Below are 72,089 nucleotides of genomic sequence, written 5' to 3'. Positions count from 1 at the left end.
AAGAGGGAGGAAAGAACATCACTTTCCTCACATACGATGGTACCTTCGGTGCCATCGACAAAGTCTTAGCTTTTATACAACAATTCAATACGGCCTTTGGAGATGAGGGCTTTACAAAATCCTCTAAGCTATGACATGTTGCCATGCACTTTCAAAAGTCCTCCAAGAAATGGTGAGCTAGTCTACATGGACACTCATCTATCCCATGGATTACGATGTGCTATTGGATAGATGTGCACATCATCACATCAGTTAAGAGATTGAGATTGGTAGATTTAGAGGAGTACCAACAAAGGGTAGGATTTGTCAACTATGCCATATAGAGCCAGAGATAGAGTTACATCACATCAGTCAATTTTCCACTCTACTATGAAATACGAGGCCATTTCCATTGCCTATTCATAGAGGTTTTTGGGCCACGATATCGAGATCAGAGATGCCTTGAGCTATTTTTATTGGAGCTACGTAGACATAGGGAGAGCCTCTTGAGGAGACTAGACAGTAGGAGACACTCACAGAGCGAGATCACTGATTTTTTCACACTACATGTGCGACATTAAAATGAGCATGCATCACAGCACACTTTAGAGGCCACCTATACCAATGTTGTTTCTTGTTATACACTCCAACCAAGCACTTAGGTTGGAATTGTGTCTTGCAAGAACACACATAATTTTTGTTTAGCATGGCTAGAAATAATGAAGAGAGTAGGATTAACGTTGATGAATTTGATTTTGCGCATGATGATGCTACTAATGATGGCTGTTGGTTTGTGAATTATCTTGTCTCCAGGCTTCAACAAGCCATGGGAAATCCCCCTCTTCAAGGAGAAGTTAAACAACAACTTCACACACATGGTATTCTTCCAATTTCCCAAGAAGAGAGAGCTCCTAGGAAGACCCTTGATGAGATCTCCAAAAGAGGACTCTCTATGGGTGATGAGAACAATCCACATGAAGAGCTCCAACATCAAGTTGGGGATGCATCTCCTCCAAAAAGGAGATGTCATTCTCCAAATGAAGAGCGTACACCAATGGAGAGAAATAGAAGTGAGTCTCTCTGTAGATGTGGCTCCAAGAAGACGGCGGTCACAAAGGAAAAGACCGCCACATAACTCTTCTCATCGTGATTCCAAGAGAGAAGAAAGAAATCCCAAGAAGAAAAAGGAGAGAAAGATGTCACTCTCTTCTCCATCTTCATCACCCTCCCGTTCCAATGAAAGTAGTGTCTACTCTTTCAAGGAGCCTAAGAGGAGAAGACATTAAAAATCCTATGCACATGGAAAAGGTCCAATAATCAGAGTAAGCAGAAAATACACTGAATAGTTGTTGCACTGTACCATCATCATCACATTCATATCAGAGAACAGATACATCGTGCGCAGATACATTCCCCACTTTTATAGATAAATCCGACTTAACTACCCAGTCACAAGACATTCAGCAGACTGCAACTGAAAGACAGTTACATCCGACTTAGCAAAATACAGCTCAGTAAATATCCGATAAGTCAAAATCCGACTTAGCTATTCAGAGTCAGTTTCTAACATGTGCCTCTCAACACATGGCACGCCCCGGTGGTAGATTTCGCAGAAATCTGACCCGGATCCACATATCCCTTGATCAGGAATCCACCCTCTGCTGCACAGCTTCTTCCTTACTCTGGTCCTCAGCATTCACTTTATGATCCACCCCTCTGCTTCCTTTACTGCATCTGATTCTGCTGCATCATCTTTTCCCATTTCCACCTCTTGTGCTCTATCTGCAATCTCAGTATCAATCTGCTCTTCTGCCACTTTCTCCTCAGCTACATCCTGCATCAAAAAACTATTAGTAAAATTCTTCTCTTTCTTTTCTGCCTCTGCAAGCTGCTGTCTCTTATTCTCTTCCATCTGCTGAACCTGCTGCTTCAAACAGTCTCTCTCCTTTTGCAATTCCTCCACTTCCTTCAACAATTGTGCTTCTACCTCATGCACTAACCCTGCCTTTAACACCTCATATGGATACTTAATGACAAATCTCATTCTTTCCTTGGTCTTTTGCCACATCTCCTGTGCAACCAAAGCTAACTGCTGCTTGAGAATAGACACTTCTCCTTCTTTCATTAATACTGCACTCAAGCTAATTTCCTCTTGTGCCAACATCTGTTGCTCTAATATCTGCAAAGGTTCCAATCTCAACCTCTGCATCTCCACAGTGACCTGTAACTCTGCATTCCTCTTTGCCATGTCTTCCAATTCCAAAGCAACCGCTGCCTCCACTTTCTCAGTCCATTGCTTAAACTCCCCCAATGATCTCTTCACTTTTGCTAACTCCATCTTCTGTTTCCCCACTGTTTCCTCCATATCCTGCTCATACTTTACTTTCATCATAGCTATCTGCTCTTCAAACTCTTTCACCTGTGACACCTGTCCTTTAACTTCCATCAATTTTTCTGCATTCCTTTCAGCTTGCATACTCTGAACCTTCAGCATATTATTCTGCTGCCTCACAAATTCCTGCACCTGCTGCAGCATCTGAACTACTTTATCACTGTCCAATTTCCCAGTATCTACTGATACTCCAGAGACTTCCTCAGTACTGAAATCTAATCTAGAAAACACTCTGCTGACTGGTTCAGACTTCTTCCTCTTGTTGGATAATGTGAAAGCCTTACCAAGCCTTATTGGTGTTTCCTCTGCTTTTACCTGCATTGGTGAATCAACATCCATGGTACCAAATTCTGCAAAGTGCATTTTTGCTGTGATTTCTTCAAAGGCCTCTCCTGGAGTATATTTGGCTTTCACCAAATCCTCATAAGCCTCCATATGCTTAGTATTAAACTTCACAAATCCTGTCTTTTCAGAATGCACCATGATGGGATGCTCAATCTGAACTGGCTGCTGCTTCTCCTGCACCAGTTTTTTTGCTTTCACAGGCCACCTTGCTTCACCATTCTGTACTCTCTGTGCAAAAAAAAACAATGCTGACAAGTAACCACATATCCTACTATTTGCCTGTGTCTTCCTCTTGTCTGAAGAATGAATCTCTGCTGCCAACTTTTCATACACCCAGTGAGCCCAGCTCACTTCTCCTCCCTGCTCTGCATAGCTTAATGGTGCAAAGTTTTCTTTTGACATATAATCAAACTTCACAATAAAGCATAGCCTCTCCAAGTACCACTTAAGCTGCTCTCTCCTAGCATATGCCACATTCTTTAACATGTAATACTGCCTGCCTCCTTCTCTTGGACCAAACTCTTTTTTCAGTGCTTCCTCTGAACACTTTGGAATAGGTGTATTAGGATGCAAAGGCAGCTTGAACACCTCAGACACCAACTCCACATTGAGTACCACATGTGGTGACACTCTCCCCTTAGTCTTCCTAAGTATTTCCAACTGAGACTTTGCATATACATTGTTTTTACATTCTTCCCAAGGCAGAATGGCAAACTCATACAATCCTACCTGCTGCAACCATATGGCGTTGCGCTCTGCCTGACAATCTATGTCAACTTTGAAATCCATAAAAGGGTCCATTAATGTTTGCATCACCTTACCTTCTGACACAGGAGTCGGCATTGGCGTTTCCTCTTCTGCAGAGTCACTATTTTCGTCTGCACTACTAACGTCAAGCCGCATAGGCAAAGCTTTGCTTCTCAAACGTCGCCCCGAACCTTCGGTCTGCTCCTCATCAGGCTGTGGTTGCATGGCCATCAATTTCTTTGCTTTCGGCATGGCAGGACTGAATAAAGCTTCTTCAAGCGAAAACCCGAATGCTCCGTGCTGCTGCATGTGTACTAAACTTTTGTTGCATGTATGATTATACTCGCTGCACCATGCACACATATCTCCACCCAGTATCCTTGAAGTGCTACGAAACTTCTTTTCAGCACACTCCCCGAAGTTATTAGTCCGGCCTAATAATTTCTTATTAAAAGTTCCGACTTGGTCAGTTCCGACACAGGTACTCTTCCAACATCTGCAATGTTGAATCGGATGTGCACTTTGGAACTGCCTACTTCCTCCAACCCGTGAATTATATGGGATACTATGAAAAGACCTCCTCAAATCCATGCAAACCAGCATTTTTCCTTTTCCTTTTGCTGATTCTGAATCTCCTGGCTGTAGGGGTATTACAGTTATGCAGGCTACACTTGGCCAGTCCAAATGAGGTGGTTTTCCCTTAAATTTCTTCAGCCTGAAACCATTAACTGCCTTTTCCACTCTTGTACCAAACACATCAGCTATGATGAATGTCCCTTGTCCTTTATCCTGCACAATCTGATATGGTCCCTGATATCTCAATGACAATTTACCAGGATGTGGTCCCAGCTTAGAGTTGTACAACATTACCCAATCTCCAACCTGAAAGATCTTGAACTTCACATTCTTGGTCACCCATGCTTGTCTTCTTCTTTGTATGACTTCAGTAATGTAAGAGCTTACCAACCTATCCTCCTCCAGCTGCATCAGATATTTGTTCCTGTGTAGTACTGACAACTTTGGAGACTGCTTCTCTGCTGAGACTCTTAAACTTGGTACCACAAACTCCATAGGCACCACAGCTTCCAGCCCATACACCAGCTTGAATGGTGTCATACCAGTAGTGACTTTGAAAGCTGTTCTAAAGGACCATAAGGCAGAATCCAACTTATCATCCCAATCCTTCTGATTCTTTGTCACAATCTTTTTCAAAATCCTTACCAGTGTTTTGTTGGAGCTCTCAGCCTGACCATTAGCCTGTGGATGATATGCTGTAGACTTCTTGTGCATAATCATATGTGTCCTTGTTAGCTCTGAAATTACTTCATTCAGAAAATGAGTTCCTCTGTCACTTACCAGCTCCACTGGACACCCAAACCTGGTCATAATGTTATGATAAAGAAATCTGGCCACACTTGAAGCTTTATTATCCTTCAATGCTACTGCTTCTACCCACTTAGTGCAATAATCTGTAGCCACTAAAATGTATCTGCATCCCCTCTTGGAAGTTGGTTTGACAGGTCCTACAAAGTCCAAACCCCACTTTTGAAAAGGTTCCAAAGGCAAAATAGGATGATCCCCCATCCTATCCCTGTTTGAATCAGGTTGACCTGTTTTCTGACAAATTACACATCTTTTGGCATAATCATGTGCATCCTTTAAAACTGTAGGCCACCATAATCCAGCCTGCAAAATCTTCTTCCCTGTAGTATCTCCAGAGAAATGCCCTCCTGCTGTGCCTGAATGTGCTTCCTACAAGACTGCACTTTGCTCAAATTCTGGTACACATCTTCTTATCACTTGATCAATGCCTTTCTTATATAGTGCCCCTGCAATAACTAAATAGGGTCTGGTTTTCAGTGCAAATTTTCTTCTCTGATCAGCATTGAACTCCCTTGGTATAGTTCCATCAGTCAAAAACATCAGCAATTGATCATACCAAGACTCAGTCACAGTAGTCTGCACATCAAACAGCTGAGCATCAGGAAGTGCATCATCTACCCCAGTAGGTGCTTCACCTGTTTCAATCCTGCTTAGATAATCTGCAATTACATGCTCCTTCCCAGGAGTATGCTCAATCTGAAAGTCAAACTCCTGCAACAACAACATCCATCTTGCAAGCCTTCCCGTAAGAAGTGGCTTCTTGATCAAATACAACAAGGCCTGATGATCAACATGAAAAACTATCTTGTTCCCCAACAAGTAATGCCTGAACTTATTCAATGCATATACCATCCCTAAAGCTTCTCTTTCTGTCACAGGATAGTTTCTTTCTGCACCTGTGAGAACCCTGCTTGCATAGTACACAGGTCTGAACCATCCCTTCTCCTTCTCCTGCATCAGTACAGCTCCTATTGCTATATCCGACGCATCAACAAACACATGAAAAGGCAATGACCAATCAGGTGGCTGCAAAATTGGTGCTACTGATATCATTTTCTTCAACATCTGAAATGATTTCTGCTGAGGTTCATCCCATACAAATGCCACATCCTTCTTTGTTAATTGAGTTAATGGCAAGCATACATTAGACAAATACCTCAAATATCTGGAGTGCCACTTTGTCTGTCCAACAAACCTCATTAACTCTTTAACATTGGTAGGAACTGGTGCTGCTTGAATGGCTTCTATTTTCTTGACATCTATAGCCATTCCTGCTTCTGACACCACATGTCCTAAAAGTATTCCACTCCTCACAGCAATTACACTTTTATAAGGATTCAGAGCCATCCTGAATTGTCTGCATCTTTCAAAACAGAGCTTCAGATGTAGCAGATGTTTATCCTTCTTTCCAAACACTGAGAAATCATCCACAAAGACTCTCATAAAGTCCTGTAAGTAAGGTTCAAACACCTTATGAGCAACAAAATTAAATGAAGGTGGTCCATTGGTTAACCCAAAACTCATCACTGTGTAGGCAAAGGCTCCCCATTCAGTTATAAAAGCTGTTTTATTCTGATCCGACTCAGCAACACTAATCTGATTATAACCAGAAAATCCATCCAAAAAGCTGTACATTTCATGACCAGCTATTGCATCCAACACAGCATCACAAAATGGCATAGGAAAGGGATCAGTAATGGTTGCTGCATTCAATTTTCTATAATCCACACATACTCTTAAAGCTCCATTTTTCTTTGGCACAACCAGTATAGGAGACAACCATGATACTTCATGTACAGGTTTAATGAACCCTACTGCCAGGAGCTTATCAAGCTCCTCCTTCACCTGTTTGGCAAAGTTAGGATTCATTCTATATCTTTGCTGCACAATTGGTTTTGCACCCTCTTTCAAATTAATCCTATGCTGATGTAGTGCTGGGTCAATGCCTCTCACCTGAGAATAATCCCAAGCAAACACATCCTTATAATCAACCAATAATTGCAACAGCTGTGCCAGAAATTCCCCTTGAATGTGTGCACTCACTCTGACCATTCTTGGTTCTGCCTCTGTTCCGAAATTCAGCTCCTGAAGCTCCTCCTTTTCTACCCTGCTTGATGCTCGAAACTTCTTTTCATAGATTTTCTCAGCCATATCCCTGGCCTCCTTTTCTTCCTGCTGAATCTGTTCCTTATCAGACATAGCATATTTCTGGTCCACCAACTGCAACAGTTCCTTACCCTGCACTGTCTGTCCTGGTGCTAAACCTGTATCTGGCTCATCCTGTTTCTTACCCTGCTGTAACATGCTTTCCACATCTACTTCAAACACAGGTACAACAGTTGGATTGGCCTTCAAGAACTCTTCCTCTTGGTCATCTGTGACCTCATCAGCAAAATTAATAGTCTGAGCAAACAGTGGTTTCTCACTTAATGGAACCATCTTCCTTCCCCTCATAGGTATGGTTACTTTCTTTTTCCCTTTTTTCAATATGACAACATTTTCTCCCCAGTCCTGTCTTACTTTAGCCAATCTGAACCAAGGCCTTCCTAATAGCATTTCATATGCAGCTGCTGAGTCTGACATTCTGAGTACCACAAAATTAACAAAAAAGGATAATCCTGACACCTGAATTTCCTGGGCTTTGAGAATTCCCAAAGGTTGTACCCTAGATTGGTCTGCCATTTTCACCTGAAAAGGTGCTGGAGCCATAGCTCCCAACTCCATTCTTTTGTACACTGCCTCTGGTAAAATATTCACCCCAGAGCCTCCATCCAATAACACATCATCAAAATTTTCTCCAAGAAAGTGTACTTTAATAACTGGTACCACAAAGTCCACATCTGCTGGATCAATTCTATTTGCTGCTGCTGAATAAAACTGCCTGTCCATTGTGCCAAGTCCATTCAGGTTTTGCAGCTTTCTGAACAATCTGTCTTTGAAAGCTGGAACCAATTGCAACAACTGATCCAAAGATAATTGAAGAGGTGAGCTAATAAGTATTTCAAACCAATCCTTATCCTGTTTATTTTCCATCTCCTTACTCCCTTTATTCTGGTCTTCCTTTTCTTTTGGGTCATCCTCAATATCCACCTGCTTTGCCTGGTGTTTGGCAATCCTTTTTGTAACCTGGTCTCTTACCCCTTTTTGCTCCTTCCAATCCAAAGGTGCTTTATCCTTAGACCTAGTCACTGCTAGAACTTCAACATGATCCTCCTGCACACATTGGTTACAGTCACAAGCCCATTGATGTTCCTCTTCATTCCCTTGCTGCTCCTGTTCTTGGTCAGTATCTTGCATCTGCTTATCCTGAGAAAACACATCAAACAAGATTACATTTGCCTGAGCTGCTGGCTGATTTTGTTGCTGCTGCTGTTGCTGCTGTTGCTGATTTTCAGGTTGATTGGGCTGATTATATCTCACAATGGGCATTCCCCTTTCTTCCCTATGCTTCACCCATAAAGCACAATTGGGACCTACCCAGTGATCTGGTGCACCACAGTACACACAGGGTCTCCTATTATTATTGTTCTCCTGCTCTCTCCAAGGAGGTCTAGGAGGTCTTGCCCTCTGAAATGGTGGTCTTCCCCTAAATGGTACTGCTTGATTTGCTCCAATTTCTGGTCTTCCTCTTCCTATGTTAGGTGCTGGCTGCCCTCTATTCTTTGGATTATACCAACAGCTAGCAGTACTATGTCCATCCCTTTCACAAATGTGACAATACACTTTTTCTTTAGGTGCTACAACAGAATAACCAAACTTTTTAAGTTTGCCTACCAAATCTTGCTCAATACTCTGCTTTTGCTTAACTTTCTTCTTCTTACTGCTCTTTTTCTTCTTTCTTTTTTCTGTTTCCTCATCACTGTCTGATGGTGAGTCTGAATCTGAGTTCCCACTGGAATCTGTGTCTTCAGATGCTTCTTCTGAATCTGAGTCACTGTCTTCTTTTCCTTTTGCTTTGGTCATGCCAAGTCTCTTCTCCACCCTTGCAGCAGCAGTAACAAGGTCATCCAGACCTCCAGCAATATCAATGCTAGCTACTGCTCCCTTTAAGCTGCTTCTCAATCCTTTCAAAAAATAACCTGCTAACATTTCATTAGTGGGTCTTTCATTCCCCTGCAATCTTTCTACTAAAATTCTGAACTTCTGTGCATAGTCTTCAACCAGCATCTTATTTTGCTTAATGTCTCTGAGTTTTCTCAGGACATCAGTCGGAGTCTTCTCCTTTCTAAATCTCTGCAGAAATGCCTGCTTCAAAGCATTATAAGTAGCAAAATGTGCAATGCCATATTGGCTGAACCAACTCATGGCCTTTCCTTCCAATGTGGCAGCAAACTGTTCCATCTTTACTCCATCAGCATACATCACCTGATAGCCACTTGCCTGCCACTTAGTTTCAAACTGTGCCACATGACAGTCAGCATCTTCCTTACTCCCTGCTCTAAACTTGGCTGCCTTGACCTTTGGGTTGGGTGGTGGTTGAGCCATTGGAATGGGTTGTGGTGGTCTCCTAGGTCTTTGCCTGGTAGCACCCTGAAGTGGGTCAAACTGGATCCTTCTCCTGGTGGTTCTTCTTGCCAGGAATAAAGCTCCAATAAATTGCCTCACTCTCTCTTCTCCTGCTGCTCCTGATCCTACCCCTCCTTGGTCTACAGGTTGCTGCCCCTGAGCATCGGGTGATTGCTGATTGTCATGATCATAGTTAAATGGATCAATGTTTCCAGCCTGTGCTTGAGCCCTTGTGTAGTACACTCTTCCTACTCTCCTGTCTCCCTCTGACATGCATCATTACTTGAAAATAAACGTTAACCCAGCGGATCGCCAAATGTGTTGTGGGTTAGGTCAACACATGAACATCATACACAGCAATAATAACCATCTATTCCACCATACTTCATTAACAACAACTCAGACACAGTAAACATGACTACTCTAAATATCAGAGTAAGCAGAAAATACACTGAATAGTTGCTGCACTGTACCATCATCATCACATTCATATCAGAGAACAGATACATCGTGCGTAGATACATTCCCCACTTTTATAGATAAATCCGACTTAACTACCCAGTCGCAAGACATTCAGCAGACTGCAACTGAAAGACAGTTACATCCGACTTAGCAAAATACAGCTCAGTAAATATCCGATAAGTCAAAATCCGACTTAGCTATTCAGAGTCAGTTTCTAACATGTGCCTCTCAACAAATCTCAAGAAGTTTAAAGAGGGAGGAAAGAACATCACTTTCCTCACTTACGATGGTACCTTCGGTGCCATCGACAAAGTCTTAGCTTTTATACAACAATTCAATACGGCCTTTGGAGATGAGGGCTTTACAAAATCCTCTAAGCTATGACATGTTGCCATGCACTTTCAAAAGTCCTCCAAGAAATGGTGAGCTAGTCTACATGGACACTCATCTATCCCATGGATTACGATGTGCTATTGGACAGATGTGCACATCATCGCATCAGTTAAGAGATTGAGATTGGTAGATTTAGAGGAGTACCAACAAAGGGTAGGATTTGTCAACTATGCCATATAGAGCCAGAGATAGAGTTACATCACATCAGTCAACTTTGCCTATTCATAGAGGGTTTTGGGCCAAGAAGACGGCGGTCACAAAGGTCTTCAACTCCTCAAAAGAGGAAAAGACCGTCACTCAACTCTTCTCATCTTGATTCTAAGAGAGAAGAAAGAAATCCCAAGAAGAAAAAGTAGAGAAAGAGGTCACTCTCTTCTCCATCTTCATCACCCTCCCCTTCCAATCAAAGTAGCGTCTACTCTTTCAAGGAGCCTAAGAGGAGAAGACATTGGAAATCCTATGCTACATGGAAAAGGTCCGATAATCTCAAGAAGTTTAAAGCGGGAGGAAAGAACATCACTTTCCTCACTTACGATGGTACCTTCGGTGCCATCGGAAAGTCTTAGCTTTTATACAACAATTCAATACGGCGTTTGGAGATGAGGGCTTTACAAAATCCTCTAAGCTATGAGATGTTTCCATGCAGTTTCAAAAGTCCTCCAAGAAATGGTGAGCTAGTCTACAGGGTAATGGAGAAGCTCCAAAGACATGGAAATCCTTAAGAGCTTCCATTATGAAGCACTTTCTTTCAAGAGATGTTGAAGGTAAGGTTCTCACCAAATGGAGAATCTTGAAGTTGTCTCCATGTGAGTCTATCCACAAGTATGTAGACAAGTTTTGGGACCTACATCTCAAAGAGACTTTCTACAAAAGATAGGCTTTGGAGAGAAAATTGCAACAGCTTTGTGTCGGGCTACCCGAAGACATGAATGAATATGTCAACTCTCAAAGGCCAAAACCATCTCGACGTTCATTCACCACACCATGGTTGCTTCGAGAATTAATTTCCAACAAGGGGCTAAGAAGAACTTTAAGCCCACAAAAGCTAAGGACAATAATGAGCCCAAGGGGAAGGAAAATGCTACGTAATTTTTTTTCAAAGGCAACCCTAACAACCACAACAACAACAACAACAAAGCAAAGGACATAGGACATTGCTATTGGTCTTGCCCACAAAGAAATGTATGCAATGAATCAGCTAGAGCATCTATGATTGAAGCTCCAAAAGAGGATGGTCATTGTAAAGGGTCACCACCTGCCTATGCTTGGGGCAAGGTGAGAGAACATGATGCTTTTATCCTCTTTGATACTGGCTCAACGTATAATTTCATATCAATTGAACTAGCCACCATGAAATGGGGGATACTTTGAATGTGGATGGGGATTTCAAGAGATGAGAAGCCTCGATCACTCGCTTGATTGGGAAATTGAGAGTCTATGTCCAAAGTTATGTGGAAAAAGAACGTTTTTATCTCTCCTCTCAAACATGAAGATGTAATTCTAGGGGCACCATGGTTTAATCGCATGGCTGCCTCTATGAAGTTTCTTGAGAGAAAATCTACTTTAAGTCTAGAGAGAGAGAGAGAAATATGTATATAGTTGCAAATGAGACAGGTAACACCATACCCCTTGTACATACACAAGCTTTTGAGAAGTCAATAAAAAGGTCTGATTTTTGTTAAAGAATTTATGAATCATGCTATTTTTTTGCAAATAACAATGATGGAAATCAAGAGGATTTAGAGTTATCTAATTTCATAAACCAGTTCCAATATGTTTTCATTGATGACATCTCTAGAGAGCTACCTCCAAAACGAAGGGATGAGGATCATGCCATAGAGTTTCTACCAGGAAGTTCACCTCTCAATAAGCCTCCTTATAGAGTCTCTCAAGGCCAACAAGAGGAGATTATGAGGCAAGTGAATGAATTGGTAGAAAAAGGGATGGTAAGGCCTAGTTCATCCCCATTTTGCTCGTCAGTTCTATTAGTGCAAAAGAAAGATGGCACTTATCGCATGTGCGTAGACTATAGAGCCCTAAATAGAATCACAATAACAAATGTATATTTTGTGCCTTGGGTAAAAAATCTATTTGATAAGTTGCAAGGGTCTACCTACTTTTGTAGAATCTACCTTGAAAGTGGCTATCATCAAATATGGATAGTCAATGAAGATATTTTATAGACTGCTTTCCGTATTAAATTTGGTCTTTATGAATATCTTGTCATGCCTTTTGGCTTGACAAATGCTCTAGCCACTTTTAATCGCATGATGGAGAAAATCTTTTGACCATATTGCAACTCTATTGGAGTATTTTTTGACGATATAATCATTTACTCCAAATCTCTTGACGAGCACAAGAAACACCTCCATGCAATTTTCCAAGCTTTGAGAGATAATAAGCTTTTCATTAATCAAAATAAAAGTAAAATTTTCTTGCAAGAAATTCAATACTTGGGTCATATTATCTCTCAATTTGGTATTCGTATGGATCCCACAAAGTTGGAAGTAATTGAAGAATGGCCTAAACCAAGGAATTTACATGAGTTATTACGAAGCTATATTGGTATGTGTGCATACTATAGGCGCTTTATAGAAAAACTCTCATTAATAGCTGATCCACTACATGACCTAACCAAAAAGAACGTTCAGTATGCATGGACTGAAAAGAACCAAAAATCTTTTGAAACGCTTAAACAAAATCTTATCTCTCAACCCGTGCTTATTGTACCGGATCTCACAAAGCCCTTTGAGGTCCAATGCAATGCATGTGGTAATTGCCTTGGAGCAGTTTTTCTTCAAGAAGGGCATGCCATAGCATATGAGAGTAGGAGATTGAATTAAAGAGGGAATGAAGGACACTTGTCACAATGCTAACCCTCTTGCTTGATATGAAGTGAGCCATCCATTGGCTAGCCCACAACAAGGACCGATACCCTTCAAGCATGCTCAAGAAGAGGGGGTCGATGGGTTTCTCTCTCTCTTGCACTTCAAGGAAATTCATTCTCACAATGTGAAGACTCCCTCTCGAGGTAAAGGGAATTGGAAAAGCCTACACCAACAACACTCGACCATGGAATGCAAATCCAAACAAGTGCCAAGCTTACAAGCATGCTCATCTTCTTCTCCATATCCATTACTATGCTAAGATATGCTTTATGAGTGAACTCATGTGAGAAGAATACTTCTTCCTTGTAAGAATACTTCTTCTTCTTCTCTTTCCTCACTCCCTGCTAGCTCTCTCCACCTTTGAAGGTGTTTAAGGTCTTGGGATTGAGGCCCTACCAAGTGTAATTTTAGTGCACGAAGCTTCCCATCTTCATGGCATCAATTGGGCTTTGAAGAACACAAAGATCGTATTATAAACAAGTCTCTCTCAATGGGAGAAGTTATAATACAAAGTCCTTTTGGAGGGGAGACTGGCTCCAAGTAAATCCGGTCCTCAACTGTTGTCAGTCTTAATCTCTCTCGCTTTTTCAAGTTATTTTGCATGCCAAGCCAACAAGTTATGTCGTTTCTTGTTATAAACTCCAACCAAGTACTTTCTTTTTTGCTCATAAGGAATCTCCTTAATGAAACTCTCTCTCTCTCTCTCTCTAATATAATTCCGCTACGATTAATGAAACTAGCTTAATTTTGTCACAAATCTTAAAGTATATGCATCTTAAATGATTAGGGTGTATCCTAGTGTGTGTATGTGAGTTTTATCAAACACCGAGCGAACTTTTTTGAGCAAACAAGATGCCGAGCGAGCCATACATCTAATCAAGAAAAAGATTGACTAAAAAACATGATTTTTCCACTTGTTTACAAAAGGAAGATGGTGTATATAGTACAGTTTTAATTTATGCTCATACTGCCATTGAAGAGATGTTGGACAATCACAACATGCAACCCAATCATCAAGCTTGCTTTGGGGAGAGTAGAGACTACTCGTACTAACTAATGTGCATGCTGACATTGAAGAGATTCCCTTGCATAATGACTCATAAGCCATCTCTCTAGAGACAATAAAGACTGCAATATAGAATCCAATTTACAATAAAGTATATTTTTAAAATATTTCACTTCAATTTTTAGTGAAATACAAACTAACAATAGAAAATTACAACTTTGATCTCACTTTTATATTGTGTGGATACACTTTGTTCTAACACTTAGCAAAAGAAATGTGGACGTGACCTAAAACCTTGCAATGTATTTTGTGTCAAATCATAGAGGTTTTATTATTTTAATATTATGTGAGAGAGATAAATATTGATAATTTTGATCTATCAATGTGTTTGAAAATGCCCTTAATTTTAGAAAAGATCATGGAATTGAGATGTCCCGAAAACCTTGAAAGTAAATATCCATACACTTTATTATAAATAAAAAAGATTCAAATAAGCTTTGGGGTAATATAAATTTTTATAGTTGCCAGAATTGATAATTTTGACCACACTGTTGTGTCCAAAACATCCCAAAATCCTAGAAACGACTGTCCATATGCCTCATTCTGACACTCGGAGACGAGGTTTCGAGCCATAAAAGGTTCGAAAACTACCCTAAAGGGTCCCGTGTCGACGTGGGACCCTTTTGGACAGTTTCTTGATGGAATTTCACAATTTTGTGTCCACAATCGCTGAAAACCCTAAAAACAACTATCCATACGCGATGGCCAAAATTGTGAAATTCCATCGGGAAACTGCTCGAAAGGGTCCCACGCCTGAGATCCTTTCTAGTAGTTTTTTGGACCTTTTTTGGTCCGAAACCCCAGCTTTGGGTGTTAGGCATATGGGGAGTTGTTTCTAGGCTTTTGGGACATTTCGAACACAACAATGTGATCAAAATTGTCAAATTCTAGCAAATATAAAAATTTAGATTAATTTAAGACTTTGATTTTAAAACATTTTAAATACAATGGTTTAGTCAAAATGATTATATTTTATCTCTCATATTGTTATATATAGAAATATCAAAGAAGGGGATTAGATCATTTTTAAGTCAAATATCTCTTACTTGGGTGATATGCGAAGCACATGGATCCTTCATTTTAAGTAAAAATTATTTGGTTTTGAGCTCTGACTTATGTTTTCTATACGTGCTCTTTTAATAATTTCATGTAATACTATCAAGACAATGTTGTCTATTGGTGTTTGTAATATCCTGCTATTTGTAGAAATCAAGAATATATAGCTTCTAAAAGTAATTCATCTTTCATCTTTTGTATAGGCTCATTGTAAGAATCTTGTGGTTAATAACAATTTTGTGACAAAACTATTTGTTGACAGATGTTTTACCCATACTTTGTGTGATTGTTTTGATTTCTTTTATGACGGTAGAATATTAAAGTTTTGGTCATCTTTGCTCGAAATTCTACTTTGCTTGCTTTTTTTTTGCTCAAGCAATGGAAATGCTCTGTGTGTGTGTGTGTGTGTGTGTGTGTGTGTGAGAGAGAGAGAGAGAGAGAGAGAGAGAGAGAGAGAGAGAGATCCAAAAAATAAAGGTTTCTACTCAAGGGTTTCCAAAGTTTGAGCAAAGTGTAATCTTAAAGTATGAATAATAATCTCAAAGTATATGCATTTAAAATTATTATTAAGGTGTGTGTGTGTGTGTGAGAGAGAGAGAGAGAGAGAGAGAGAGAGAGAGAGAGAGGTTTGTGCTTGAGAGTTGCCAAGGTTTGAGCAAGATGTGTGTGAGAGAAGAACTCAATGAAAATAGTCTTGTGATGAAACAAAGTGCATGTAAAGTATTGTACTATTTGTGTGTGTGTGTGTGTGTGTGTGTGTGTGTGTGTGTGTGTGAGAGAGAGAGAGAGAGAGAGAGAGAGAGAGAGAGCATTTTAAAAAAATTCTACTTGTTGGATCCCCAAAAGTGATTGTCGGATTTTCCTCTCCAAAAACAATCCCCTTTATGAAAGAATTTGCCTTATATTTTTGTTGTCCTTCTCTCCGAGTTTGGTTTCTATGGTTCGTTTGGAGTACGAAGAATATGAATGCCCATGAAAATAGAGTGATGTACATGCATATTGTTTCGTAGGAGCAGATACACATTAAACTGGTAGAAGATATTTGAGCTCTCCTTGAGGGTGTGCCTAAAACAACATCTTTGAACTCAATGTCCACATTGCAACATAATAAACACCTTATACTTTCCTAAAACATACACACACGCACATACACACACACACACACGCATGCGCGTGCACGCACGCACGCACACACACACACACACACACAGAGTTACTATCACCTCCAATCTCCACAATCTCCTCTACCAAAAGGATTTTCCTCTCCATTACTATTCTAGACTTGAACATTGACATGCCCCAATCAATCAAGATCCATTATGTCCCATAGTCTTTTAGGCGGCCATCAAACCTCAAAGCCCTAGTAATTTACTGGGTCACACCTATCCTCAATGTAGGGTTGGATGAAAAAACAAGGTCAAAAAAGAGCCCGAGTGGGGCTGACCCACCCCTTACCAGTGGATCCTTGGATCTTCCTTTCAAAAAACAAACCTCAAAAAAAAGAAGAAAAAGAGAGGCCGAGGGTAGCTTTTAATTTCTCATTGCATACGTTAATATTTGGGCATGGTCGAACGCCCATCTGCTCCTCATCATCACAATCAGCCTCTCTGTGCAGGCGTTTAGCTTTCACTCATCTCCGAAGGCCGTTGGACGCAGGTGGCGGTAATGTTATGCAGGCGCGCAAGCTGAGCTTAGCAGAGGCCCACCCATCGCAGGTGGTGAAGGTCGAGGTCGATGTGGCGTCTCAGTGTACCGCCATTCTCCTTCGCAATTCCTCTTGCTTGGTCTACGCATCTGTCACGGACTTATCTTCTTCGCCGTCCCTGATTGTCCCTTCTTGCACGGACATATGCTTCCTTCGTTTGAGACAACGTACCACCAATCTCTCATCTTCCTCCTCTTCCGACAAATCTGCAGAACACAACTTCGGATCTGATCACAAGAAGCGTGCTAATGCCAAGGGCAAATCCTCCATGCACCTTGCAGAAAGGATCGGCGATGGAATACCAAAGGTTGTTTCTATGGGCGATGCGGCAGCAGGATCTGTCAATGAAGCCCTACTTTTCCTCGTTCTAAAGCCTGCTAAGGGGGGCATGTGCACGGACTTACTGGCATGGAAATGCACTGAAAGAGACTTTCTGCAGATCCCGATCTTTTTGGATGGTTCTTCAAATGAGTGCAACGGCCCTTTGGCGGCTCAACTGGATGACATTTCGCATGGTATTTCTGTAGGAATTGTAGCATCAATTAATGTTGTTGCTGTTCACTCCCCTGCCGTTGGAAGATTGTGGATATTTTCTGCAAAACAGAGCAGTACAAAATCACAAGGACCTGACACTGCATATACTCAGAGAGATCTAATCTTGAACAATGATTCCAAACTTGCTTTCAAAATGGAAAGAGACAAGCATGAAAAGGACAATAATAATGGCCTGCAACTTTTGAAATGCGCAGTGGTGGATTGCAATGGTCCAGCCTATGCCATGCATTTGTCTCTGCAGCACCTGCTGGTGGGTCAGTTAGGTGGTGTGCGTGTTTGGCTGCTAAGACCGCTAATCAAGGGTTCCGAAATGGACAGAAGGGATCTGAAAGTAGCATCTAACTGTGGTAAGTGTATTGGATTGAAGCAGGAAAAGACCAAATCTTCAGAAGAAGAAGAGTCTGCAAAACCAATTGGAGAGACCAGAAGCTGCAATGGTCATCTTTCAGCTGTCACTGAAAGAAGTGAATCTGCTTTAGCTTTGAAGAATACCTCTACAGTGCTAGCTGGTCCCAAGAACGGGTGCCATGAGATGAGTGCTAACCAACTTTCTGGTGCTAGCAATTCATGTATGAATGGGTACAGCACCACAGGAGGGAACTCTACAGGCAGCAGGCAAGGATGGGGTTGCAATGGCAAGTCATCAGGAGAGTTCTTCACCTGCTCAAACGATGGATTCACAAAGCTGAGTACAAGCTCAGATATGCCACAGGAAGCTCCCTTAAATGTTTTCGGTAAGTTAGTTAACATTTGATCTTGAATTTGCACACTCTTTGGTTAGCTGAAACAATCGCAAACTATATGAATTTTTTTAACAATAGCCAACTATGTATGTCTTCTTTACAAGGTTACTCATAATTCTAGTTGGGAATTGATATGTGTATAGATGGATGTCATGGAGTCCCATGCCTCGAGTGATCTTATGAGTTGTAATCATGGGCCCTAACGACGTGGTGGAAAAATATCCTGGAACCTACCACATCCAAGAAAACAGATGTTTATTGTCCCCGTGGCATAGTTATTTTACTTTGATATAGGAAAATGCTGCGTTTGTTTGTAGGTCAAATGCATTCCACTGCCTCGGGAACACTAAAGGAGGTTTCATAGTTGACCAACTGTTATAATAGTTATAACGTTAAGACGGTTGTGTGCAGATATATGGATTGCAAGAACATTCACTTTATGAGGGTTATCAATAGCAAGGGATTCTAATTACATGCATGGCCCATGGTGGTGGTTGGTCACACATAAAACTGCAAACTTGTGTTCTGCTTTGTGTCGACGCCTGCGTGATTCTCCCTCTCTGTCGAGTCAACAGCCTCATATAGTCTCTCATTGTATACTGTCCTCGTTTTTGGGTTTCTCCATTGTTTCCTAAGTTGGAGCAGTTTCCAGTATTATGTAGTTGTTTTGGATTTGCCTGGACCAGCTCTTTCCTCACATAGATATGGAAGACCCATGCTGTGTGCGTCATTTGTTGAGCTGAGTTGGAAAGGGTGAGATACTCAAACAGAAGACAGAGTAATCAATTAAGAGGGAGGCTGTTGGAGGTAAATGGAGCATTGTACTCCCTTACTTGCTATGCTAAATGATTAGAGTTACAACACCTATATGAGGAAACTCCTATCAGAATAAGTAGTAGAAGTTGCAGTGATTACATAGACTGGCCTGCGATTCAGTGGACCCCTCGACTCCAATCTTGCTAGACTCCTGCAGGATCTTGTGCCCAAAGTTACTTGGAACGGGAACGGGGAACGGGAACGGGGGCCTCCGGAACGTTTCCGGAACGGGGGCCCCCCGAAAAAGCGGAACGGGAACGGGGGCCGGAACGGTAAACTCGAATTATGCTTAAATTAGGGTGGATTCAACCTATATGTTAGTAGAGAGCCACACACACTCATTACTCCAAGTAGAATCCTATTTAGGCATGCTTTGCAATGATGCTTAAGTCTTAAGGTGCGGTCATGACTCATGACACGAATCCACCATTCACATGACACAGAAGCATCTTGATTCTTCATAGAAAGGACATTAACTCAACTTAAAATTAAAAGAGTCCAGACTCCACACAAAAGCTTGGAGCAAAACAATGATACTAGATAGATCATGACGATGGCTTACAAGGCCAGCCAAGGCGCTACAAAAAGATACAAGGAGCAATCAGTCATGACTCATGAGTCATGCTTGAGAAGAGCCTCCTGCCTCCCAATCTGTAGTGGTGTCCTGGATGTCATGAATATCATCCCAATCCTCCTGCATAGGCTCATCCTCATGTGTAGATGCTGCTGCCTCTCCAAGCACCTCTGCCTCTGCCTCCATCTCCCACTGTAGAAAAGGGTCTGTCACTTTAGATGCTGACTTGCAAAGCATTCGTAAGTTTGCAATGACAAAAACAAGGTCATTTGCTTTCTCCACTCCAAGTCGGTTCCTCTCTCTAGATGCAATGTGGCTGTAAACACTCCACAATTGCTCCAAGCAAGAGGAGCTAACCGCTTGGCTGAGAATGCGGATAGCAAGTCGCTGAAGATCGGGACCATCTGAACCATTTTCTTGCCACCACAAGACCGAGGAAATCTTGGTGCGATCAATTTGGGCATCGGCAGTCCCAAATGATCCTCGCATATCCCTGTAAAATGCAAGCTGATCCTTGATTTTGCGCTGCATGTCTCTATCAGGGTGAAGCCTCTTCAAAATAGTGTTCCAATGTGTATTTACCTCTGAATCATGCTCCTGTCCTGCACCTTGGAACTCTGGATCCAACACAAAAGCTGCACCATGAAGAGGTGAACTATAGGAGTTCCACCTGCTGCTGCATAGGTCTTTGATTTCTTCAAGCCTATCTGGGTCCTTCTCAAGATCTCCAAGCGCCTCCACCATGCGATCCATTGCTTCATAAACCTTGCCAACACAAGGTTGCATACCATCTATCACTCTAAGCAAGTGAATCACTGGTTTTACCATTTTGTCAAGAGTCTTGAGAGACTCCCAGAACTCTGGATCCTCTACCTTCTCTGTACAAATGATCCCTGCTGCTGTACGTGCATGGGAAGTCTCAGCAAACTCTGTACTGATGAAGAGCTGTCGCACTGCACTTTGACACTCCACAAATCGGCCTACCATAAGAAAGTTGGTAGGAAAAGCGGGTCTCACAATACTTGAGAAGAACTTTCCCCCCCGACCGCTTCAAGAACTCTGCTCGAAGGACGTTGTGGTTGTTGACAAAAGAAACCACTTTGGCTGTAGATGCAAAGAGAGGCTCTATCCAAGGTAGTTTGCCGAAATCCTTGAGGAGGTTGTTAAGGCAATGCGCCATACAAAAGGACACCGTGATGTGGGGGTATGTGCCTTCTAAAATAGCCCTGGCTGCCTTGTTCGATGCCTCCCCATCAGTGACTAGCCCTATCACAAGCTCGGACCCAATGGTCTCTATGGCGGAGGCCCACTCTCCTGCAAGGACATCGGCTGATTTTCCTGTTTCTGTAGCATCATGGGAGTGGGCAAAATACATTTCCCCTTTGGAATAGGCAACAATGCCATGAATGGATCTCCTCCTGGTGTCGCTCCATCCATCCGCAATGAGGGTCACTCCATACTTGGTCCATTGCCTCTTCATGTTAAGGATTGCCATCTCCACAACGGCCTTCTCTCTATCGAGTAGAGTAGTGCAGAGGGCCTCGGAAGAGGGTGGCACATATCGTGCCCCATACTCTCCTATCCTTGTGCACATAGTTTTGAAGTACTCCGACCTACACATAAGAGGTAACACATAGGTATTAGGATTCAAAATTAAATTAATAAACTGGTCAATATATCTAAATCCAAAAATGGAGGAATGTCTTACCGAGCCTTTATGAAGGGAATGTGGTCATGATAGAAGAAGTGTGCAACACTTGCATCCACATCCTCCCTTTTCGAATCCCAAGTGGCATGTAGAGTGCGTTGGTGCGGCTTGGGAGTGGAGACCGGCGTAGTATTAGGGGTTGAGAATGCCGATCGAAATGATGTTGCCCCCGTCTCCGCCGTCGCCGCATTACTATTACCACCGATGGATGAAGAAGGTGTAGAAGAGGGAAAGAGCAAATCGTTGGGGTCGATTGCGGGGCGCTTCAGCTTGGCCGCATCCTTCTCTTCCTTGTTGGCTTTGATGGCGGCATCCTTGGCTTGAAAGGCCTTCAACAAATGCTCGTTGACCTCCTTGCATATTGCCACTTGTTGTCCCTCTAGCTTAAGGAGGTGAGCGCGGACTTTGGTTGTGCCGGATTGCCTCTCGAAGCCACTTTCCCAACACTCGGGAATGCACTTCGTCCCACCATGATACTTCCTCCTCCTTCTTCTTCGCACCCAAGGGCACACGTTCACTTGATGCGGAAGCTTGCGCCATGTGAGACTCGAGAGAGGGAGGGAGCTTGAGAGAGAAAGGGAGAGGGGCTCGGGAGAGATAGGGAGAGGGAGAGGGAGATGAGGGAGATATGTATTATGGAGAGATGGCGAGCCGTGAGAGAGAGAGGAAAAGGGAGAGATGGAGAGAGGGAGAGTGAGCTTTCACTTGAGCCTTGAGGCTTAAAGCCTTGAGGCCCAAGGGAGAATGAGAGAGAGCTTGAAGCCTTGAAGGTTGAGCCTTGAGGAACTTGGAAGAGGCTAGAGCCGACGTAGAGAGCTTGAGAGCTTGAGCCTTGAGGGAAGGATGAGGCTATGAGCTCTCAACCTTGCCCTTGAGGCATTATATAGGACTTAGAGAGCTCTACCCCTCCCCCAAACGTTCAAAAACGGTCCCTAAACGCCCCTTGTTTAAAAAAAAAAAGGTCTTTTTTTTCAAATTTTGAAATCGGCCGTTCCCGTTCCGTTCCGCTCACGCGCTCCCGTTCCGGTTCGGCCGTTCCTTGCCCGTTCCGCCCAGCCGTTCCGGTTACACCCGAGAACAGAACGCCGTTCCGTTCCCGTTTTCGTTTCGGGGAACCAACCTGGCCGGGAACGTGTTCCGGGAACAGGAGGGGTCCGTTCCGCCCGTTCCCTGCTACTCTGCTTGTGCCACGTGTACACTTGTGATGCCACAAGGCAATGGTGGAGAAGTGTTAGGTGCAGCGGAATGAATGTTGTTCTTTCTCAGGAGATCCATATTTGCTCAAGGTTCCTTTTTAGTTCTTATGGAAGGGAGAGCCTTCCGTTCTTAATGGAGAGTGCTATGATCACGAACAAAGTGAGTGGACACTGTGCGTGCAAGTGTATGAGACTGAGAGAGAGAGAGAAGAGAGATACGACACCAGAGACGTTGTAAAACCCTCTTCCGAAGGCCCCACTCTCGTCGGCGAGAGTGGTCTACTATTGATTGCACAAATGGGTACAATGATGATGCATAGAAACTGATGCAACTTGGGGCTATGTCGATGACGACGACGGGGATGGCGACAATTACCTAAGTGCTGAAATCTGCAAGCTTCTAACTGGTTGATTAAAAACGCTAACTGCTGAAATTTCGGGCTGTTTTGCACTGCTGAAAATTGCAGGTTTGGCTGCGTTTTTGAAGGCTAAAAATCTTCACAAAAGACCACTGAAATACTACTGTTTCTGAGGCTGAAAAACGCTGCTTATCTGGCAGCCTGTAGCGATGGTGAAAAACGCTAGGTGTTGGGGAAGCAACGCGGTCCAGAAACTCGCTTAAAACGCCAGGCGATGGAGGTGCTAGCGATGGTGAAAAACGCTAGGGCTGGTGGTCGGTGGAAATGCCAAGGCGATGGGTGCTTGAGGGTTTCTTGCTGAGAGAGGGGAGTACCTGTTGCCAAAGGCCTGTTGTGCTCCTTGCTCATCTACCAAAGAGTGCTAGCTTTGGTTTGCTTATATATTTTCTTACCCAAATTGCCCTACCTACTTTTGTTGGAAAGTCACTTAAATTAAGAAGTGAAAAATGCCAAAAATAGGTAAAATAGGCTAAATGCATTGGAAAAATCCCCTAACCGATTCTAATGGATTTTGATGAGAATATTGATGATCATGCTTGAGGGTTTCTTGCTGAGAGAGGGGAGTACCTGTTGCCAAAGGCCTGTTGTGCTCCTTGCTCATCTACCAAAGAGTGCTAGCTTTGGTTTGCTTATATATTTTCTTACCCAAATTGCCCTACCTACTTTTGTTGGAAAGTCACTTAAATTAAGAAGTGAAAAATGCCAAAAATAGGTAAAATAGGCTAAATGCATTGGAAAAATCCCCTAACCGATTCTAATGGATTTTGATGAGAATACTGATGATCATGCTGTGTGCAACCAGATGATATGCATCTACTCTAAGTGACTGGGCATGCACGGTCTACGAATAGACTCACAAAAGTGCCAGATCACTTCTAATCTAGACTGACTGAACGTTGTTATGCTGAAGCTTGTCCACGGACACATAGGGTTGGATGTGTCACGTGACATCCCCTCCTTTTCAAAGTGAGGTACTGGTACCGAACCGAATGGCGTCGAGGGAGATCGCCAATAGCATCCGGAATCCTGGGCTCCCACTGATCTTCTGACCATCTATCTTCATTGGAACCGCATCCAAAAATGCAATGTGGCACAACTGTCTGGTACTTTCCTTTGGTGACTGAAACTGGCCTGTTCAATCCAAAAAGGGCGGTAGACTTTACTTCAAACCTTGATTTAGCTTTCACCCATTATTAGTCGTCTATTATACCTGCGCTATAGTGACACAAGAGAGGGGAATGGGATACAAATGCTAGAATGCACCTGTATGAGAAGACCGACACCAGATTGGCCCCTAACTTAGGCGCCCCTTTCGGTATTTCTTTATTGTTCAAAAGAGGGAATAAATGCTGTGGATCCCTACAAGCTGCCCCACACAAACTTGGCCGAATTTCAACTGTTCCGGCCTGATTTCGGCAGCATAACTGTACTAGGACCCTTCACTGTCTGTATTCCCACGCATTGACTGACTTTCCCGACGCATACGGGCACTTTGCAAAACCTGGCCAGAATCTGCAGCACGCTGAATTCTCTGTTTTCAGCCCTGAAAATGCGCAAGATCGCCTGTACAGCGGTCCCCTTGCGTCCCCAAACCTCCTGGGGGTATTATGATCCGTTTAGGGCCAAAACCCTAAACCTGCAAAAATACACAGCAGGCTGTAATTCACTGTTTCGGGCTCCGTTTCGCGTGCCGGTCGCATCCATAGCAAGTCCTCGAGCTCCCGCACCTATAGGGCTACTTGCCCTTTGAATCGGACGAGATTTCTAGCGTGAAACCTCTCCGAATTCACTTGTACCTGCGGGGGGATTAGCCGCTAGCTAATCCAGTACCTGTGCAAGAGGCTCTTGCCTCGGCAATCGCGCACGAACCCACACAACTGTACATTGGTCAAATGAAGAGCCCACTAGAGGGGCATAACATACTACCAAAGGGGGGAGAGAGGGCAATGCGTAGCGTGCAGGGCATCACTCCTGGCACCGCACTGTGCATAAGAGGGAAAGCAAGCACTCCATAGCTCTTAACCTGTGACAAAACTGAAAATGAGGCTCTCCCCCTCTTAAATTCAGCGCCAACTCTTGTTGCATGAGGCAAGTGCACCAGAAGGTGCCACGTGGCACATTTACAAGGATTTTCCCGTTTCGGGGTTGCCACCTAAAAATCTCCCAACCGGCTGTCCAGTTGACTTCATGGCAGAGTAAGAAAATGTTCCCTTTGTCATTCCGGAGGTAATGACGTCAACACATTTTCAGGTCCCAAAATAGCAGTTCCCTAAATTTTAGGAGATGCTGCCATTGTATCTTTCTAGGTCATCCGACTCTCTTTGTACACTGCGGCCACATCCAGAACTGAAATGTAGCCTCTGTAGCAAAGGATTCCACTTTGGCTGGTCAATGACCCCACTTTGGCTAACCATAGTCTTTGTCCAACCTTAGTGCTCTCTTGCCCTCAGGCCTGGACTCCCTCTGGACAGTTCCACACTAGCTATGCAATGCAGGGCAGTTAGATTTCCTGAGGGGTGTTTCCAAAAAGTGAAAGTAAATAGATAATAAGAAAGAAATCAACAAAAAGGATAGATAGTAGTCACACGCTGGTGACATACCCCCCTCTTGAAATCTCAAACGTCCTCGTTTGCATCTATGTCGTACATGCTCCTAGTGAACACTGATGTATACAACACCTGTCGACACATATACGACACATACATGCTCATTGTCAACCCTGGTGTATTCAACACCTCGTCGACTCATGTATTGCCTGCGTGTGAACCCTGTCCCAATGACATAGTGGTAGTTGCGCACTCTGCCATTGCTTTGAGTCACTAACTTTCCAATGACAAAATGGTAGCTGCACATTTTGCCACTGTCATATAGTACACGTTGGATCCCGTAACACTCTTGAGCATACCCAAACCGACAGTTTAAGAATGCAATTACACATGTACCCTTTAATAGAAGCAATTACTGTATCCTTGACAAACTGACAAGAAATACTCACTTCTATAGCACTAACCAAACTTTTGGACATTCCATAAGAGCAATTGCCAAACTGACAATCTGTACAGCTCTAACATTCATGTAACAGGTATTTCATTTGAGCTCACTTTAAATACCATGTACATCATTTGTTTCAGAATCCATTGTCACACTGACAATCCATGTAGCTCTGAAACTCAAGGGGTCAAGGTAGGTTGCAAATCGAAGGCTTCAAGGTAAAGTGATAACACAGTTGGTGATTTTGCAAGTTCACCTTCTTCTATCCACTTAGCATCCATTGGTGGATAGTTTCTGAACTTTACCAAGTAACGCCTAGCAACCTTGCCTTTCACTTCCTTTCTTTGTGTGCCAAAATCTGTTCCGGGACCAAGATCTCGTCAAGTTCCTCGACTTCCGGCTGATCTTCAGCTGGCATATCTTCTGGCACATCACCCACATAGGGTTTGAGAAGACTCACATGAAACTCATTGTGAATCTGCCAACTGTCAGGCAATTTCAGCCTATATGCAACATCACTGATTATGTCGCACACTTGAAAAGGCCCATAATAACGCATGCTGAGCTTTGGAAACAATCTTTCCTTGCCCTTCATCTTCTTTAACCTTGCCTTTTCAAAGTGTAAAAGCACCCAATCACCAAGTGAATATACCACTTCACGACGGTGACGATCAGCTGCTTTCTTTTGCTTTGCCTGAGTCTTTTCTAAGGCCACTTTGACCTTCTTGTACATTTCATCCATGTCCTGAACATACTTATCTGCTTCAAATATCTTGTCCTTTGTATGCAGTATGGGAGGAACTTTCTTGCCACCTTCAACTATCTCAAAGGGTGCCTTGCCAGTTGATGAATGCACTGTATTATTGTATGCATACTCCACCAATGGCAAATACTGCTCCCACTTTCCTTTATGCTCTGACACATAGCACTTCAGCAGATCTAGGACAGTAGAATTTGCCTCTTCTGACTGCCCATCTGTTTGAGGATGAAATGACGAAGAGAATTTGAGCGTGGTGTCCATATTCTCAAACAAGCCTCTCCAGAACAAACTTGTCATGCGTGGATCACGGTCGCTAACAATCGATTGTGGCATGCCATGATACTTGAAAATATTGCTCATAAACAAGCGTGCCATCTGATCTAGCTTTATCTTCTTCCTGACAGGAATAAAATGAGCCTGTTTGCTGAATCTGCAAATAATGGTCCAAATACCATCGTTTCCTGTCTGCGTTCTCGGAAGATCAAAGATAAAATCCATAGCAATACTTTCCCATGGTTTATCTGGACTAGGTAGTGGTTGCAATAACCTTGGTGCCTTTTGCCTGTCAAACTTGACCTTTTGGCATATTAGGCATTCTCGCACAAAGGCATCCACATCCCTTCTCAATGTAGACCAATAGAAGAATGTCTCAACCGCTTTAACTGTAGCATCGATACCACGATGCCCTGCATACGGTGGGACATGACTCTCTTCCATCACTTTGCGTCACAATGGCTTTGTGACACAAATCTGCCATGCATCATCATGAACCCATCTTTGAGAAGATAGTGTTCATGACGTTGTCCATCCATTAGCTGCTCGAAGACCCTTGCAAAATCTTCATCATTTGCATAGTGTTCTCTCATATCATCAAGTTCATGATGATAAGGAATCGACACAGCTGAAATTTGTGGCTTCCTTGACAAGGCATCAGCCACAACGTTCTTCTTGCCTTCCACATGCACAATCTGAAAATGGAACATGGACAAGATATTTGCCCATCGCATATGCTTCTCAGATAACTTTGTCTGTGTCAAGAAGTATCGCAAGGTCTGATGGTCCGTTTGGACAACAAAGTCTGCACCTAGCAGGTAGTGTTTCCAACTTAAGAGCGCATGAATCACAGCCAGTAACTCTTTCTCATAGACCTGCATGGTCATCTCTGGCCCTTGCAAAATTCTGCTCTCATAGGCTACTACCCTGCCATCTTGCATTAGCACTGCACCAATGCTACTACCGCAGGCATCACACTGGACCACAAATGACTTCCTAAGATCTGGCAACACAATGACTGGATCTGAAGTCATCTTTTCCTTTAAGAGATTAAAAGCTGAAATCTCTTTCTGTGTCCATCTAAAGGTGATTGCCTTCTTTTGAAGAGCATGTAAAGGTGAAGCAATCTCAGCGAAATTTCGGATAAACCTTCTGTAATAGGAGCATAGTCCCAAGAAGCTTCGGACATCATGCACCGTCTTCAAATTTGGCCATGACTTGATCGCTTCAACTTTTGCAGGATCCATTCTGACACCATCCTTTGAGACAATGTGTCCCAAAAAGTGAATCTCTTCCAGAAAAAACTCACTTTTCTTTGCATTGATGAGCAACCTATGACTGCGTAGCTCTTTGAACACAATGGCCAAGTGATGCCTATGCTCCTCTTCATTCTTTGAGTAGACTATCATGTCATCAAAGAATGTACCAACAAACTGCTGGTGTGGACGGAAAATTATGTCCATCATCCTATTGAACGTAGCAGGAGCATTTGTGAGACCGAAGGGCATCACTAAAAATTCGTAAAGGCCAAACGTTGTTCTAAAAGAAGTCTTGTGCACATCCTCTGATCTAATGCGGATCTGATGGTACCCACTCTTTAGATCTATCTTGCTAAACATAGCTGCTGCTCCTAATTTGTCCATAATATCATCAATTCTAGGTATAGGGAACCTATTCTTGATGGTATTCTTGTTCAGTGCACGGTAGTCGATGCACATACGCCATGAGCCATCCTTTTTCTGCACCAACAACACTGGAGAGCAGAATGGAGATGAACTGGGGTGAATTAGCCCCTTTTCTAACAGCTCCTGTACTTGGCTCATTATCTCTTTCTGCTGAGCCGCACTAACCCTGTACGGAGGCTTATTTGGTGGGCTAGTGCCTGGCACCAAATCTATCGCATGGTCCTCGGGTCTCTCTGGCGGTAATTGAGACGGTAATGAATCGAAAAAGCAGTCACTATACTGTTGTAAAAACATTGACCTTTCTTTATCTAGCACAGATAAATTTGATTCATCACAATTTGACACTTCACGTGCAAAAACCAAGTACGCAGAAAGATGCTTTTTCATTACAGAAGTAATAGCAGAAGCTGATACAGTGGGAATAGACTCCCCTTTAAGCTTTACATCCAGAATGTGAGTCTTTCCCCTGCTCTGTACAGTGATCTTTTTGTTGTAGGCATCCATGATTCCCTGTACACGAAACAACCAAGGAATACCTAACAACACATCACATCCGTCCAATGGCATGATGTAAAATTCTTTAGCATCTACATAGGACTGGATATGTAGACGCAACTTTCCAATGATGGGCGTCACAGCCTCTGTATGGCCAGGACATGCCAAACCTGCCTCTGCTGTATACCCATCTCTTCAGGCCTGATTCCCAACTTTGAAGCCAATTCTGGGGAAATGAAGTTGGCTTTGGCACCTGGATCAAAGAAGATAAGCACTGTTTGATCCCTGACCTTTCCCCATGCTCTGCAAAGCTCACTTGCATATGAATTTGGCTCGTCGCCCACCATATTTGGCACTAGACCAGCCATGGGCTTCTTTCCTTTCCTGTCCTCCTTGTCTTCAGAATCAGTTGGCCTTTTCTTTGTAGGACAATTGTAAGCAATGTGGCCAGGTTGCTCACATATAAAGCATTTGTTCTCTGTCCTCAGGACCTTCTTTTGCTCTTCTGACTTGCGAGGAAAACGTCTCTTCCATTTCTTCGCTGGTCCCTTTTCTGATTCAGCCGTAGCTTTATCTTTCCCTGCGTTGGCTGACTCCCGAGTCCCTATAGGAGCCTCATTGGGAACGTGCTTCTTAGTTGAATTTTTCTTGCCCGATCCTGCCTTGACGCCAATGTTAAATTCACAATCTTCTCCCTTGAGCAAACCATTGCCAGTGTTTGCTACCTCGATGAGCTGTGTCAAAGTAGTGACTTTTGTCTTCGTACAGTACTTTCTCAATCCTTTAGGTAGGCCACAACAGTATTTTTCAATCTGTTCTGTCAATGGCACAAACCTATAGGAAGTTACTGGAAGTAGAGCTTTCCAAAACTTCCGATTGTAATCATCCAGATTTCTGCAAGTGGCAGCATTAAGCTGGTGCCATTCTGTCATGACATCTGCTTCAAAGTCATCAGATAACCATGCTGCTGCAAAAATCTGCTTAAAGTAAATCCATGTGGACGGAGCTTGCCCTTGAAGCAATAAAGTTGTCCACCATTGTCCCGCATTCCTTGTCAAGAAAGTGGCTGCCTTGCGGACCTTTGAAGCCTCTCTAAAGTTTCCCCCTGCATAGGCCTTGTCAAACTGCTGGAGGAATGAGAGAGCCTTCTTCCTGTCATCAAACCCTGTAAAGGTCGTGAAAGACACACCTTTGCCACCTTCTTTGTACAGAGTTGGCCTCTCCAGCGGCGTTAAATTGTCATATGGAAGTGACTGAAACATGGGAACACTATTAGGGTTCATCTGTGTTCCTTGGCCGCTATTAACTTGACCTGGAAACGCCATATTTGGCTGCTGATTTGTAATTCCAGCCATACCAAAATTTGCCTGTGGCATCCCAAATTGGCCCTGAGTGCTCTGAAACCCTGGTAGCATGCCCGTGACACCATACATGGGGTTAGGCATCATCGTTTGAGCACCCCCAAACACTGTTCCTGGCGTGTAAAACTGATTTCCAGGTGCATGACCAGCCATGCTCTGGAATACCGATCCACCTCCAAAATAGCCAGGGTGTACTGAAGGTGGTGGGAAGACCTGTTGCATAGCCTGTAGGTTGCTTCCCTGCCCATTAGAACCAGCTATAGGCTGCTGAAAGGTGGCGGGCTGAACTGGTACAGCCTGAAAGACTGGCATCTCAGCCACCTGTTCTTGCACCTTAGGCACAGGTTGTGGAGACTGCATGTTCTCCGTCAAGTGTACAGGTGTTTCCATTGACTGTGCGGTATGAATCACCTGTGCTCGAGCCTTAACAGGCTTTTGAATATGATCCAGTGACCCAACTTGCTGAGACGGAACAGGAGGTTGCAGAAAGGCTAAAAACCTCGGATTCTGCATTACTTGTGTGAACATAGCCACAGCAGTAGCCAACTGGGTCCTGAATATATCGTCATCTGTCTGTGGTGGTCTTGAGGACTCACCCACTTCATGTGTCTGTTGACCCTGTGAAGAGGAAACCTCTTCAGTCACATCATCTGGTCTGTCAGCCATAATTGCAATTCCTTGTGTCTGGTCTATGATCCCCTGTGTCTTCAAGCCCAAAACTGACCAAGGCTCACTTCTATGGGAAAAAGTGATTTAATCCCGTCGATGGAACCATGAAACCGGCCTGTTCAATCCAAAAAGGGCGGTAGACTTTACTTCAAACCTTGATTTAGCTTTCACCCATTATTAGTCGTCTATTATACCTGCGCTATAGTGACACAAGAGAGGGGAATGGAATATAGATGCTAGAATGCACCTGTATGAGAAGACCGACACCAGATTGGCCCCTAACTTAGGCGCCCCTTTCGGTATTTCTTTATTGTTCAAAAGAGGGAATAAATGCTGTGGATCCCTACAAGCTGCCCCACACAAACTTGGCGGTCCCCTTGCGTCCCCAAACCTCCTGGGGGTATTAGGATCCGTTTAGGGCCAAAACCCTAAACCTGCAAAAATACACAGCAGGCTGTAATTCACTGTTTCGGGCTCCGTTTCGCGTGCCGGTCGCATCCGTAGCAAGTCCTCGAGCTCCCGCACCTATAGGGCTACTTGCCCTTTGAATCGGACGAGATTTCTAGCGTGAAACCTCTCCGAATTCACTTGTACCTGCGGGGGGATTAGCCGCTAGCTAATCCAGTACCTGTGCAAGAGGCTCTTGCCTCGGCAATCGCGCACGAACCCACACAACTGTACATTGGTCAAATGAAGAGCCCACTAGAGGGGCATAACATACTACCAAAGGGGGGAGAGAGGGCAATGCGTAGCGTGCAGGGCATCACTCCTGGCACCGCACTGTGCATAAGAGGGAAAGCAAGCACTCCATAGCTCTTAACCTGTGACAAAACTGAAAATGAGACTCCCCCTCTTAAATTCAGCGCCAACTCTTGTTGCATGAGGCAAGTGCACCAGAAGGTGCCACGTGGCACATATACAAGCATTTTCTCGTTTCGGGGTTGCCACCTAAAAATCTCCCAACCGGCTGCCCAGTTGACTTCACGGCAGAGTAAGAAAATGTTCCCTTTGTCATTCCGGAGGTAATGACGTCAACACATTTTCAGGTCCCAAAATAGCAGTTCCCTAAATTTTAGGAGATGCTGCCATTGTATCTTTCTAGGTCATCCGACCCTCTTTGTACACTGCGGCCACATCCAGAACTGAAATGTAGCCTCTGTAGCAAAGGATTCCACTTTGGCTGGTCAATGACCCCACTTTGGCTAACCATAGTCTTTGTCCAACCTTAGTGCTCTCTTGCCCTCAGGCCTGGACTCCCTCTGGACAGTTCCACACTAGCTATGCAATGCAGGGCAGTTAGATTTTCCGAGGGGTGTTTCCAAATAGTGAAAGTAAATAGACAATAAGAAAGAAATCAACAAAAAGGATAGATAGTAGTCACATGCTGGTGACAGTGACCCCACCTTGGCTTTATGCATTTATTGAGTTCACTTCCTAGTATCCACCAACTTGCTAAGTGCGACGAGGGGACCTACATGATATTGAACTTAGCCTAGAGATCCTCTTACTATACAAATTCCAGTGTCGACCAACTTCCCGTCTGCGGGTGAAACTACCATTCACATTGGCCATACAATGTCCGACCATTTGCAACTTCAAAAAGAGGGTCTCAAGAATAAAACAAAAATCATTGGGAAAGAAACCAACAACTAAGGTTAGCAGCTGCCACGTCCTCGTGACATAGTTAACAATTGCCACGTCCTCGTGACATACCCCCCTCTTGAAATCGCAAACGTCCTCGATTGCATACCATAAATACATGCCACTGATAATTTTGTGTTGTTAGCGCTCTTTTATGATTTATCATCTCATGTATCCGCAAGAAAGGTCGTAACTCATAGATACAAATGACTTAATGAGACCTTCATACTTTTGTCATTTCCATCTATTACACTGAATTCATATGTACATTTGATGTGCTAGCTCTATTATTACCCCTCCTTTGCACAGGTCGGTTGGGGCATAGGTAGGCTGTAACCCAAAGACTTCAAGATAAAGCTGCAATACAGTTGGTGACTCTGACAGTTCATGCTCTTTCATCCACTTTACATCCATAGGCAGATAGTTCTTGAACATCACCAAGTAGCGTCTTGCAACCTGTCCTTTAACTTTTCTGTCCTTATGTGCCAAAACTTACTCTGGTACCGGAATCTCATCAAGTTCCTCAACGTTTGGCTGATCCTCATGTGGCATATCTTCTGGCACATCACCCACGAAGGGTCTTAGAAGACTCACGTAAACACATTGTGAATCTTCCACGCATTAGGCAATTTTAGCTTGTAAGCCACATCGCTGATCTTGTCAAGCACTTGAAAAGGCCCATAGTAACGCATGTTGACCTTAGGAAACAAGCATTCCTTGCCCTTCATCTTCTTTAACCTTGCCTTTTCGAACCTTAACAGAACCCAATCTCCAGGTGATAACAACAATTCACGACGATGACGATCAACAACCTTTTTCTGCTTTGCTTGAGCCTTCTCCAAGGCAACTTTAATTTTCTTGTACATCTTATCCATGTTCTCAACACATCGATTTGCCTCAAAGATCTTGTCCTTTGTATGCAAAATGGGAGAAACTTTTTTGCCGCCTTCAACAATCTCAAAAGGTGCTTTGCCAGTCGACGAATGCACCGTATTATTGTATGCATACTTAAGCATGTCCATCAGTTTGTGGATGAAACGAAGACGAGAACTTGAGCGTAGTGTCCATGTTCTCAAACAATCCTCTCCAAAACAAACTTCTATTTAGAGTCAAGTCTCTTATTTCAAAAGTTTTTGCGTACAAGCTTGAGAAGGATAGGCACAAGGCATTGCTAGTAGAAAAGTTAGCCTTGAACTTTGACTTCTTATGGCTGAAAAGTAAGAACGTAGAGGTAGACAAAGAAAGAAAGAGATTCACCAGGATTGTAGATGACATTGACATCATAGGATTGTAGATGACATTGACATCATATCTTGGTTAGATTTTCTTTTGGACAATTTATATATAACCGTCGGCGACTCTCTTTTCAAGTAAACAATTAGTATCCCTATGGACACCAATTGTGCTGTTTTTCTTGCTAACTTCTATCTTTTTACTTATGAGATCGATTTTATGGAGCGTCTTGTCCTTGCTAACACTTGCCCAATATTTTTGCACAAGTTATGCAATGTAAGACGTTTTGTAGATGATCTTTTTGTTCCTGATGTTCCTTCTTTTCAAGACTTTATGTACTTGAATTCAAGTTCTATAGGCGGAGGAATTTATCCTAAGGAGTTTTGTGAACTTAACTGTACCACAAATAGTAATTGTTGTGCCTTTTTAGACCTAAAGATTTTTCAGACTCCCTTGGGATTAGAAGTAGATATTTATGATAAGCGCCTTGAACCAGAATATGCCAATCTAAATATCATCCATATGCCTCACATTTCTCTTTTAGCTAAGTACGGTGTCATTTGCTCTCAACTATTTAGATTTTCTCGTCTTTGTTCTAGTAAATCTGCTTTTGTTGTTCAATCTTGCCATCTTATTTCTTTACTAGTTGAAAAAGGATACTCATTCAAAAGAATCACGAAAAACTTTCGTTCATTTTTGCATCGTAGTAAGTTTATTTTTAATGTTTCTTTCTTTGGAATGTTCAAGATAATCCGTAGTAAATTCAATAGAAGTGGGGAGCTAAAAAGCCCACTTATTGTTTGACTTAATAACACCTTATGTTGTTGTTTTGATCTCTAGCTCTTCTAGTATTTTTACTATAGCTTGACAAATGCTAGCCTTTATCATGGCTGAGTATGCCCATCACCTCCGAAGGTGATAGAAACTCAGCTCGTTGGTTTTGTAGAGTACGTTCAAAGCATGAATGACCTCTATACAAACGTGCACCTACTCTTGGGCACTGACAACGTGAGTAGGGATGTCATAGCTGTTGTCCAAGCTATGCATGATAAAGGTGATAATCTTATTCTTCCTGTTTGCACAAGCAACGAAGTTGAGGTTATATATTGTCAAGTTTGGATCTTTGCTCTTCGTAGGTTTGTAGTAGTATTCATTTTGCGATTTCGTATTTAGGTTACCTGAGGATTTAAGAATGTGTTCCTTTAGAAGTCGTTGTGTGAAGTTTGATTTCTAGGATTAAGTTTTAAAGATGTCTTATCCTTTTTTGCTTAAAATTGAGTACTTGTTTTAAGCCAAGTAAGTCGCGGCAACTTATTTTATGCATGCCTTTTCTAAAAACATTTTTAAGTTAATAATGTTTTGTTTTATCTAGTTTTGTTTCGTAGCAAACAAAGTGATTTAGTTAGTTTGTTTGTTTTTGTTTTTTCTTTTCTTTTCTTGTGTCCCTTGCTTTTATAGTTTTATGAGTGCTTTATTCCCTCTTATAATTCGTGAGTTCAGACTATTCTGAACTTATGAAGGTATATAAACTTGTCATGCGAGGATCACGATCACTGATAATCAATTGTGGCATACCATGGTGCTTAAACACATTGTACATGAATAAACGTGTCATCTGATCAAATTTTATCTTCTTCCTAACAGGGATAAAATGGGCTTGCTTACTGAACCTGCAGGTATGTGGACCCCTGCAGATAATGGTCCGTATACCATCATTCCCTGTTGGGGTTGTTGGAAGATCAAAGATAAAGTCCATAGCAGTGCTTTCCCATGGCTTATCCGGAATCGACAGTGGTTGTAACAACCCTGGTACCTTTTACCTGTCAAACTTGACCTTTTGGCAAATTATGCATGCTCGCACAAAGGCATCCACATCTCTCCTCAAGGTAGGCCAATAGAATAACGTCTCTACCGCTTTAACTGTCATCAATACCACGATGCCCTGCATACGGTGGGACATGACTCTCTTCCATGACCTTATGTCGGAATGGCCTAGTGACACAAAGTTTTCCATGCATCATCATAAAACCATCTTGAGGAGGTAGTGCTTATGATGTTGCCCGTCTTGCAACTGTTCAAAGATCCTTGCAAAATCTTCATCAATAGCATACCTTTCCTTCATGATGATAGGGGGCTGACTTCTTGTGAATTACCATGAATTTATCCAATAGGAATTCAATCACTTCATTGACGAAATGAGTCCCTCTATCGCTCACTAGCTCTATTGGTAAGCCATATCTGGTGAAAATGTTCTCATACAAAAACTGTGCTATCGTTTTTGCATCATTTTTGGTTGTTGCTTTCGCTTCAACCCACTTTGTTAGATAATCTGATGCCTTTGTTGCCCTCCTTTCTCGTTGCTCGGAAACCCACTGTCCTCTCCTTTCAACAAGGCAAGACCAGTGTTAGCAACTTCCATGAGCTGGGTGAGGGTAGCCACTTTGTTCTTGGTACAGTAGTCCCGAAGCCCTTTAGGCAGCCCACAACAATATTTCTCTATCTGCTCTGTCAATGGCACAAATCTTTAGGAGGTCACTGAGAGTAACGCTTTACAAACCCTCCGATTGTACTCCAGTAAGCTCTTGCATGTAGCCGAAGTAAGCTGGTGCCAATCTGTCATGACGTCGACTTCAAATTTATTTGACAGCCAAGCAGATGCAAACATTTGTTTGAAGTAGACCCAAGTGGCGGGTGCCCGTCCTTGCATTAACAATGTCGTCCACCATGTAAGCGCATTGTCCTTCAAGAAAGTGGTAGCTTTCCTAACCTTAGAGGCCTCTGTAAAATTCCCTCATGCATAAGTTGTATCAAATTGCTGGAGGAAAGTGAGAGCCTTTGCTTTATCCTCAAAGTCACTGAAAGTGCTGAACTTTACAGCTGCACCACCTTTTTTGTAAGCTTTCGGCTTTTCGAGTGTCCCCAAATTGTCATAAGGAATAGCAACATGGGCACTGTAGTAGTCATCATTGACACATCTTGGCCATTAACATTTTGCGTCAGAGGTGCCATATGTGGTTGCTGTCCAGAAAAACCAGCCATGCCAAAATGAGTCTATGGCACCCCAAACTGGCCTTGGTTTCTTTGAAAACCTTGTTGCATGTCGATGCTACCATACATGGGGTTTGACATCATGCCTTGCATACCCCCAAACACTGTTCCTGGCATGTACGGCTGACTTCGAGGCGCTTAACCAGCCATACTCTGGAACACAGATCCACCCCTGAAATACCCAGGATGTACCGTGGGTGGTGGAAAAATTGGGTGCATTGCCTGTTATCCAATTCCCTGTCCATTCAAGACAGCATGCGGGCTTTGAAAGGTGGCGGGCTGAATTGGCATAGCTTTTGGAATAGGCGTCCTAACCACCTGTTCAAGGACGGGAGGAACCTGTTTTGGAGCCCCCGACTCCGCAACATGCGAGTGTTCCCTATCTTGGTGGGTCACATAAAGTACTTCGGCTTGAGCCTCAACAAGCTCTGTTTGCGGTGTAGGTTACCTATTTTGCTGTGGCACTCGTGGCGCTTGCAAGGACGCCATAAACTTTGGGTTCTGCACAAGTTGCGAAAACACATTCACCTCGGCAACTAACCTAGTCCTGAACGCATCATCCTCGAGTTGCCCAGTCATAAAGCCCTGTACTGGAGGGGCATTCACATCAACAGGAGGTACAAATTGGCGTGGCCGTGAGCTCTTGCCAATCTTAAACACCATACGAATTTCCTGTTTGTCCTTCGAAGAGGAGCCCTCTTCCATAATGCCCTTCCCTTTGTCGGCCATAGTGTAATCCCGCGTTCCTGTACTTTGTGTCTTTACCCAAAACAACCAAGGCTCAATGCTCACTTTGTCACAAAAATACGGAAGCGTAAACTGACTTTTAATTGTACTTCAAATACTCAAGAGAATTAGAGAGAGAGAGAGAAAGCTTGACACTTCATTGGGGACCAGAAGATGGGTTGGTCCCCCCCATAAAGAGATTATCTTTATTACTAAGGGAGAATCTTTACAAGCACAGGAACCGGGCAATTGCCTGTCTTGTATTCTTTCTTTTCTGCTTCTGAGTGAGAGAGTGCGAAAGCTACTCTCAAAATACTAAGAGGATTTTCCCTCTGCTATGAGATTTTGGGAAGCTCTCGAAAACGAGAGTCTATCTTCCACAAAACTCAACGGAAGCTCTTTAAAATGAGAGTCTACCTTTCGCTAACTGTGTCCCTTTATGCATAATCATTCCTGCAACAAAAACAAGGAAGAAACACGCAAAATGCACGCACACATGCTTGCTGTAATTTTCTGCACATAACCTGGAAAATGTTACTTGAGCACCTTCCAAAGCCGAAACAGAGACCTTTTTCGCGATGGAATCTCACCAAACATTGTGTACGCGGAGTGTAGGTAGAGAAGAACTAGATTCTATGTGTAATTTGCTGAAATTCACCCTAAAAGAGATGATTAGGGGCTGAAAACAGAGAATTTACAGCCACCACACTCTACGAAGAGAGTGCCCGTTGCAACTCTCGCGATGAAACTTCACTAGAAGCTGGCTATGGCTATGAGAACCCTTGTTCTAGACAATGGGAGCACGAGGCCACCACATATGTCGCAAGGGGCTACTCTCAAGCTTCCATGGAGGACTCCAATGCGTAGAGCATACTCACAATAGGGGGGGTAGGAGCACTTCCAACACTGAGAAATGGGGGAGGGGGTGCTCCTAAATAGCCATCAAGAAGAGGGGGCGCTAGGAAGAGAGAGAGGGTGAGAGTGAGAGTGAGGTAGTTGTGCATTGGTAAGTGTGCCACTTGACACACTTACTTAATAACTTAAAAAACCTTTAACTTTCACTTTTAAAAGTCCCTAGGCTATTAATGAAATGTGCAAATTAACTCACAATTGCACACACAGATGCTACTAATGAAATTATTAGCTGCTCCACAGTGCAATGCCATACTAACACTGCTCTGGCATTACCTGTTCGCACTGTCCGGCCATTTGGTCCAGCGCAAATCATTTAAGATAATTTAATTGACTTATCCTAAGGCCGTAAAAATAATTCAGGCCTTAGGGTTATTGTTGTTCTAAGGACCCCATCTCATTCCTGTGCTTGCACTAGCGCGCATATTTTTCTGAGCCTGAAATCCGAGTCTACTATCTACCCCTTCGTTGAAGACCCGATTTCCCAATCACTAGGGCTTCAAGGTATTTTCTGCTAGGGTCTCCCTGAGGTGCTCTGGCTCAAACTTGGACGCACCTGAGGCCCCAGAATTGCTATATCTATTCTGATGTGTACACAACTAATTAGATAATTATTTTCTCGTAAATACATTAATTATTTACAAAGTCTGACATGGTTACACACTCCTTGAGGAAAAAGTGATTGATATCCCGACAATGGAACCTTTAAACCAGCCCGTGGGGCGGTAGGCTTTGGCTTTCACCCGAAATTCTTTACTTTACTTTAGACACACACACAGAGAGAGAGAGAGAGAGAGAGAGAGAGAGAGAGAGAGAGAGAGAGAGAGAGAGAGAGAGAGAGAGAGAGAGAGTACTTTGCCAAAAGGAACTTGCAACGGGAATTAACTCTTAAGCACACACACAACTCGAAAGCTAGAATGCTCCGAGCAGACTCCGACAACTTGTAGGCCACAAAATTGGCGCCCCTTTCGGTATTTCTTTATACTTTAAGAGGGTAAATTACAAAGTAGAGTCTTGGGAATTCTTTACTTGTATCCAGCTAGATACCACCTGTTTTGGCAAAATTTCGGCAGCATAACAGTCTCAAAACTTGCCCGAAACCAATCTCCCTGCTGGAACTCACTTCCACTGACATAAACCCTCTGATTCCTGCCCAAAAACAATAAATTCAGCACCTTGTATTTACTGGTTTTTGCTCTGTTTTCATCCCTAAACAGTCCCCGAACTGTCCTCTATTAGTGGGGCATTGTTCCCAATGGTTTTGGTGTCTCTATGACTGAAAACCAGTCAAAATACAGCGCATAACCAGCGCTGAAATTGCACCTGTACGCTGAGGTTATCACTCTCACCGGTGCCTGCTTTTGGAGTAGCAGTTAGCTACTCCTGTTCCTGCTCAGAGAGGCTCTTGCCTCAACAAAAACATGTAACCACACAGCTGTACATGAGTCAAATGAAGAGCCCTCTTGTGGGGCATCACATTACTGCACGTAGGGAAGAGAGAGAGCAGTGTGAGGTGTGTAGGACACGACTTCTTACACCACACTGTACATGAGAGGGAAAGCTTGCAATCAATAGCTCTTAGCCTGTGGCAGGCTTCAAATGAGCTCCCTCCCAGCAAGAAATCGAGCGCCCAACTTTCTGCACGAGGAAAGTGCACCAGAATGCACCACTTGGCACATTTACAAGCATTTTCCCGTTTTGGGCTCCCTGCTTAAAAATCTCCCGATTGGTTGCCTAGTTGACTTTGCAGTAGAGTTCTAAAATGTTCCCCTTGTCATTTCGAAGGTAATGACGCGAACAGATTTCGTGGCCCAAAATAGCAGTTCCCTAATTTTTAGGAGATGCTTCCGTTGGGCTCCCACTGGTCTTCTTACCATCTATCCCCATTGGGACCGCATCCAAAAATGCAATGTGGCCCAACTGTCGGGTACTTTGCTTTGGTAACCCCACCTTTGGCTTTATGCCTTTATTGAGTTCACTTCCTAGTATCCACCAACTTGCTGAGTGCGACGAGGGGACCTACATGATCTTGAACTTAGCCTAGACATCCTCTTACTATACGAATTCCAGTGCCAACCAACTTCCCGTCTATAGGTGAAACTACCGTTCACATTGGCCATACAATGTCCGACCATTTGCAACTTAAAAAAGAGGGTCTCAAAAATAAAACAAAAATTTATTGGAAAGAAACCAACAACTAAGGTTAGCAGTTGCCACGTCCTCGTGACATAGTTAACAATTGCCACGTCCTCGTGACACTCTCCCCTTAGCTTGCTAGGACACTTTCTCTTTAGGAGAGGTTTTTAGTTTTCAGTTTGCCCGTGTGGCCAATTATATAGAGTTTTCTAGATGTTGCCTTGGGCTTGCTTTGTAAACAGTCTTGTACTTGCCCTCATAATCGGCATGATTTGGGCGTTGTTAGGGGTTTTTCAACTAATAGAAAGGTACTTTTCTGCGCGCGCGAGAGAGAGAGAGAGAGAGAGAGAGAGAGAGAGAGAGAGAGAGAGAGAGAGAGAGGTTAGTTTTGTTTGTTTGCTTGCATGATCCTGTATCAATTTTTTGTTTTTGTTTAGAACCAGTTCAGCATGAGGCTGCAGCTATGCCTCGTTACAGGAATGGAACATTTCTCGAGTTTGATTCAGAGGAGCTTAAAAGTCAGCAGAAATTCTCCCAATTTTCAATGCTGTCATCATCTTCGGACTCATCATCGTCACTACAACACCCCCAAAATACTTGTGCATGTTCTGCATCCTGCCAGAGCTTAACTTCTTCTTTGTCTTCAGTTGCGGGAGCCCCTGGGACTATGAATGCCTCCCATAAAGCAGAATTCAGGAAGGCAACCCCTGCTGGAGTTTTTATCCCTTTGCAGAAAGGTCAGCCTACTAATTTTGCGAAGGTAGAGCAGGTCGTCAGCATACATGGCCTGTCAGAAAGAGACTTTCTTGTGCTCGGCTCAAATGGAAAGCTCCACCTGTTGACTCTGCAATATATAACCCGCAAGGACGAGGCAACCATACAGCAAGCGCCACGAATTTCATTGAATGCTTCTTTCCAACATTTGTGGTGTGGAATCAGAATTAAGTATCTATCTCCTCTTCCAGATCTCAACAGTGGTGTAAAGAACTCCGGTTTTGGTAAGTCTTGTAGCCTGTGTCTTGTTTTCGTTTCCTAGTAGCATGCCCATTCTTTTTTTTGGGAGAAAGGATAGTAAGAGGGGTTGGAGGGCATGAAAATACTCGAGTTCTAGTTTCAAATCGTATTCCTGATGAATTTGGTCGAACGCAGAGATGATATTTTTCACCTCCCTCAAAAGCTCACTTGAAAAGAAGGATCTTTTATTGCTTACATTTGTGGTCACGACTTGCGTTTTAGGCATTATAAATTTTATCCAAGCCTTGTTACAAATCAAGGTGTTTTGGTAGAGAAGGTTTAGAGTAGTCCAGCTGCAAAGCGCAAGGGTGTCTAGTGTGCATGCTCTAGCCGTGTCACGTGAAGCCATACAGAAGCAAAAGCTGGAGTCCCCTCTTAGATTTTGAAGCTAACAGCTAACAACTTATGGCTTTGCTTTACAGTTGTACGAAAACTTTGGGTTTCTGATGGTAGTCATACCTTGTACCTAGTAACAATCCCACCAAAAGAGCGTGCCAAAGAAGAATCAATGAAGACTTATGCTGTTCACAAGAATAATCTAACAGGTTTTGTTACCTGTTTCCGCTTTTTGTTATGCCATTGTTGCAATGCTTCTTAAGGTGCCTCTTAGTTATACCACTAACTAGAATAATCTAAAAGGTTGTGTTGTACATGTCTCTGCTTTTTTGTTTTTCATTTGTTGCAATACTTCTCAAGTGTCTCTTAGTTATGCTCTTGAGTTCATAGATCTATGGGTTTTTGGAATGCAGTCATTGGAACAATATTCTTAGTGGAGCGTGGCTGTTCACTTTCTGCCCTCCATGAAAATGCGGTCCTTGTTCTTACAGAAGGTATATGAGATATTATCTTTTCTTCTCTTTGATTATGGATTTTTCTGTAGAAATTTATACTAGCATGCATGCGGCAGGGAGCATGCTGGAATACTCCTTAACTGGAAGCTAGAAGTGCATCTACAATATCAAGTTTAATTGAGGCTGGTGATGAATTTCTCTTTACATTTCAATTATGGTGTGTGCATATGTGTCTTTATCATTCTTCTTTTGTTACACATTTTCAATTTTATGTACTTGAACCAGGCATGCTCTCTCCAATCATGGCAAATGGCGCCAATACTGAGAAGGATCTGTTTTCACATGTTTGATGGATTGCTTCAACTTAGAGTAAAGGATTGTATCGGCTTGGAAATCAGCTGTAGGAGCCAAATGGTTTTTAACCATCTAATGGCACCCTCCGTAGTCTGAGAACAGAAAGCAGGTAAGCACCACCTTAAAGACATGGATTCAACTATTCTCATCGCTTGCCAGTGCTGAATGCATGCCTTTCTGATACTTGGTCTTTCAGCGTTTGGAGCTTTAGCGCGTACATTCTACTGCTGCTTTTGCTGGTGATGAGAATTGAGCTTAACGTTTTGAACTTACATGGTTTTGAACCAAGCAAGAACCGACATTCCTCCACGGTCTTCCCGCTGCCAAATTACGTTCTGCAAAAGTTGTTCATGCAGGGGATGCTGAAGGTAACTTTTATTCAGATTGAAAGTTTAGGTGGCGTGTGAGCAGCAGATACATAGTTAAGCTGGCCTGTGTGTGGTGTGGGTGTGGGGGAGCATATATGAGTACCTAGTTCACCCACTATTGGGCACTGACGACGTTAGTGGGGATGTTGTAGTATTTAGTCAGTACTATGCATGATGGAGCTGACGGTTATATGGTCTTGTGGATGACTACCATGAGTCTATACCTTGCACTTTCCTTTAAAGGTGAATCTGGGCTTATCCTGGATTCATCTAGGTTTACTGTTTGCATAGTTAAGAATTGCATGTTTCGATCAAAAGCGGCACTAAATTTCTGAAGGCTATGATCACAACTTTGATGAGCTACCCTTGATGCTTGTCTACATCAATTACATGATTATGCATAATCGTAATCACAAATATATGTGCTGTTGTAGGTTTTTTTCATATTAGTACTGTATAGAGAAGCTTTTTGCCTGGATTTAGATTGTGCATAATCGTAAGCACAAATATATGTGCTGTTGTAGGTTTTTTTCATATTAGTACTGTATAGAGAAGCTTTTTGCCTGGATTTAGGTAAGGATTCTCTGCTAACGTTTATGACGGTCTTCATACCTTCACTACCTGTTGCCTGTACCCCACCGGCATGCTGCACCTGCATACCCCCCAAGGCCTCCTGTTACGGATTCCCTTGCATTTTAGAAGCTTTCTGGTGAGCTGTCAGTACATTTCAGCATGCTGTAATTTCCTGTTTCGGTCACTAATAGGTGCCCAAACTCCTGTATAACTTCCCCAAGGTTTCCGTGAAGCTTCCCAGTTGTTATCTTGCGCAGTTTAGGTGCGAAACCCTATACCTGCAAATAAACCGTGCAACAAGCTGAAAGTCTCTGTTTTCGATTGTTTTATGCAGAGAAAACACGTCTATGAGTGTCTGAGGAGTTCCCGCACGCAATGGGACTCTTCCCTTTTGATTTGGAGGAGTTTTCATGCGTGAAAACTCTCCTATTTCGCAATCTGTCGCGATGGAACTATGCATACTTGTGGGGGATTAGCAATTAGCTAATCTGGTTCGCGTTTTGAAGGCTCTTGCCTTTGCAACGCTCATGAAACGTACAAGACTGTACATAGTCATCTGAGGTGCCCAACGAGTGGTGCATTACCATATGTGTAACCCTTTATCTTCCTGTATGTTTCATGCATATCTTGCACATACTACTAGCGTACTAAAAAAGAAATCCATAAATTTATGGGATTCCTTAGGATATTCTGCCCCCCCCCCCCCCCCCCCCCCCCCCCCTCCTCCCCCAAACTCCACGTCGGTAGCTGCTCTTCCTGAAGCGGCCCGCCCCCCCACACACCCCATGCGCCTCCCCCCTCGTCTATAGGTAGGCAGGAGAGAGAGAGAGAGAGAGAGAGAGAGAGAGAGAGGGCTCGTTGCAAGAGCTCCTCGTCTGCAGACCACACATGCACACACACAACTCCCCTCACCAGCTCGCCCCGTTGCTGCTTGTCTGCACGCCCAGAATATTCCCCTCACCCCATCGAAAAGACGACGTAGCTGCGAGCTCCCCTCGTCGCGTTCACCTACCTTGCTCTTGCATCGACGAGAGAGAGAGAGAGAGAGAGAGAGAGAGAGAGAGAGAGAGAGAGAGAGAGAGAGAGAGAGAGAGAGAGCAGTGCTCAATGAAAACGTCTTGCTCGTGCCCACCGCCTTGGACTACCAGGCCACCACCTTGAACAAGCTTTGAGAGACAGACAGAGAGCTGCCACACTTCGTTCGTCCCCTCTCGCATGGTTCATGCGCCACCTAAACTCCTTTGCTCTTCAAAAAAAAAAAGGCATCGTCTCCAGATGCTTATAAATAACGATTTTTTAAAATCGTTCAGACATACTTGTCTGCCTCAAATATCTTGTCCTTAGTGTGCAAAATGGGTGGGACTTTCTTTCCTCCTTATACTATCTCAAATGGCTCCTTGCGTGTTGTATTAGGCTTGATACCCCAAGCCAAAGATTTAATGCAACATAGTGAGAGAAAGAGACGACACGACACGACGAAGTTTCGCGCCCAGAGGTACTCGCTCGAAAGACTGGCGCCCCTTCTCGGTATTTCTTTATTATTATGCTTCCACAATTACAAGGTCTGAGGGTTCTCTCTCTTCGTAGTGCTCCCAAGCTAATCTGTGGCCTTGGCACCCTTTTAAAGGCCCTTGGCCTAGCTAAAAGCAGTTACATGAAAAATTGATGTTCTAAAAGCATATGGAGCACCAAGAGCTAGCGCTCCCTAGGGCTGTCCGTACGGCACTCCACGTTAGCTTGTCAGGGCAGCGCCACGATGCTGGTGTCCGTACAACTTGCCACGTCATCACCAATCTCGCTAATTTTGGGCCTCTTGCTTTTATTTTCTTGGTTTTAGGCCTCTCAACCGGGGTACCATAAGTTGGTACAACTTACAAGTGGGTTTCTTTAAAAATAGAGCCACTCGGATAGGTTCCACCATTCCATAAGTTGGTTAAACTTCTGTTGGCTCTTTCGCTAGGGTTTTGGCCCCCCTTTTGTATGGGCTCTGTCTGCTAGGCCATGCATGATGCCACATCCAAATTTGGACCTTGGAAATTAAGGTTTAATGGAATACAGACATATGACAAAAACTAGTTCAACAAACATTGACTTAAGTACCAACGTACTAGATGACATATATCCAGCACCTGTACCATGATGACAGTCATTGAACATTCACATCACTATCCCCGTCGAGATCTTAGATGGGAATCATGGTCATTATAACTTATTTATCAATCACATCGAGACCGCGCTTATCTTTTCACGGAGTTCTTGATCTACTTAATCTCGTTACTATCATGTCTACATTACCCCTCAGGTGAACAAGACAGAAATGCTACAGTCATTTTGTCTTTTGAACATGCACACAAACAATACACACATGATGTCACGTGACACATCCAACCCTATGTGTCCGTGGAGTTTAGACAAGCATGACCAGGGGTCAGTTCAGTCAAGTCAGTCTAGAATAGGAAGTGATCTAGCACTTTTGTGAGTGTTCGCAGACCGTGCATGTCCGGGCACTTAGATTAGATGCATATCCTCTGGTTGCACACAGCATGATCATCAGCATTACCATCAGATTATAGTCAGAACCCATCAGGAGCATTTTTATAGTGCATAGACCTATTTTCCCTATTTTTGACATTATTCACTTATTATGTTTAAGTGACTTTTGTTGGGAACTAGGTAGGGCAAATTTCATTAGTTTGTATATAAGAAACCTAGCGCTAGCACTTTCTGGCAGAAGAGGCAGCAGGAGCTCCGGTTCAACAGGCACCTTCTCAGCAGGACCCCCCAAGACCAACCTAGCGTTTTTGCCCAACAGCAGAGCCTAGCGTTTTTCATCCCCAAATCCGCCTTGGCGTTTTTGCATTGCAGAGCAGCTTCGGCGACCACAAGACCCAGCAGATCAGCCCTAGCATTAGCAAACTCCTCAGCGATAGCAGATCAGCCCTAGCGTTAGTAGAATTCCCACAACAACAGAATTCAGCCCTAGCGTTTTTGGAGCAGCAGGACATTCAGCGTTTTGCAGTTTCTTCGCGACGGAATCAGCCCTAGACTCAGTGTTTTCAGTTTGTAGCAGTCAGACTCCGCAGTAGCACCCCCAAACCTCGCAGATCTCACCTTCCCGCAGCACATCCTTGCCGCACGGTCAGATTCATCAAGGTTTACAGTTTCAGCCCTGAAAACGCAGATTTCAGCATCTGCATTTCCAGCGCGTCGTCGTCGCATCGTCGTCATCGACATAGAGTCAGAATTCAGCAGATAAAGATTTTCAGATTTCAGCTCTTAGCATTTTCAGATTTCAGCCCGTCTCATCGTCGTCGACATTGTTGGCAAGTCCAAGCATTGTAGAGATTTGTGGAATCAATAGTAGACCACTCTCGCAGAGTGGGGCCCTTGGAGGAGGACTTTACGTCTCTGGTGTCGTATTCTCTTCTCTCTCTATCTCTCATGCACCTTCACGCATAGTGTCCATTCACTTTGTTTGTGCCCATTGCACTCTCTCATTAAAGAACCTTGAGCACAGTTCGGAGCACTCATCTTGAGCAAAGTTCAACATTCATTCCGCTGCACCTTACACATGAGAGAGTACATGTAACAAATTTATTTGAGGAATTCCCATTTCAAAGTACTTCTTTACATAAAGTCATTCAACATAATACTCTCAGTCTGTCAGTATTCTTGAAATCTCAAAAAGATATCAGTGACTTTATTCCATTGAGATAACGTGTAACAAAGGAGCAGAGTAACTCCTCTCTTGTGCAGTCCACACTGCACCAGATTCAAGCCGCTGATTCATCGGTAACTCTTGGAATAGTCAGTGCTAAACCAAAAGCTTCAAGGTAAAGTTGTAAATTCTGAGGAGTATGTGCGAGGTCCTCCTCCTCCATCCACTTGGCATCCAAAGTTGAGTAGTTTCTGAACTTGTTTTGGACTTAGAATTTCCTCTCTCTCTTCTTTGGGTTGCTTAAAAGGCTCCTTGTCCACTGGCACTTCACCTATGAAAGGTCTCATTAGACTCACATGAAATGCATTGTGAGTCTTCCAAGTATTTGGTAACTTAGGTCTGAAGGATACATCATTGATCTTTTCTTGGATCTGGAAAGGTCTATAGTATCACATACTTAGCTTTGGAAAAGGCTGTCCTTACCCTTCCGTTTTCGTAGGCGTGCCTTCTTGAACCGTAGTAGCACCCAATCATCTTCCTTCAATTGTAAGTCACATCGATACTTTTCTGCTGTCTTCTTATGCCGTGCTTGAGACTTCTCCAAAGTCTCCCGTAATGTCCAGATCCTATGTATAGTGATCCGCCTCAAAAATCTTATCTTTGGTGCTCAAAATAGGTGGACCTTCTTAACACCCTCAATAATCTCAAATGGTGCCTTCCTCGTAGACGTATGAACCGTGTTATTATAGGCAAACTCCACCAATGGCAAATAATTCTCTCATTGTGAATTGAACACTCGGAGAGGATCTCCCGGTTACACGGACCGCCTATAGCTACCCAACCATAGCCACCATTCAACAACACCCCCGTGCTGGGCCAGCGTTCGAGGACGTAGGCGTGCGCTTGTAAGATCGAGCGTCGCATATCACTTAGCTCCTCAAGGTGACCTCGCGCACTCCTAGCCTCATAGGCTAACCATTGGCACTGTGCGAGTGGGGGTCGATAGTTACAAATGAGGCCTTGGCCTCCCTTTTATCAAAGTGGCTGGCCACACTGGCCTCACACTACATCCGCTCGAACACCGGACGCCCATCCGGATAGTGTCTTAGACTAGATCCCCCTTCTTGTAAGCGGGACATAACATATTTTCCTCCCGTAAGAACCGTTGATGCCCTCATCAATGAAGTGGGGATACCGAGCTTGCAAAGCTCTGACTGATTCTCAAGTAGCAAATCTTTCAAATTGACCCTGCCATTTAATTAAGGGAAAATTACCAAAATACCCCTCTAATTTGAGGAAATTCCCAAAATACCCTTGTATCTATTTTGGTTGGATTGTTCAAGATTTTCTAATCTTCATTCGTTTTTGACAATTGAGATCCGTTTTTGAGTGCTCAGCATGTAATTTGTCACCAATTACCATCGCAAAAAGGCAATTATGTCTAAAAATAATGAAGCAATTCCTCTCCAAAGCCTACATAACCAACTCGAATTGTAGTTTTAGCATCTTGTACGATAGACAATCACTCTTCTTGTGAAGACCTACAAATTTTTTTTTTTCGAGAAATTTACTCTCACAACCAAGGGTATTTTGGGAATTTTGGTAAATTTGAAGGGCATTTTGGGAATTTATGACAAAATATCGGGGGTATTTTGGGAATTTTTGAAATTTGAGGGGTATTTTGGGAATTTCCACAAATTAGAGGGGTATTTTGGTAATTTTCCCTTTAATTAAATACTCATCATAGCACTTCGGCGCGAATGATGGGTATGATTGTCTAGAACAGTCTTTGGTTTTGGAGGAATATACCGAGTTTGCATATCTTGCCACAAATTTTCCTAGATAGGCACAATAGTGTCGGCTTCATCTAATTGTTCTTTAAGGTGGCTGACATGAAAGATTGGATGTACACTAACATTTGAAGGAAGAGCTAGTTTATAGGCAACTTGGCCAATTTTCTTTGTGATTAAGAATGGGCCACAAAATCTAGCCGAAAATTTATTATGTTTTTTTGTTTGCATAATATTGGAATCCTTTGGTATCTTTAGATACACCCATTGTCCCACATCTAGAGTCCTTGGAGATCTCTTTTGATTAGCATAATAGTAACTCAATCACGAGCTGTCCTTATACTATCCTTAACCAATTCGAGCATCTCTTGCATATCATACAAGAAGAGCTTGGCGATCTTTGATTTTCTCTAAGTCAAGCTCAAATCCACACATCAGCATGAATGGACTAAATCCAGTAGCAGAATGCTTGCAACTATCGTAGGCAAACTCTAATTGTGGAAGGTACCTTTCTCGATCAAACTGCTTGTGAAAGACATAAGTACTCAACATGTCCTCCAACGAATGATTCATTCTTTACAGTTTGTCTGTCCAACTTGGGGAGGATGACATACTCAACTTCGTTGAAAGGTGAGCAAACACATCTTGTTAAAATCGCCCAGTGAACTTGGTATCTTGATCATTGACGATATTCTCTGTCAAACCATATATCCTATAAAGCTGACAAATAAAACCGCCAATTCATGGCTTTTTACCTGTTGATTTTGTTGGTATAAATTTTACCATTTTTGTGAGTCTATCGACGCGCAATAGTCACCAAGTGCTCTAGTGTCTTAAAGCTCTCATTGAGACACTCATTCCAAACAACGGGGGGATTACCTTTGTGGTGAGGTCCCGAAGTCTTTGGTCCTTTCAAAAGCTGCGTAAGCGGAGCAACAACTTTGGAGTAATCCTTTATAAATTTGCGAAAGAATTATGTAAAGCCTAGAAAGGACTTTACTTGCCGCACATTCTTTATGGGCCAATTTCGCACTTTATCCAGCTTTTCGGGGTCAACGCGAATTCCATTGCGAGTAATAATATGACCCCAGAAGCTTTTTCTTAAAGAATTTGCACTAAGAGGCTTTAACATAAGGCTTCTCATCTCTCAATACTTTGAGAACAACATGTATATGTGTATGATGTTCGGAAAAACTTAGGCTGTAAATCAAGATCTCATAGAGAAATACAACAAAATTGCCGAGAAACGGTCTCAACAGATCATTTTGTTAGGAAATAATGTGTATAAAGGCATTTTAAGCCTTGAGTCCAAGAGCCCAAATGTGAATGGCCCTTGGACCCTTAGGTCACTTACGCATAATAAAGAGAAAGCCCCAAACTCAAAAAAACGGGCTTTTCTCCCAAAATCGTACGCTACTCTCTCTCTCTCTCTCTCTCTCTCTCTCTCTCTCTCTCTCTCTCTCCACGCTTGCTTCTGCTTCACGCTCCTCCCTTCTTCTCCATCGCGATCACAAGAGGCACCAAGTAGGCTTCTTCTTCACCTCCCCCACACGTGGTATCAGAGCCTAGGGTTTCCCAGAAGAGCCATCTCGCGAGCACAAATCAGAATTTCGATTTTGCTCGTTGCGCGTAGGGATTTCTACCAATTTGCCTCAAACTTGTCGCGAAGGAGTCTACTCATCGTGTAGAACAGACCCACGGTGACCATTTCCACAAAATTAGGGTTTCGAAAACTGGCGAACAGTAGTCAATTTTCACTGAAATTGACCAAATTCGACATCAATTCGACACAAATTCAGCAGGGCGTGTCTCACAGGTCATTCTTTTCCTCTAGTACCGGTCCAACAAAACAGATGTTTACAGGTCTGAATTTTACCCTAAAACAGTGAATTTCAGCAAGCAATAGATGTATTACACCTTGTGGAAACCTTTGGTATGGGTTTGGCAGTGAATGTAAGCCGTTGTGGACTGATTTTGAGTGAAAATCGGTTGCTGTTTTTCTGGTACAGCAGGCTGTTTTTTGCCTATTTGCGCACATTTGGGCGTGTTTAAGTCGCCAAATCAGGGTTTTAGCATTTGCACTCACTTGGTATGGCTTGAAGCAGTGAAAGTGGCAATCTTTTGCACATTCGGAAGCTTGAAGGGGCCCATAACTTTGCGATATGGAAGAAGCAATGTTATAATGTGATGCTGCAAAAGAAACAGGCAAAAATTAAAGTGCAGGGACAGAAATCGATTGACATGTCGGATGAGGAATGGGAGGAAGTGGATGAGTTAGCTCGTTCCACGATTATGCTTTCAGTGTCTGACAGCTTATTATTCAATGTTGAGAACGAAAAGTCAGCTTGGGCCATGTGGAAGAGATTGGATGATTTGTATGCACAGCAGAGTGCGGCTAGTAAGGTTTACAGGCTTAAGAAGCTTATGGATCTCCGTATGTAGGAGGGCACACAAATGTCGGTGCACCTCAATGAGTTCAACTCAATTTTCAGCCAACTCTCAAGTATGAAATTTGAGATTGACGACGAGTTCAAAGGCACTTTTCTGCTATGCACATTGCCCGAGAGCTGGGATATTTTCCGGACAGTTCTCAGTAGCTCGAGTGCAACACTTACATATACGGATACGGATGTAGAGTGTTGTCTCCTCATGGAAGAGATGAACAGGAACACCACCACACAGGGTTCTTCTAATGCATTGCACTTGAGGGGTAGGTCCCAACAGAGGGAGAAGTTTGACCATAAGGGCAAGGCACGCAACAAATCTCGCAGGAAAGATGTTGAGTGCCACCATTGCGGTCGCCGGTAAGCAAGGGCATTATAAACGCGAATGTTTCGAGTGGAAGAAAGAGAAGAACAAAGGCTTGAAACAGATGCAAAGGACAAGGGAAATGCAAAGAAGAGCAATGTTTTGATTGAGGAAATAAACGTTGCAAGTAGTTGTGAGAGTGACAGCAGCAATGATGTACTCAATGCCTCTTCTTTTGATGCACATACCCTGGCTATGGGTTCTAGTGAGGACATGCATACTTGGATCCTTGATTCAGGTGCCTCTTTTCATGTGACACCTCACAGGGATTGGTTTTCTCAGTTCACATGTGAGGTGCAGGGCACTGTCTATTTGGGGGATAATTATGCATGTGATATAGCTGGAATTGGCAGTGTGCAGTTCTCTTTTGCAGATGGTATGACCTTTGTTTTGCATAAAGTGCGTCATGCTCCACAACTCAAGAAGAGTTTGATCAGTTCAGGGCAGCTGGATGATGCAGGCTCACACACCACTTTTGGTGATAGCAAGTGGAAGATATGTAAAGGGTCACGGATTGTAGCCAAGGGTTGCAAAGTGGACACCTTATATCCTTTGTACGTATCCAATGTGTGTGACCATGTTGTCGCCGTAACCGAGCAACCGAGTGTTTCTTTGTGGCATGGCCGGTTGGGACATATGAGTAAAAGAGGAATGGAAACTCTGTGTCGTGGTGGTTATTTGCCGTGTTTGAGGTATGCTGATTTGTCTCATTGTGAGCACTGTACTTGTGGTACGCACACTCAAACACCGCACAAGAAATCTCTTTCTTTAAAGTCTGACACGTTAGACTTAATCCATTCAGATGTATGTGAAATGCCCCAGTTGTCCTTAGGGGGAAAGAAGTATTTTGTCTCGTTTATCGATGGTGCTTTACGTAAGGTGTGGGTGTATCCAATACGTGCTAAAAGTGATGGTTTTGGATACTTTTAAGAAGTTTCTTGCGTTTCTTGAGAATCATACTGGCAAGAAGCTTAAGTCTTTGTGCTCAGATAATGGTGGAGAGTATGTATCAAAAGCATGTATTGACTTTTGTGCTGCTAAAGGCATTAAAAGAGAGCTCACTGCTCCTTTTAATCCCTCCCAAAATGGAGTTGCAGAGAGGTTAAACCGGACTATCCAGGAGAAAGTTCGGAGTATGTTGTCACATGCTGCATTACCTCATGGTTTTTTGGTAAAAGCTGTGCAAATAGCTATTCACTTGATTAATCGCTCACCGAGTAAGACTGGATGGAAAGGTGCCTGAGGAGGTGTGGTCTGGCAAGCCACCCTCATATGCACATTTGCGAGTGTTTGGTTGTGAGGCCTATGTTCACATCCGGAGTGAACTGTGCACCAAACTTGAACCCAAGTCTAGTAAATGTATTTTCCTAGGATATGGTGAGGATGGTGAAATGGGGTATAGATTATGGGATCCCACATTGCGGAAAATCATACGCAGCAATGATGTCATCTTCAATAAAAATTGCATGCATAAATAGCCCATAAGAGTCTAGGAAGTGCGACGGGTTGTTTTTCGTGAAGATGTGACTTATGGACAGCCAAGAAGGCCCAATGTTCAGCAGCAAATGCATGCTGAAAATGGTGCTGGAAATCAGCCAATAGGTGCTGAAAATCAGCCCCAAGAAGTTGCCATCGATGCACCACAGGTTGGGGAACAGGTTGATGGCTATAGGCAGCGCGTTGATGTGATGCAACTGGTTGAACAACTTGCTGTTTTTGATGACTTACAGGCTGAAAATCCACGTGTTATGGATCATTGGGTGCGTAGGTCTACTCAGGTGACAAGGCCTCCCGATAGATATGAACCGTCTTTGGACTATTTCATGCTTACTGATTGTGGTGAGCCGTCTTGTTATAAAGAGGCTATGCAACGTGGTGACAATCAAAAATGGCTCAAAGCAATGGTTTCGGAAATGTAGTCTTTGGAGAAGAACTATACATGGGATTGGGTTGATTTGCCTAAAGGGCATAAGGCTCTGCCATGTAAATGGGTTTACAAGACACAGGTCACATCTGATGCTTCTTCCAAGTACAAGGCACGTTTGGTTGCTAAAGGGTACAAGCAAAAGCATGGTGTTGACTTTGATGAGATTTTCTCTCCTGTTGTGAAGCTTGCCACATTACGCCTTGTTTTGGGTTTGGTTGCTTCTCAAGATATGGAATTAAAGCAAATGGATATAAAAATCAGAGTTACCCGGAACGCGGAACGGGTACGGCGACGGGGACCTCCGCGGAACGGGGGAACGACCAGGGGTCCGGAACGGAAACGGGGTGGAATGGGAGGCATAAAAAACACCGAAATAATTCAATTTTAGCTCTACATGTTTGAAATTTGAATACAAGTAGTATTAGAGTCCTTTGACTCTAATACTCACAAAAAACTCGATTTGGAGACCCCTATGCCATGGATGATGCGAGAGGGAGAGGGAGAGACTCGAGAGGGAGGGAGGGAGAGGAAGAGAGCTTGAGAGAGAGAGAGAGAGCGAGGGAGAGACTCAAGAGAGGGAGAGAGCTTGCGAGAGTGAGAGGAGGAGAGCTTGAGACTCGAGAGTTGAGAGAGCTTAAGGCTTAAGCCTTAGACCTTGAGGGCATGTGGATTTGCTTGAGAAGGGAATGGGTGTGAGGGGGTGCATTTTGAGTCATTGCACACTTTAAAAAACACCTAATGTTCACTACAAATTTGCAAAAAACTGCCTATTTCTCTCCATTTTGAGAGTTGGCCGTTCCGAGCCGTTCCGGTATCAAGTGGTCACCCGGAACGGCAAAACGTTCCGGGACGTTCCGGCCTTGCAGGGGGGGAGGGAACGACGTTCCGACGTTCCAGGGCCTAGGGAACGCGTTCCGTGGTAACTATGGTAAAAATAGCGTTTTTGCATGGTGATTTGCTTGAGATAATCTATATGATGCAGCTAGAAGGTTGTGTGTCAAAGGGACAAGAGAAAAAAGTTTGTAGACTCTTGAAGAGCTTGCATGGTTTGAAACAGTCTCCACGTGCATGGTATCTTTGATACATTTATGAGGTCTCAGGGGTACATAAGATGTAATTCCGATCACTATTTGTATACCAAAAAGACCAGTGATGGAGGTCTTCTACTGTTGATTTTGTATGTTGATGACATGCTTATTGCGGGCAGAAATGTCACGGAGTTGAATGCATTACAACAAAGCTTACCGAAACGCTTTGACATGAAGGATCTTGTTAATGCTAATAATATTTTGGGCATGCGTTTCTCTCGAGATAGACCCAAAAGGCGTCTATATCTATCTTAGCGAGATTACATTGATAAGGTGTTGCATCGTTTTCATATGGAAGGGGGAAAGGCAATTGGTACTCCGTTGCCTCCATATGTAAAACTTACTGCACAGGATTGCCCAAAGACAGATGATATGCTGGCTGAAATGGGCAAGATTCCTTATGCATCAGCCGTTGGCAGTTTAATGTACGCTATGGTTGCCACACGTCCCGACATTGCATTTGCGGTGGGAGTGGTGAGTAGGTACATGAGTAACCCTTGCAAAAAGCATTGGGAAGCAGTGAAACGTATCTTGAGATACTTGAAAGGCACTAAAGACTTATGCAGTTGTTTTTGGAAGAGTGACATCTGTGCATGGCTTTACAGATGCAGACTTTGCTGGACATCTAGATTGCAGAAAGTCTACCTCTGGATATGTGTTTACTTTCATAGGAGGTGCATATTCTTGGATTTCTAGACTGCAAAAATGTGTTGCTTTGTCTACCACTGAGGCTGAATATGTGGCTGCCACTGAGGCAAGCAAATAAGCTTTATGGCTCATGTGTTTGGTAGAAGAGCTTGGCATCAAGTCACAGGTTCCTGTGCTACATTGTGATAGTCAGAGTGCTATTATGCTTGCAAGGAATCCTGTTTTTCATGCCAAGACAAAGCACATAGAGGTGAAGTATCACTTTATCAGGAGTGTGCTTGAGAAGACAAAGCTATCACCCTTGTCAAAGTACATACAGATGACAATCCTGCAGATCTTCTAACCAAGAGTCTCCCAGCAGAGAGGTTTGCATATTGCCGCGAGATGATGGGGGTTAGATGAGTAAGTGTATAGTCAGCTGATGTACCATAGTTAGCTGATTCTTTTATCTCCCAAGGCACATTGCCTTTAGGTGGGAGGTTGTTAGGAAATAATGTTTATAAAGGAATTTTAAGCCTTGAGTCCAAGGGCCCAAATGTGAATGGCCCTTGGACCCTTAGGTCACTTACTCGTAATAAAGAGAAAGCCCCAAACTCAAAAAAACGGGCTCTTCTCCCAAAATCGTACGCTACTTTGTGTGTGTGTGTGTGTGTGTGTGTGTCTCCACGCCTGCTCCTGCTTCACGCTCCTCCCTTCTTCTCCATCGCCATCACAAGAGGCACCAAGTAGGCTTCTTCTTCACCTCCCCCACACATTCATCATGTTTTGAAATGTGGTAGGAGCATTGGTCAAACCAAAGGGTAGGACCAAAAATTCATAGCGACCATAGCATACAAATTCTTTTTCTTAAAGAGTTTGCACTAAGAGCCTTTAACATAAGGCTTCTCATCTCTCAATATTTCGAGAACAACATGTATATGTACATGATGTTCGGAACTATTTCGGTTGTAAATCAAGATGTCATCGAGAAATACAACAACAAAATTGCCGAGAAACGGTCTCAACAGATCATTCATCATGTGTTGAAACGTGGCAGGAGCATTGGTCAAACCAAAGGGTAGGACCAAAAATTCATAGTGACCATAGCATGTATGGAAACCCGTTTTAGGAACATCTTCTAGTCTGATTCGACTTTGATGATAGCCCGATCGTAGGTCTATCTTCGTAAAGTATAACGCTCCATGGAGTCGATCTACCATATCATCCATACGCGGGAGCGGATACTTATTTTTGATAGTGAGCTTATTCAACCCCTTGCAATTCACGCAAAAGCGCATAGTGTTATCCTTGTTTTGAGAAAGTAACATAGGCGTTCCACACGGGGATTTACTTGGCCGAATAAAACCCCTGTCGAGATAATCTTTGAGCTGTTGCTAAATCTTCTTCGGTTTTACTAAACCGATAGGGTTGCTTCGAAAAAGGCTGACTATCAATCACCACTTCAATGGCATGATCTACTCTTGTAGGTTATCAAGAAAAACATCCTTTAAATCAGTCATTATTTCTTGGATAAGGGTGGATTTGTCAGAATCTGGAAGTTCAACAGAAGAACACGATACATTTTTACGAAATTCAGTGACGGAGGTACCAAGTACTAATGAATCAAACCATACAGATGGTATACACTGATAAAAGTCGACGTCAGAAGACTTTGTATCCTTAAACATTTCCAAAGCAGTAACAATTGGTATTGCAAACCCATTATTTATAGAAATCTGATTACAAAGCGAAACACACACATGAGGCAGATCCTCTTTAACAAAAACAAGAGAGTGATGTACATAGTTGGGGGCTGTTTTCTGATGATCTTTGTGGCTGAAAATCTGCAGGTTTAGGGCTGAAAACTGAGGTTCTTAAGGGCTGAAACTGTTGGTCTTTCCGGGCTGAATTTGCTACTCTCTTAGGGCTGAATTTGATGGTCTTTCTACTGCTGAAAATCGTCAGGGCTGAAGACTGCAAAGGCTGAAATCTGCAAACGTTGGGATCCAAAAACGCTAGGGTTGGAGCTCTGCAAAAACGCTAGCTGATGGGGTTTCTGTGGCGATGGTACCCTGATGCAAAAACGCCAGGCTGTGGTAGGCTAGGGCGATGATGCCCTGTTGAGAAAACGCTAGGGGATGCTGATGAAGAAACGCTAGGTTGAGTCTTGCTTGGAGGGAAAGTCCACCAAGGTCTTGCTTGAGAAGTTGCCTGTTGAGCTTGGCTCCTATTGCCTCTTCTGCCATTTAGTGCTAACTTGGGTTTGCTTATATATTAACTTACCCAATTCGCCCTACCTTCTTTTCAACAAAAGTCACTTAAATTAATAAGTGAAAAATGTGGAAAATAGGCTAAAATCTCTGGAAAATTCCCCTAACTGATTTTGATGGATTTTGATGGGAATGCTTATGATCATGCTGTGTGCAACCAAAGGATATGCACATTGCATCTATACTAAGTGACTGGGCATGCACGGTCTACGAATAGACTCACAAAAGTGCTAGATCACTTCTAATCTAGACTGACGGAACCCTGTTATGCTGTAGCTTGTCTACGGACACATAGGGTTGGATGTGTCACGTGACATCCCCTCCTTTTCAAAGTGAGGTACTGGTACCGAATTGTATGGCGTCGAGGGAGATCGCCAATAGTATCTGGAATCCTGGAAGGGACTCTTCGTCGGCCCTCTCTGATGTGTGGGTCGTGCGGTACTTGAACTTCATAAATGTTTGCAAAGCTTGCTTCTTTGCGCCGTGCCGAAAGCGACACAAAGTCTGTTGTGGCTCCTTCGATGCTTCAACTTCGTCTAGAGTCCTGCTTTTTTCTTCTTCAAGAATCTCCATGGTTGAAAATTCTTGAAACCACTTCCAACACAAAAACATGAACATACCCATTCCATGCAAAGTGAGTGGAAAAAATCTTGTCTTCCTAAAAGACTGTGTATGCAATGTAGATGAACAAATAGACGGAGTGCCAAACCGTTCATCCAAGACATGCAAACAATGAGATCGAATCTTTCTTTTCTGATCTAAATCAATCAAATGTGGCAATTGACAACGGAAATGCCCATGCTTGGTGCTCATACTTTCATGTGCTCTTTCTACGAATGTGTCATGCCAAGGAAGAGACATGGAATGTGACTTCCTTACATACATACTTTTCAGCTTTTCATGAACAATTCGCATACATCCGTGCTCATTCATGATTGAAATGTGCTCAACGTACAATATGTCATCCCTAGGAAAAGGGATCATATAAAGACGCTGACTAAAATACAGGAAACAATCACGAATGAAACACTTGATCACTGCGTGCGTACTAATCATGCGAACACATAATAATTCCTGTAAGGATTCCTTGGACCTAGGCTCGAGAGCCAAGATCGGTTCTTCCTGAGGGGGTTCTTGGGACCTAGGCTCGAGAGCCAAGATCGGTTCTTCTTGATTGATCGTCTCTGCAATGATGTTAGCTTCACTAGAGAAAGTATCCACTAACACATCATCCTTGTGAACAATCACATCATCTTCATGCAACTCATCATGCTTGTGAGAAATCACATCTTGATCATCATGCTTGGCATGGTCATCCAAATCATCGTGCTCATCATTATCATGCAATTCATCGTACTTATCATTGTCATTCAATTCATCATGCTTATGATAATCATTCAATTCATCATGCTTATCATAATCATGCAAATCCTGTGCATCATGCTTAGGAGAAATAGAGACTGAGAGTCTCCTTTTCCCGAATCTCTTGCATCTGTGCCTTAACATGAGAAAAGAGTCGCAACATCTCTTTCATGTGTCGGTCGTTCATTTCTTTTCTTGCTTTGTTCTCGCGATCCATTTCTTCTTTTCTTTCTGCGCATTCACGATCAAATTTCGCCATTCTTTTTGCTCTTTTTGCTTTGCGTTCTAACTTCCTATCCATCATCATCATGTCGAAAAGCTCCATAGGAGTTAGTGCAATCCTTGGCATAGATGGGGAAGGGTCGGAAAAACCTTCTGGTGAGGAAAACTCTTCTTCGCCACTCCCATGCTCACCACCTTCATGCAAAGTATCCATTCCGCTTTGGGTGATGACCATCCACTGAAGTCTTAGGTTCGTAAGTTCATGAGGAACTTGGGTTCTTGAGGGTCTTGGGTTCTTGAGGGTCTTGAGGTTCTTGTGGTTTTCTTTCGCTTGCAAACCGTGTTTGAGAAGGATCTTCTCTTCACCCGAGTTCTACTCTTTTCCGTGGGCGCACCCCTTGGCGGCCTTGCGCTTGCTTTTTCCCACCTCACGCCGGTTGGCCGGCCGCTAAGTACACGGTTCGCTCTCAATGAGTGAAAAGAGACACAAGGAGAGGCTGGACAAGCCCTTCTTTCCTGGGATTCCTGTCACTCTTCAAAAACACGATTAGGAATCGACACACGCCCAAGCGGACTTGGGTTCGTGCGACCTCAACAAGCAAAAAAAATTCTTGTGATTCTTGTGGTTCTTTCCTTGAGTGATACAGAGCACTGCCAAAGCTCTGATACCAATGTTAGGTGCAGCGGAATGAATGTTTGCGCTTTGCTCAAAATGAGTGCTCCGAACTGTGCTCAAGGTTTACACTGTGCGTGCAAGTGTATGAGACTGAGAGATAGAGAGAGAAGGGAGATGCGACACCAGAGACGTTGTAAAACCCTCCTCCGAAGGCCCCACTCTTGTCGGCGAGAGTGGTCTACTTATGATTGCACAAACTGGTACAATGCTGATGCATGTGACTGATGCAAGTCTAGGCTATGTCGACGATGACGACGGGGATGGCGACACTGACCTAAGGGCTGAAATCTGCAATCTTTTATCTGCTGTCGAAAAACGCTATGGGCTGAAATCTGCAACAAGCCCAAAAACGCTGATTTTGGGGCTGTTTTCTGATGATCTTTGTCGCTGAAAATCTGCAGGTTTAGGGCTGAAAACTGAGGTTCTTAAGGGCTGAAACTGCTGGTCTTTTCGGGCTGAATCTGCTACTCTCTTAGGGCTGAATTTGATGGTCTTTCTACTGCTGAAAATTGCCAGGGCTGAAGATTGTAAAGATTGAAATTTGCAAACGTTGGGATCCAAAAACACTAGGGTTGGAGCTCTGCAAAAACGCTAGCTGATGGGGTTGCTGTGGCGATGGTACCCTGATGCAAAAACGCCAGGCTGTGGTAGGCTAGGGCGATGATGCCTTGTTGAGAAAACGCTAGGGGATGTTGATGAAGAAACACTATGTTGAGTCTTGCTTGGAGGGAAAGTCCACCAAGGTCTTGCTTGAGAAGTTGCTTGCTGAGCTTGGCTCCTGTTGCCTCTTCTGCCATTTAGTGCTAACTTGGGTTTGCTTATATATTAACTTACCCCATTTGCCCTACCTACTTTCCAACAAAAGTCACTTAAATTAATAAGTGAAAAATGTCAAAAATAGGCTAAAATCACTGGAAAATTCCCCTAACTGATTCTGATAGATTTTGATGGGAATGCTTATGATCATGCTGTGTGCAACCAGAGGATATGCACATTGCATCTATACTAAGTGACTGGGCATGCACGGTCTACGAATAGACTCACAGAGGTGCCATATCACTTCTAATCTAGACTGACGGAACCCTGTTATGCTGTAGCTTGTCCACGGACACATAGGGTTGGATGTGTCACGTGACAGCACTGAGTGTCAACAAACAAGTGCACCACAATGTGCCTGCAACCCGCTGCATCTGGAGGTGTCACGTTGAACTTGGCAAGGGGCCAAAGTGTGTGCACCAGATCTGTCACTGCTAAGTCCCTTGTGTGGTGCGAGAACTCAGTAGCCTGGGTCTGGAGCCGGTCTAGGATTGTGTGTTGGGTCCACTCTGTGATATCCCTACCACACAACGGAAAGGAGAAACCCACCGTTGTGTCCAGGGCCTCACTACATCTAGCTGCAAGAAAGAGGACGTGGACTCGAAAGCTGGCCTCCTCCAAGTCGGAAGAGGAATCACCCAAAAACCGAGTGAAGCTGTAGTCGAAGAAATCCCAACGTTTGCGAATGTCGAAGCTGGTCAGACCTCTGGGGATCGCTGCAAAAGGGAAAAGTGAGCACCAAAAAAGGCGGCCTCAGGTGAGGCTGTCCCTCACGAGCCTCACGGCTCGCAGAGAAAGCACTACCAAGAGAACGCCTCGCGGCAAAAGCGTGGCCAGTACCTTGCATGTGAGGAGGAGTGGTGGAGGGGTTGGGAGACGAGGCTGTGGGCTCCATCGTGGAGAGAGGAGGGGCGGGGGGTGAAGGTGGAGGTGGGGGGGAGGGGGGGGGGGGGGGGGGGTGTTGGTGGCTGAGGGAGGAGGCGACGGTGGTGGAGGAACAGAAGTGGACGGGGCCTCCTAAGGGAGGTCTTGCTAAAGGGGGTCAAAACGGTTCCCAATCGGAACCCAATGTTGCCGAGTTGCAACAGGTCGTCCACCAGGAGGAGTAGTGGAGTGAGCTCTCCCCTGACGACGGCGGCCAGGCACCTACTGCCAACCATCAATTGGCTGGTCACTGGTCTCTGTCGAAGTACCAGCCTGTGTATTCTGTGTACCTGGCTGCTTGGCATGCTCAGCCTTGGGGGGTTGCTCATGCGCTGTGGGTCGAGGTCTCCTGCGAGGACAGGCCTTTGCCATATGGTGGTTCAGGAGACCCGAATACTCCACACTCTGTCTGATCCATCCCCCACTCACCCTAGGTAGCAATATCACCTTGGGAGGGAGTGTGTGTCACGAACAAGAACCTGCACAATAGGTAGACGTGCAGCCTTGGCCACAACTGAAGCTGCCATGCGTGGAGACTCCAAACGTGTCCCGAACATGGAACCAATCCTGGGTAGGAGGAGATGGTACTCTCGCCTCAGGCCTGGGAAACAAACCGAAATCGTCAAGTCTGCCTCCTCCTCTAGCAAATCTGTAGTAGGGTCAAAACCGTGATGCCACGTCGGAAGTAAGCTCGAGCTGCTTTGATGCCGAGTGGGCTCATTGCAATCACCTTGGTCGTCATATATGCAGACTCGAACTCGACATGGTAGTACCCTCTCCCGAGGATCCGGACATCGATGATCTTGCTCGCATCGGAGAGAAGACGAGCCTGTAGTAAATCCCGAATCTCGCCCCGACTGGGCCGAGTGCCAATGATCTTACAGATAACCGAAGTGGCTTGCAAGCGCTCCACTTCGGCCATCAAGCTCGCTTGCTCTTCTGGCGAAAGAGCAAGTCGAAGGGTCGGCTCCGCGGTGTCGGGCGAGGGGGCTTCTGTGGAGTCCCTTTGAGGTGGAGCAGAGGCTTCCATTCTGTGTGTGCTGCTGAAAGGATAAGGTCGTTGGTGTCGAGGCGTATGCCAGCAAGCTGAAAAAACAGCCTACAGGCAGGCGGAATGCGGAAAAAGGGAATAGGGGGACGGGCGGGGGGAGTAGGAGGGTTGAGGCCAAGGGGCGGGCAGGTGCAGCGATGGCGAAAAGGGGGCGTGAGGGCTGACTGTACCGCACGCAGGCAGGTTGGTTGTACCCCACGCAGACAGGGCACCGCACAGCGTGCTGGTGGGCTGGACAACGGCGGGCAGGGTAATGCGCAGCGCGAGGGAGGAGGGGGAGGTGTGAGCGATGGCGAGAGGGGGGTGGGGTTGGAGATGCGTGCGCAGGGGGGGGGTGTGAGCAGCAGCGAGCGTCCTCTTTCTGATTACTTAACTCAATTACAAATCAAAAAAATTTAGGAGTCAGCCCTTCTACTTTTCAACCATCGTCTTCCAATTTCGAACGAAACCAAAAGCCTCTTAAGAACGAAGCCCAAGTGTACCTGCTGAAATCATCCACAAACACAAGCAAAAACTGTGAGCCAGAAAATGAAGGAGTGCTCATCGGGCCACATAGATCAATGTGAACCAGTGCAAGTGGTGCCGAAGCTCTCTTGGATGCCTGCTTCGAAAAGGCAACCCTGTGTTGCTTGCCCATCTGGCAAGCCTCGCATACGCCTGATGAGGAGCGGATCGCTGGTAAACCCTCCACCATAGAGGTCCTAGCAGCCTGCTGAATCTGCTGATCAACATAGATGTCCAAATCGGTGAGCGTGCAAGGATAGTATCTGTCGTAGAATCAGAAATGGTGAGTGTGCCACTCCCAAAGTGTATGTCAGCTCCTTGAGAGTCCAAACTCGACACAGACCTTGACCTTTCTTGTTACCTCCTTGAGCTATCAAAGCTCCTTCTGCATCAACAGCACCTCCGGCTTGGAATACGGAGTGCCCCTCAATCTATCTAAGGGAAGGGAGAATCTCGTCCCAAGTGGGAAAAGAGGTACGTCTAGATGTGAGCAAACTTTGAAAATAGGGATCAAAGCGTGGGGGAAGGTTGAATAGTAAGAGGCCAGCCATGCGTGGTGAGGTGATGTCGCCTCTGACACAGACAAGGTCGTCCCAGAGTTTCCGCATACGGCGGGTCAACCCATCGAGTGAGTTGAAATCCTTGAACCGGAGGTTGTACAACTCTCGTTCAAGTGTGATCTGTCTGGCAAACGAGGTCTCCTCAAACTGGTCAAGAATCCGTGTCCACAATAGATGTGCATGCTCCTCTTTGGAAACTTCCTTCGTGATGCGGTCATAGAGGTTCATCATAAGAAAGGTGAATACTCGTCGATCCACCCACTCGTCGATTTGGGCTTGAGTGGCGGTGGGAAGGGAAGGTTGAGCAGCCGAATGGGTGAAATCATTCAACCATTCCCAGAGTCGATGGTAGGCAATGATTGTGCGGACTCGTGTCCTCCACACAAAATAGTTGTGTAAATCCAACTTCTTCTTCTTAGCAAACTTAGTGAGGGCATAATTGTTGGATGTAGCGTTGGCAGATGCTGATGTAGTCGTAGAAGTGGAAGTGGCCGTAGTCGCACAAGACGTAGTGGCCCCCTTCTGGGACTGTTGTTGTTGTCCCTTCTGCTTCGGAGTTGACATGTCGCGTGCTCAAAAGAGTAGTCCCATATGTAGATCGAGAAGATCGCAAGTCGCCTTTAAGGTATCGTGGTAGTAGTCCAAAATAACCGCTCAGACAACCACCGGATGGTGTCCTGACGAGCAAGGAGGTGATCCATTCCGCTTCAAAGGGTAAAAATTCAGCGTGCTTTCCGCCCTAAAAAACGCTGCAGAGGGTGCTGAAAACGCTGCTGTAATAGAGATTTCAGCGTGCTTGTACGCCACCGATTGGTACGGGAGCGTCGCAAAGTGTCAGAGGAGGGGGGGGCTCGCACTTTCCAGCCGTCGAGGGGCTGAAAACAGAGAAAAAACAGCAAGTAATAAGTACCAAAATGGTGTCGATTGGGTGTAGATACTTGTCCAAGGTGTAGATCTACAAGTGCCTGTTAGTAGAGCAAGTCTTGGCCGCTCCCGATCGTGCAAGAGGCTTAGCGTTTGCAGAAAACTCAGCAAGTGCACAAAAAACGCAGCAAGATCTGAAAACGCAATCTATCTAGAAAACTCAACGTGGTCTGAAAAACGCAGGCTGACCTGATGCCGTTTGGGGTGCGTTTTTGTTGCTGAAGGGGATCGCTAGAGAGGGAGGCTGCAGATCAGGTTGAGGATGCAAAAACACTTGCTATTCTTGCAAAAAACGGTAGGGTTGAAAAACGCTAATCAACGTTTTTGAGTTTCGGTGCGATGGAAACCGGCAGAAGTGCTAGTGCTAGCCTCAGGAGGAGGGATCGCTGTAGATTCTTCGCGTCAAGGCGACTAATACCATGTGAGAGTGAGCAACGGAAAGAGTGTGAGCCACGTGCGCCGAAAACGTTGGAGGGGGAGAGAGAGAGAAAACACAAGTGCTCTGCAAATGATGCTCTTGATACACAATCTGAATGACTACAAGACCCTAAGCATTCTATTTATAGAATCTGAGGTTGAGGTAGGGCAAAAATGTGTTACTCGTGCAAAAAACATAAAAGCCCAAAAATGGCTAAAATTGTGTGTCCCAACCAAGGTCAGAAAATGTCCGGTTGGACACGTGCTAAAGTGTCCGCCCATGCAATCTACATGATGTTGGATGGGTGGCCAACTCGGGACAATCACTAGCCGTACAAAATGGCGAAGCAACGGTGGTGTAACTCTAACAAGACTTTGGGGTCAATACCTCTGGCCACGGAACTACACCGTGTCATCTCTCTCTCTCTCTCTCTCTCTCTCTCTCTCTCTCTCTCTCTCAAAGTTCAATAATGTTGAAGTTTCTGTTCGTGTGTTGTTATTGATTTTACGCGTGGAGTGCCAAGTGTGTAACAATGGTATTGGAGCTCAAAAAGATTCTTCTTCTATGGAGGATCTGATCCTTTTTGCAGCACACATATGTTTTTGTGAAAGAATCTTCGTTTCCTAACCTCGGACTTATTAGCCACTCCCACCCTTCGTGCATCGCACATCGGGCGTGCCCCGGCCTTCATCGCTCTATCTTCAAGGGCATAAGCCATAAAGAATCCCAGATTACACATGGGTTCTTGTGGAGAATCTGCCACAGAGCACCTCTCAGCGGGAAGGCAAAGAAAAGTTGAAATCCGGCGCGGGAACTTGAGAAAAGAATAAAGATTTGGGTAAATTTTTGGCGGAGAAGTTTGCTAGAGCGGAGTACAAGCGTCAACTGCAGGTTGACGCGTGTGTGAAAAGATTGATCAAGTACTTTAGAGATCGGAGATTTGCGAAACACCTGAAGAATTACCCGATTGATGAGATTCACTCGAGATGACGTGAGGCCATTGATTCTCCTCTCAGGTTGGGAGTGTTACCATATACATGTGGTAGTGATGTGTGTGAACACAGTAGGACCGTCGGGGCATTTTTTCCCTCTTTAGGAGGTTTTTTCCCCCGTGCATTGTATATACGCCCATCACTCTAGGGCTATCTATCTTTCCATTGCACACTAAGTAACACTCTCTATTGTGTGCCTTGAGCTTCCTTCGTCTTCTCCAAGCTGTGTGTGTTTCTCTGCAACCCTAATTCCAACAATTGGTATCAGAGCAGGTCACGTCCTCCCGGGCTTAGTCGCCAGCTGCTCCAGCACACGCCTACTCACTTTCTCCGATTTCAGTGAGCTTTGGCGAGCGTTCGCAGGTCGACAAATATTTTGGGTAAGCTCGAAGAGCTTGGTCTGCTCAGAATTTTGATTAGGGCTCATTTCGGCCTCCGTTTCCACTACGGGCAGTACTGCACAGGCTATTTCGTCATTTTGTGCAGATTTTCTGTCAGTGCCGTTTTCTGCATAACAGGTGCCTTATAGTCTTCTACGGTTTGTGCTATATAGCACAAGTTGTTCCCGCTCCATTTCTCCTATTTTCGGGCAGTTTTCACATCAGGTGCAGCATTTACCATGGCTGACAACAACAACACATATGTGTTCAAGATGTTTGCTGCTGAGGACAGGTTGGATGGGGACAACTACCCTATGTGGGCTTATATGATGCAACATGTTCTTGTGTCAAAAGGTGTCTGGAACATTGTGCAGGGCATTGATGTACGTCCTGGTTCTGAAGATGTAGGCGATATTGAGGATGTTGCAGGTCTTGCTGCAAGGATTGCAGCTGTTAGAGTTGTTTTGCCTACGGCAGAACAAGCTCGTTGGGATGTTAAGGATGCGCAGGCTCATGCATTGATTGTGTTGTCTGTGAAGCGCACCATTATTCCTCACATCCGTTCAGCAAAATCTGCAAAACAGGCTTGGGATATTCTAGCAGGTCTTTATGCAAGCCGCAATGAGGCTAAAATTGCTTTGCCGCGTAAAGAGCTAGAGTCGAAGATTATGCATGAGGAAGATGATATGGACACTTTCCTTGCTAGTGTCAAGGATACCAATGAGCAACTCATTTCTGCAGGTGAAGTCATTTCTGACAGTTTCCTTGTGCAGACTGTTCTTGATGCCTTACCAGATTCCTACCAGACTTTTGCTAGTACTTGGAGATTGATGACCCAAGGAAATCCTGAAGTTGTCAAGTTTGATGCATTATGCACATTGCTGTTGCAAGAGTCACTTTCTAGAAAAAACAGGACTAGGCAGCGTGCAGTTGAACAGGCTTTTATTGCTTCTCAAAGAAAGGGTGGTAACAGTAATGCAGCCACTTCTTATGGTTCTGCTGCGAGTGGCAAAAATTCTGTTCCTAATGCTTCTGGTGGCAGCACTTCGTCTGGCAATTCTGGTGATAAGGGCAAAAAGAAGATGCGTTGCCATTATTGTAAAGCCAATGATCACTTGATCAAGTCGTGTCCTAAGTTGAAGGCCAAAGAGGCTAAGAAGAAAGAGGGTGGTTCCACTGCAAATGTTGGTTCCACTACAAATGCAGCCATTGTTGAGTCTTCTGTGAAAGGAGATTGTGATGCTGATGTTGATGCAGAATGGGCTTTTAGCGCAGAGTGCACTTACAATCCTGCTGTCCATGATGCATGCTTGTCAGTTGCTGCAGATTCACATGTGTGGTATTTCGACAGTGGTGCTACAAAGCACATTACCTCACATCGTGAATTGTTTACCTCTCTCGAGTCTGTCCCTCATGGGAATTCAGTCACTTGTGCCAACAACGCCTCTTATCCAGTTGAGGGAGTTGGAAAGATTGTGCTCACTGCTGCTAATGGCAGTTGCTTCACACTTGTTGATGCACTTTATGTACCTGGGATCAAGAAGAATCTCTTGTCTGTATCCGCACTTGCTAGACTTGGACTTGTAGTCAAATTTGTGGATGACAGATGTACAGTTCATGATCTCAGTTTTGGTGATGAAATTGTTGCATCTGGGCTTTTGTGCCGTGGGCTGTATAAGCTCACTTTGTATGACAAGTGTGGACAAAATTTTGCAAATGCTGTTGCAGATTCAAGGGCTATTTCAGATGCAAAACTTTGGCATGCACGTTTTGGTCATCTGAATTTTGCCAGTTTGCTGCGTTTGCAGAAATCTGATATGGTTGCTTCTTTGCCGCCTCTTGAAGCACCTGTCAAACATGTTTGTGAAGGCTGTATTCTGGGTAAAATGCAGCGTTCTAAGTTTCCAAAGGATGGTTCAGTTAGGGCCACATGCAGGTTGCAGCTTGTGCTTAATGATGTTTGTGGGCACATGCAAACTCCGTCCTTGGGCAATTACCTGTACTTCGTGACTTTCATTGATGATTACTCCAGGCATGCATGGGTATTTCCGCTTAAAGCGAAGTCCGAAGTTTTTATGTGCTTCAAACAATTTTTGGCTATGGCTGAAAATGTCTCAAAATGTACTATGGGCACCCTCCGTTCCGATCGAGGGGGGGAGTATATGTCTCATGAATTTAATGCATTTTTGGCTAGTCGTGGGATAAAACACCAATGTACAGTGCCTTATACACCTGAGCAAAATGGTGTTGCTGAGAGGAAAAACAGGTCACTAACGGAAATTGCACGATGTATGGTCAAAAGTCAAGCTTTGCCGCATTCTTTTTGGCTTGAGGCCATCATGTGTGCCACTTATGTACTTAACAGGTGTCCTACGAAAGCTTTGCAGTCTATTACTCCATATGAAGCATGGCATGATAGAAAGCCTTCTATTGAGCACATGCGTGTTTTTGGCTGTTTGGCATATGCTTTGGTGCCACAAGTGCAGCGCAGAAAATTGGATGATAAGGCTGTCAAATGTATTTTTGTTGGTTATAGTGCTGAAAGCAAAGGTTACAGGTTGTATCATCCGCAAACAAAACGTATTCTGGTTTCACGGGGTGTAGTGTTTGTGGAAGATTCTGTTCAGCCCTTGCTGTCATGTACTAGAGACAGTAATGTAAGCTCACAGGACATTTATGACACTTTGTTGCCTCTTTTCAGTGGTGGAAATACGAATGTAAGTTCCAATGAGGCAAATGTACAGCCTATGGGGGTTTCTGAAAATGTTTTAGAACAGCCTATTACTGATGCAGATGTACATGATGTACTTGATGAGGAAAGGGCTGAAAATGAGCAGGCTAGAGGTATGCCAAAATGGCTGGTGCACACTTTGCGTGACAATAAATTGGATGCACCTTTATCTAGTCGTACTCGTTCAGGCTCTCGCCATGCATCTTATGCATCAGATTGTTATGCTTTGGCTGTGTCTAGTTTACATGATGTTGAGGAGCCTTTGTCTTTTGATGAAGCACAGAATTCAGAAAATTGGATTGCTGCCATGAAATCAGAATATGATGCACTTATAGAGAATGACACATGGACTTTATGTGATTTGCCTCCTGGCAAAAAGGCCATTGGTACGAAGTGGGTTTACAAGTTGAAACGCAAGCCGGATGGTGAGATCGATCGCCATAAGGCTCGACTTGTTGCAAAGGGTTATGCACAACAAAAAGGCATAGAGTATGAAGAGACTTTTGCTCCCACTTGTCGTATGACTACTGTGCGTTTTCTATGTGCATTGGCAGCTCATTTTGGTTGGGATGTACATCAATCAGACATTGTTACTGCTTTCTTGAATGGTGACATATTTGAGGAAGTTTATGTAACGCAGCCTCGCGGTTTTGTCATAAAAGGACAAGAGGACAAAGTGTGCAAATGTAAGAAGGCTTTGTATGGGTTGAAGCAATCTCCTCGTGCTTGGTATGAGAAAGCTGACACTCATTTGGTTAAACGAGGCTTTCGTAACAGTCCAACAGAAAGCACATTGTATGTAAAGCGTGAGGATGATGTATTTCTCATTGTGGTTCTTTATGTTGATGATTTGCTGATCACTGGACCAAATGAGAGACATATTGCTGAATTTAAGGCTGATTTGAATGCTACTTTCAAGATGAAAGATTTGGGGCTGTTGCATCATTACTTGGGTATACAGTTTAAGCAGTGTGATGGTGGTATTGCCTTGTGTCAGAAAGTTACATAGAGACATTGCTATGTAAGTTTGGACTTGAGGATTGCAAACCTATTGCCACTCCCATGGAAACAGGTTTGAAGTTGAGTCTGCATGATGCTGGCGATCCTGCTGATGTCACTCTTTACCAAACTGCTGTTGGCTGCCTCATTTATGTATGCAACATGAGGCCAGATATTCAGTTTGCAGTCTCGCAGGTCAGCAGATTTATGCATAGCCCAGGGTCTAAGCATTGGCAGGCTGTCAAGAGGATTTTCCGCTACCTTAGTGGCACTTTACGTCTTGGCTTGTTTTATCCCAAGGGGGGATCATTGCCGCCAGACTTACATGCTTTTTCGGACTCAGATTGGGCTGGTTGTTTTGACACGCGAGTGTCCACAAGTGGTTTTTGTTTCATGCTTGGCAGTTCATGTATATCATGGTTGAGCAAGAAGCAACCTACTGTGGCCACTTCGAGTTGTGAGGCTGAGTACAGGGCAGTCTTCACAGCTACGGTTGAGTGTGTATGGCTCAGACGCCTTATGGCTGACGTGGGTGTTGGACAGGACATTGCCAACACTATCTACACTGACAGTCAGAGCGCATTGGCAGTTGCGAGGAACCCAGTTTTTCATGCTCGCACAAAGCACATTGAGGTGCATTACCACTATGTCAGGGAGAGGCTCTCAGCAGGAGAGATCAGCTTGGCTTATGTGCCAACACAGGACAACCTTGCAGATCTTTCACAAAGGCTTTGTCTCGTGAGAAGCTTGAAGCTTTCCGCAAAGCTTTGGGCTTACTCCCCTTTGTGGACTGATCCTGTCCTCAGGGCATGGCACTTCCCTTTACTCATGTGCCAGCTCTCGTTCACCGCATCACTCCAAGGGGGATTTGTTACCATATACATGTGGTAGTGATGTGTGTGAACACACTAGGACCGCCGGGGCATTTTTTCCCTCTTTAGGAGGTTTTTTCCCCCGTGCATTGTATATACGCCCATCACTCTAGGGCTATCTATCTTTCCATTGCACACTAAGTAACACACTCTCTATTGTGTGCCTTGAGCTTTCTTCGTCTTCTCCAAGCTGTGTGTTTCTCTGCAACCCTAATTCCAACAGGGAGGAAAGCTAAAAGGACAGACAAGTGCAGAAAAGCCGAAGCTGTACTCACAAGAAGAGCTAGATAGAGCTGTTGACCAGAAGACGAACCAGATATTGAAAGGCTTGAAACACTCTCTAAAGAAGAGGAAATCGATGGATTTCCCGGGTTATTTGGGCCGAAAGTTGAGTTTCGAGGTTGCAAGCAGATCAAAGAAGCGTGCTCGTTTCGAAGATGACTCAGATTTTTCTTCGTCTTCAGAGAGTTCCGATACTTCGTCATCCTCTAGTTCTAGAGAGGACAAGAAAAGACGGAAGAAGTGGA

The 72,089-nt window shown here is 44.0% G+C and overlaps 1 protein-coding gene across 1 annotated transcript; it reads left to right on the top strand.

The window, feature by feature from the left end:
• The first annotated feature begins 16,760 nt into the window (after nt 1-16,760).
• LOC147456099 (uncharacterized) lies at nt 16,761-43,355 on the top strand. The gene is made up of 7 exons (XM_086514663.1): nt 16,761-18,211; nt 41,301-41,861; nt 42,300-42,422; nt 42,627-42,707; nt 42,785-42,854; nt 42,954-43,131; nt 43,219-43,355. The coding sequence occupies exons 1-5, from the start codon at nt 16,888-16,890 to the stop codon at nt 42,817-42,819; spliced, it is 2,124 nt and encodes a 707-aa protein (XP_086370789.1). The 5' UTR covers nt 16,761-16,887; the 3' UTR covers nt 42,820-42,854; nt 42,954-43,131; nt 43,219-43,355.
• Nucleotides 43,356-72,089: the final 28,734 nt, after the last annotated feature.

This window comes from Adiantum capillus-veneris, chromosome 6 (assembly GCF_014529385.1).
Source record: "Adiantum capillus-veneris isolate H3 chromosome 6, ASM1452938v2, whole genome shotgun sequence".
NCBI classification, from domain to species: domain Eukaryota; kingdom Viridiplantae; phylum Streptophyta; class Polypodiopsida; order Polypodiales; family Pteridaceae; genus Adiantum; species Adiantum capillus-veneris.
This window is presented reverse-complemented; position numbering and strand designations above follow the sequence as displayed.

Excerpts from the sequence above, each read along its gene's own strand:
- LOC147456099 (XM_086514663.1), top strand. The coding sequence starts at position 16,888 with ATGCAGGCGCGCAAGCTGAGCTTAGCAGAGGCCCACCCATCGCAGGTG. Across the intron at positions 42,423-42,626 it reads TCACAAGAATAATCTAACAG|TCATTGGAACAATATTCTTA; the intron begins GTTTTGTTACCT and ends TTTGGAATGCAG. Across the intron at positions 42,708-42,784 it reads GGTCCTTGTTCTTACAGAAG|GGAGCATGCTGGAATACTCC; the intron begins GTATATGAGATA and ends TGCATGCGGCAG.